The sequence below is a fragment of the Glycine soja genome, chromosome 14 (assembly GCF_004193775.1).
Source record: "Glycine soja cultivar W05 chromosome 14, ASM419377v2, whole genome shotgun sequence".
Taxonomy (NCBI): Eukaryota; Viridiplantae; Streptophyta; class Magnoliopsida; order Fabales; family Fabaceae; genus Glycine; species Glycine soja.
The window spans coordinates 11,331,097-11,403,185 of record NC_041015.1 but is presented as its reverse complement, the minus strand read 5'-3'; the positions used below and the strand labels follow the sequence as shown (position 1 = coordinate 11,403,185).

General features: G+C 37.1%; 1 long non-coding RNA gene and 1 pseudogene across 1 annotated transcript; one reads left to right on the top strand and one right to left on the bottom strand.

The window, feature by feature from the left end:
• Positions 1 to 36,292: 36,292 nt before the first annotated feature.
• On the bottom strand, positions 36,293 to 36,378 carry LOC114385601 (annotated as a pseudogene).
• Positions 36,379 to 44,073: 7,695 nt separating this feature from the next.
• Positions 44,074 to 44,539, top strand: LOC114384854. Its single transcript, XR_003660783.1, has 3 exons — positions 44,074 to 44,170; positions 44,257 to 44,364; positions 44,476 to 44,539. It is a non-coding gene; the product is annotated as an uncharacterized LOC114384854 (long non-coding RNA).
• The last annotated feature ends 27,550 nt before the right edge of the window (positions 44,540 to 72,089 follow it).

The window sequence follows — 72,089 nt, the reverse complement described above, 5'->3', positions numbered from 1 at the left end:
AGTGTTTCTTTTTGTTTGTCAGTTAACTGATATTCTAACTGATGTAGTTAGTAGTTAGTCTATTATCAGTTGATAGTTTAGTCAGTTAGTGCCTAACATCTTTGTAACAGCTGTCAACAAACTTAGGTTAGTTGACAGTTAAGTTAGTAGGCAGTTATCCAACTATATATACAACTTTGTAATCAGTTTACAGTTGGGTTGAATAATATTGGTTTTCTCAATCTCAATCTCCTCTTCTCTCTCAAGTTCTCTCAACTCTTTTATCAGAACAACTGAGTACCAAAATCAAATGAAAAGGATGAATGCAACAGTGCTCGCCCCCCACCACACACACACAAGAAAAGAAGAAAGTTCTTATCCAAGCTATAGCTTGATAGCCACAATATATCACCTTCATACTGAATCTGAGCAGCATAAATTATTTGTTATTCTTATTCTACATCTATAATTAGTGGAGAAGTATTTCGACACGTCTTTCAAACTTTTAAATTTAATAAAATCAATATATTTTTCCTCTTTAATTAGGTATTCAATCATAGGATATTTTCCTGTTTCTTAATTTTTTTCATCAGTACCAAATTTTCTCCTATCAACAACATTAAGCATATTGGGTTGTTTGTAAATTACCATTAAAATATTATTATATTAATCAAACTAACTTTTAAGTTTTTTCAAAAGTCACGGGTTTCAAACATTTATATTTTGTTTTAGTTTATGATCAAGAAAAATAATTTGATATCCTTTAAACCAACCTTCTCTTAATTTTTTTTTTGCACAGTTATATTTACAAATACCCATGTAATGCTCAGGATTCTTACAAAAACACTTTCCTCTCTCTCCCTCTTTCTCTCTTTTCCCTAAATCTCTTTAATAGGAAACTAACTCACTAACTAATTGTTCCACCATGGGTTATCTAACATCATATTCCAATTAGTTTATTCCAGTGTCAAACCTTGAAATCAAATAAAGAAATATAGATACAAGAGAATCAGAAAAAGTAAATTCACCTTTTTGCACTCCAAGAATGAATTAATTGCTGAAATGCCATATTTATCCATAGATTCATGAATTGATTCTAGCTGTTTAGCAAGACTGCAACATGACAAAGCCATATGTGAAACCATCAAATCGTGATTTTCCAGTTGTTTTTTGGACAGAGATTTTCCGGTACTAGTTAGATACAAGTTCAAAAGATTTAAGTATATCCTTGAAATTTGGTATACTTTATTGTTAGCTCCCCCCTGGAGGCTTCACAAGAGATGGTAAGCCTTGGCACAAGAAGGTTGCTGTCTTGTGACCTTGGTAGTCACAGCCTACAAGTTCTAGTCCTGAAAGAAGCCTTTTTACATGTGGAGTGCGTGACACTCCCCACATTCCATAATGCATGGGATTAATGCATTGGGCCACCATTTCTTATTGGAGCCCCTTCAGCAAGTTGCTTCCAATAGGATAGAACATGGAACCTCCTAAAAGGAGAAACTATTACATAGTGTCCAACCAGTTGATTTTCTGACATATGGAAATATATGATTACTTCAAAATGAAAATTTTATAGTCAGTGATATTCAAATGCATGAAGTTCCATGATCAGTCTATTGGTTTACAAAAATACAAAATGAAGAATTGTGTATTCAAATGATTGGGCTATGATCATGTAGGGAGTTTCCAATAGAAAACAAAATAATGTTTAAATTATAATAAGAGAAATTGATGTGAAGAAGAACCAAAAACTTTTACATATGATTACAAGGGATACTGAGTCATGTTTGTGATAGTCATGTCAAACCTGCTAGCATTGAAGAAGTCTTTGAGTTCTTGATGAAATATCTTGAATTCCTTCAAGAACGGTTCACTATATTCTCCAGGATTCTTTGTGATTTTAGCAAGCATAGATTCCCTAGCAACCAAATCTTCAGGCCCAGCATTTCGGTGAAATGAATAACATCCAACTTCAAAACTGGTAAAAGATGTTAACTTTGCTCCACAAATAAATCACGTCCAGCTTCAAATGCCAAAAAATGTTACGTCTTCCCCAACTGGACCAAATTATATGAACCTCTATTAATACAAATTACCAGTGAATGAGCATGCCGAGCTTCTGAGAGTGGAAATTGAATTGGTGCACAGAGAGGACTTCGGTTGGTTTTGCCAAATACAGGATCAGTATCAGAACAAGGCCTTCCCAGGAGGTGCTGCCTTTTCATAAAGTGAAATCAACGAAACTCTGAATAAGCATTGGACCAATGTACATAACTCCAAGCCTTATAATTGCAAGGAAACCAGTGAAGGCTATGTGCTTCCAGAAGCATCTGAACAAGATTAGTCCAACGGGGTGCTTGCTGTTTTCCTCTGGCTTTGGCCAACTGCTATGGAAAAGCTCCGACATTTTCTCTGCTCTGAAATCAATAGGAACTGAAGGCACATCTTCAAGCTTGAGGGTTGTTTGGTACCCTTTGTAACAGAATCTATCGGCCAGCCCCGAACAATCCAGATTAGTGATGTAGAGAGACAAAAGAAAAAAGTAGATGAAATAAAAAGAAAGACGAGAGGAGGAGCTTACAGTGAGAAAGGAGGCTCAGATTATAGTCAAAACCAAGACTTTATAGAGTTTGTTGAATTTGCCAAAAATTTACATGAACCTTCTTTGCATGTTTGTCAAGTATTTGATGTGTTTCAGGTACAGCTATGCAGAGAGAAACAAGCAAGGCAGCTAGCACACACTAAAGGGAATCCTATCCCCTCCCCACAAAGGTTCTCTATCTGATTAGTATTTGTTGTACTATAAATGCCTATTATAGCTAACACTAGAAACTTAGAAAGTAAATTTAAATTCATAAAATAATCAACAAAACAAATAATAAGATAGCATTACCATGTCTGCTTTTCAGTTATTTTTGGATCATCATAACCTTCGTATGATGAGGACATGCTTTCATTCTCAGTAGCATATACCACAAGTCCAAATTGGCAATATCCAGAGGCTGTAGGCTGAAATCATGCACACAAGTAAACACAAATCCATGTCCACGCACATGACTTACACTAGCTAAAAATCACCAAAAAGAGTTGAAAGGTGTGGTCAGGGCCTGCTGGATGATATATTTAAGATATGAACACAGTCAAAGCTTCCCGGAGATAATCAGTAGAATTGATATTTTTTTAAAAATTATTAATATTTAATTTTAAACATAAAGAATTAAGTATTGTATTTAATAAAACTCTAATTATTTCTGCATTATTCAGTATCATAACTTACCTTATATTCTCCTATCTTAAGACCAGTAGCTGGAAAAAAAGTCCGCCTGTAAATCATTAGCTATTAACGGTGCACTGTTCCTTGTTCTTTCATAACTAGCGTTCACAGTATCCTTATTATTCAAAGTATAAATAAGTTTAATAACATCAAATTTTATAAATAAACATTAAATATATAAAATAAAATATTTTCCAAAATTAAATAATTGAGAATAGATTGAAAGACATAAATAACTGCGATTATTGATAAGGATTTTTTTTTTCACTAACTGTGACGATAGTATACCTATAAAATATAGAAGACAGAAAATATTGAGAATGCAAAATTAAAAACTTGACGGGAATGAGAATCTAATTAACTAGAGAAAGTTAATTGATACTTATATACGGCTTGGAATTAATGGTTTATTTTAATTTACAGGATCAATTAATTGTATTACTGTTTTTCATTTTTTAGCAGATATAGATTCGAAGGAGATTATGGCTCCTGATTTTTATGATTAGATTGCAGTACAAATTTTGTTTTGTTCTCCTTATTTATTCGCCCTGTGTAATTAGTTGTAAACTAATGAAAATCATTTTCCACAATGCTAAATTTATATGGCACAATTCCTCAGCAGCAGCATATGTAAATTGAAAGTCTAAAGAAGCGAAAGTTACATAATAAGCACATTGATGGGCATCTTTAACTCAATTAGATTAGAGTGAGTGGCAAAGGTAATTAGGGCTCTGTTAAACAACATCACAGAGGTTATCCACAACTTGGAATGTTCGAACCAGTTCTACTCATCTTTATTTAGTATTTACCCTTAAAATCTATCACATTCTTCATGGAAAGAACTACATAGAATTGACTTGTCTTGATTTCAATATTTCAACAAATTGAACACATAAGAAAATGGCATTCAACCCTAAAACACACAACAACAATAATAATTAGTACTTGTCGATTATCGGTGACCTTGAGTACCAACTTGCCATCACAATGCCGGTACTTCATCACATACCACGTCTATTTCAGCTGTGAAAAAATGAAGATACGATAAACAATTTGGGAGTGTGCATAAAACTAAATAAAATATTGGAAACAGAATTGAGTTAGTGAAAAAACCATTGAGAAATTAAAAACAGCAGAAGCACCAGCTTGTCCTGGAAGTTGTCCACGCATAAGCGACCACAGCGCCATCTGGACAAACTAGTGGCTTATGCAAGCCCCAAAAATCTTTCCGCAATCGAACCAATTCACTCAGAACTCCAGACTCTTCTAGTTCCTTACCTATTAAACCAAAAACCACGCAGAGCTAATCACAAAAACAATGCCATATAACAAAGGGGAACAACACACTTACCAAGCGATCAAAGGTCTTGAAGATACTAACGCATGCAAGCATCTTCTTTAAGGAAGACTTGTAGAGGCTTGATGCCTTGGTGAGGCTGCTCCACTGCGACGAAGAGCGCTTCAAGGAGGCGGTTAGCGCTGATTCGAATGTCGGCAATGATTCATTCGGCCTGTCCAAGCTTGTCCATTACTTGCGCGTTTACCACCGTCAGTGTCGCAATGTTGAAATCTTGGCACACCGGACAAACAAGCTGCACCTTATCCCTTCCTCTTTCTATGATTCACTCACGTTTCATTGATTCAACCTTTCTTCGGTTCCTCCAGCGCTGGCAAGGTCGGATCTCAGTCCAACGAGCTCGTTTGACCCCCGCCACAAAATGCATAAATGGTTGGTGTTAGGGAGTGCTTGGTTTGGTTTGGTTAGTTAGAGGGAAAGGGAAAAGGTTAGAGACAAAGACTAAAGGGTGCTTGTCTGAGTTTAAGAAAGAGGTTTAGAAACAAAAATCATAGGATTTTGAAGAAAAGCGAGGTTGAAGAAAGAAAGACGTGAGTGAGAATATAGAGAGGTGCGAGAGAGTAGAGGGAGACATTAGAAACAGTCGAATAAAATCTTCTAAGATAGTTTTATGACATCCTTCTAAGACGGTTTTCTCAAAACCGTCTTAGTTTGTAGTTTCTAAGACGGTTTTCGCAAAATCTCCTTAGAATAGTTGTATTTATTTACAAAAATGTTAACGCGTTTCTTTCTAAGACAATTTTTTATCAACTGATGTTAAATCAACGTCGTAAATAAATATTTTTCTAACAGTGTGGACCTCCTTGAAGGCTTCATAGTGTTATAAATGGTTGGGGACAACATTGTTTTGGAGTTTTCCCTATTTTTGAAAACTATGTTTCTTAACTATCTGTTTATTACCCGCTTTAAATGGATTCCTTCTGAGCAATGGTATCTCTCAGTCACACATCGAGCCATGTCTTCAACGGTACAATACAAATCTCGCCTCTCTTCGGTTAATACACTACTAGAAAAATTAGTTTTTATGACGCTGATTTTAAGTCGGTTGATAAACAACTGTCTTAGAACGAAACGCGGTGACATTTTTGTAAATAAATACAATCATTCTAAGATGGTTTAGCGAAAAGTGTCTTAGAAGAATGTCATTCTAAGACGGTTTTGTGACGATTTTACAAAACCGTCTTAAAAGATTTCCAATTATTTTTAAATATATATCTCCCTCTAGTCTCTCGCACCTCTCTGTATTCTCACTCTCCCTCTCTCTCTGTGTGCCAACCTTTCACGTTTCTGCTCTAGGGTTTCTGCATCTTCCATCTCCTCCTTCTTTGCCAACCTCGAAAATTGGATTTTCCTTCTTCAGTGCGGATTCATTTACAAACTTGCAACAGAGATCTCTTCTCACTTCTTAGAGATTCTCACCAGTGATTAGTAATGGCTTAGCCGCTTGTGAAGAAAGACGATGACCGCAACGACGAAGGTGAACTTCTCCTTTTGTAATTCGATTTGCTTTCTCTCTCATTCGCACTTTGCATTTTTGTTTCTCTCTGTTGCCGTCGCCATTGCCATTTTTGGATCAATCTCTTTCACTTTTAGATCCGCGTTTCATTTCCATTTCTGAATGCTATAGTAGGGTTCGCCTAGTTAGATATCTCAATTCTCAACGTCCTTGTATTGGATCTTATGTTCATCCCCTCCGACTTCCCCAACTCTCTTTCTCGTTTTATTCCTTTTAGTTTGTGAATACTTGAATTGATAATTCGCAATGCTGATCGTGGAATAAGTTTTCAGTGATTACTTGATAGCGCTAGATTTTTTAAGCTCTTTGTTGTGATTTTCTTTTTTCTTTGGTCCCGAGTTATGGTAATACCTATGGGTGATATTCTTGAGGTCCAAGCCTTAATGAATTGCTCTAATCATGTTATAAACCTGTCCCTTTCTGCAAGTGGGGAAAATTGGGATTATTGTAAAAAATATTCATTTTTAATTTTCAGGTGCGATTAATGAAAGACAGGGGCACCGGAGAACACAAGGATTATGCCTTTGTGGCTTTTAAAACAAAACAGGTAACTCAAAAGGCTATTGAGGAGATACATAGCAAGGAATCTAAGGTATTTACAGTGCTTCCTAAAAGCTTCTTCCTTTTGTTTCTCACTTTAATCTTATTTTTATTGTTGAAGAATAATAAGGTTGTCAATGAGATACATGGGTCTTCTACTAAGAAGAACAAAGAGTACCAAGAGAAGCTACACGTTGTTGTGCTCAGGGCAGAGGAAATTATTTTCTCTAAAGCCAATTTCGAGGTAACCTTCCTTCTTCTTCGTTTCTTGCTTACTTGCTTGTGTACTCAACTATTTTATTTTATGGTTTGCAAAAGAAAAAGGAAAATAAAAATGACTTGAGGTTATTTTATTTCTTGAGGAGGTTGAAAGAGAAATATCACAAACATTAAAGAAACATTTTTAGTGTTTAATAAATAATAAATTTGTTTTCTTGGGTAGGCTGAATACATGGACCTTACAACACTTTTGGAGAGAACAAATGATGCTATTGATACAATAATTCAACATGATGAGCATACAGAAACTGGAGAGTACTTGCGCCGTTGCTTCAAAGGTAGTATTTTACTTTACTCAATTCTTATTATATCAAGTTGTGCCATTTCTGTTTAGTTTGTTTCATTTAACCAAAGGAGTAGCAACTTGTAGCAACTTAAGGGAAAAAAATAACAAAGTTTGCAACTTTTGTTCATGCATATCAAGAATTAACAAATAAAAGGGAGAAAAATATTTTCACAGTCTTCAATTTTTACGATCTCCGTGCACCCATTATTTCATGCTGAAAATAGAGCAGAAAAATCTTTTCTTTTCCTGCACCAACGGGTGGAATTGCACTTGGTAGGTAGTACTATAAAAATTAAGTAGTGTAAAACAATGCTTTCTTTTAACACTTTGTTTGGTATGAATAGAATTAGAAGGAACTTGAAAAGAAAAGTAGAGAAAAAGCACTTTTCCCTTGTTTGGTTTTCTGATTAGAGAGGAAAGAGTGTTTATTTTGTGAGTCCTGTCTTAAAATGTGTTTCTCTCAATATGGTGGAAAAAAAAAGACTAGCATTTTTAGATTAAATTAAAAGGACTAGTATCATTTATGTAGAGGTGGTAAAATGTGCTGCTGATCTACACCCTAGTGGTTCAAATGATGCTGAAAAAAAAGTGGTTCAAATGATATGAGTGAAGGTACGGATCAGATTCCTTAAGATATTGACGAGAACGTACATATTTCTTCGATATATGTTTCAATATCATCTTACAAACATATTGATTTGCGAAATAAGTTTGGAGTCTTATGAAATAAGATCAATTTCGTCTCTAACCCTATATATTTTCTCGCTGTTTGAACTCTGTTACCATTATGGTTTCTGGGTGGTATTCTAGGTGTGTAAGAAGCTTGGTGAAGAGGGAGCAAGGGATATTTATACTGGAGAGGTAATGTAGAATAGAAGCCTTTGTGGATTGTTGTCCTTTTTGCAGATTTATGGAATAGTGTGGCTTTTGGCTGGATTTTCTTGAGCAATTTTGATAGATCTTTTGTGTTAATTTGTTGATTTGGATAAGGATTTTGTTGCTTACTTTATTTCTTTGTACGATGTTGCTGGAAAGATCTTGTCATTTTCCCAGAAGGGTCCAAGAGGAATATGCATTCTCTCTGCCAATGGAGCTATCTCGAATGTCACCATACGCCAACCCGGTTCTTCTGGTGGCATATTGACATATGAGGCATGGTCTCTTAGATCTAAATGCTTTTTCAGTAAAAATAAAATTCATCTATCTTTTTTTGTATCCTCTAAAGGTTTTGATTGTATTTCCAATTCCATGATATTATAATTTCTTTGATTGAGTTTAAATCATATCTGAAATGCTTTCATGGGCTAGCTTATTTATGTCTTCTGCCATACTATACAGTGTCCTCCTTTGTAACAAGTTAATTACTGGCTAGAGAAGATAGGCACACACTTTTAGCGGTGTCCTCTTTTGTAATGTGTTAAAATCATTTTAAATCTAATGAAACCTTTCAACTAATGTCAAAGTCATAATTTTGTTGGCTATCTTAATCCAGAAGCTGAGTATCAATTATTGGAGGAGATGTGGGCCAAATTAGATAACATTTTCAGGGAACACTTGTATGATAAAAAGATATAGTAGGTAAAGTAAATAAAACTTCTCTTAGAAGTTAAAATCAACTTATTTACCTCTGTTTTGAAGAAGTTAAATGTAAGAATTTCTAAAAATGTGCAAAAATTGATTTTTTAACTTATGATTCTTTTTATTGTGATTCATTTTACCTTATTTTCTTCTTCTAGCTGTGGGTCCTTATTGAAAAGTATATCTAAACTAAGTCATAATTTTCTAACAAAAATACTATGATAAGCTATTGAAGTAGCGTTTTTACATCATTGGGTATTATAATATGATAAGTGACAACTAAAAGGTTATAGACTTCAAGTTGAGCTTTCCTTTGTCTTGTTATGGAGAAATGCTTAAATACAATGCATAGATTTAGTACACGATGATGATATGAATCATTTATTTGATACATTATTTGTCTGCAAATGCATATCTTTATCTTTAATTTATATTAAATATTTGAGCATTATTTAACTTGGTTGTCCATTTGAGTTCAATGTCACCTATGACCTGTTGTTATTTTCTGCTGTTTTGCATTTTCTCATGTTATTTTCATAATTCTTTTGATATACATACAACCATGCTTAATTGATTTTGGAAATTCTTAAATAATTTAGTTCATCATTTACTTTCAGGGTTGGTTTGAGATTTTATCTTTGTCTAAATCATTCACAGTTGCAGACAACAGTGGCATGAAAAGCCGAACCGGTGGATTGAATGTACGTCTCACTTGCATGGTCCTGATGGTCAGGTGATTGGTGGTGGTGTTGCTGGACTTTTAACTGCTTCAGGCCCCATCCAGGTATTTTATTTTCTTGACTGCTTTATACAAGATTTTGCTTGTAAGGATAGGTTTGGTATATCACATGTGATACTTAGGAAAGTGATTCATTAATTTTTCAGGCTAAAATGTGTTTTAACATTATAAGTCCTTCTAGATTTGGTCAAAATTGATTCCAGTCATCTACATTTTTAAAAAAATGGCTTTGGTTCTTGTTTTTCTAAAATTTGGTGGATTTTGTCCTTTATCTAATACTATATATCATAAATTTTATGATATCTAATTTCTATCATCATCCCATTTTGATTCTAAAATATCTTCTATTACATATTGTTATTCCGGCCAGGGGAAAAAAGCCAAAAAAACAAGGTATAATATTTTTGCTCTCTGATGTTAATAAAAATCTTGTTATTACATTTCTTTGCTGTTAACAAGTTAATAGAATGTCTTGAGGGAACATAACATTTAAGTTGTCTTGCATATAAGAAAGCTAAATCAGATGGGGCAGATATACTGACTGTCTGGTTCAAATGTCCAAGGATGTAATAGCCTTTTGCTTGAGCTCTATAGATCTTTCATATTTTTTGCTTTTTATTGCAGCCTCAATATTTAACCCTTATGAGAATTACATATTTTCCTCGAATCCAAAATCCAAAAATCAAGGAAAACTTTTAGCCTTGTATGTTAATTGATACTACACTTGAATTTATGTAATTAATAATATATAATAAAAAAAATTAAACAATATTTAATGTTAATTTTTATTAATAAAATAATGTGATATTTTTTAAATAAAAAATGTATATGTTGAAAATTTTTATCATTAAAATAATTTTGTGTTGATTAAAATAATTTTACATAATATTTTTTTTATGAATATATTTTTTTAACGTAAGTATCCCAATCCTGTAGCTAGTGTGAATTTGGGAATGGAGACCTGAATTCACACGCCTAATTTTTTAAACTATTTTTGCACCTTCATTGAGAATTTGGTACTCCCAAAAGGTAGAGAGAATATTTTTATTCCCAGAACTGAATTCTAAAATGTTTTTTTTCGCTTTTTATTTTTTTAGTAATTATTTTCCTTTAAAATTTTTTAAAAACAAAGAGAATAAAAATAATTAGTAATACATTTATATATTATATTTAAAAATTATAATTAATTATTATAATTGTCAAATATGAGCATATAATATAGCTAAATAGTAAGAATAGATAGTGGTAATTACTTGTAATTAATTATGTCCATCCATTTTTTTGGACATTTTTCATGTGTTTTTAATTCCTGAAAGTTATACACTCAACTTCATCAATTTAAAAATTATAGGAATGAAATATTATTTGACCCTTTTGCTACACACTTGATTGACTCACATAAATGGTCTTCCTTGATTGATTTAATTTTTCTCTTTGCTTGGTCACATGTGTTCCTGTTTTTTTGTTCATTCGTTACATGTGTTCCTGAAGACCTAAACAACTCAGCTACATTCATAGATAGTTCCACACTTCATTTATGTTAATTCCTCGTAGTCTGGTTCATACGCGCCTTCTAATCCAGCCAACCCATATGGCATTGGACTATATGGACATGGAGAGGGAATTGCTATTGGCCCCTAACACTTTTTGAAAATGGGATGGGATGAAAAGACATCCTTGTCCCTCTCTAATTTCCCCCCACTTCCCATGCTTTCGGTTGCAAAGTAATCATGATTCCATTCTGTTGGGGACTACTTCCTGAAGGTGTTGTCTGTCAAAGCATGTATTTGAAACTAAGTTTTCAGGCAGGTCTTTAATTTTGAATTAAGGACATTTTTTGGAAAAAAAAATTAAAAAGAGAGGTAACAAAATAGGGAGGTTTGTTTATTAATTGCCTATCTATTTTCTTTCACTTCATTTTAGTCAAAGCATGTTCTCAATTCTAATAATCTCATTTCATAACAATGTAAACTTATAGTTGCCATGTTTCTAACATTTTACTAAATTGTTCATCGTATAAATAATGTCTCATGCACATTGGTTTGAAAATACATATATTAACTCCTAGGAATTGTTTTCTATATTGGAGGGATTGTAGGCGATGTTGGACAAGTGGTCTCAACAATTTAAGAGCCGGGGGGGGGGGGGTGAATTAAGTTAAAAAATTTCTCGTTTAATTGACTTCTAAATCCCTTTTAAAATCTATATGATAAGAATATTGAAGATGAAGATGAAAATTACATCTACAGAATACTTCAAGTGTGCAAGATAAAGTAATCAAGATAGGGAAGAGAAAAATGCAAACTCGGCTTATCCTGGTTCAGCCACTTCCTGTGCCTACGTCCAATCCTCAAACAACGCACTTGAGATTTCCACTAACTTTATAAAAAATCCTTTTTACAACTTCTGAACACCTGAGGGATCCCTTTCCCTTGTGTTCAGGAAACTCACAATTCAAGAGACAAACAACCTCTTGATCTCAATAGTCTTTAAAGAAAGTACAAATGTTTTTCTCTTTTAGAGAAGAGGATACAAGATGAAGTTCTTAGAAGAATCCTTTATTGATTTGCAAGTGTTTGACCAATGATTTGTTTTTGAGAGGATAAGACAATAATGTTCTGAAAAACTCTCTAAAAAATTTCATAGATAAGTCACATATTTATAGGCCCTTGGTGGTTTTTCAAAAACTTATGAAGGAATGTGACTTTTCAGAGTAACTTTTAAAATTTCCTCATTGGTGATCGATTACAACTCTTTGGTAATTGATTACACAGTTATGTAATGAGGAGTCATAACTTTTCAATTTGAATTTTTATAGTTCCATTACAGGTAATTGATTACAGACAAGTGGTAATCGATTACAGCTTTCAAATTTCAAATTTCAAATTTCAAACTTTCTAAAAAATCTTTTTAAAATAATTTTGCTTCTGGTAATCGATTTCAATGTCTGGTAATCGATTACCAATGGAGAAGTGCTTTTTTCAGAAAATGTTAAAAATATTTTAAAACCTTTTATAATCAATTTAAAAACTATGTTGTGAGGCCAAACCTTTGCAATAACTAAGAGACTCTTTTAACAAAGATAGACTAAGACTTAGCTTTCTTCTTGATCTTTGTTTTCTTGGTCTTGATTAGGACTTGAAATAAAACTTGTGTTGCTTTTGTCTTGGCATCATCAAAACCTTCATACACATACATTCACATTCTCCCTCTTTTTGATGATGACAATCAATTGAAATCATTTACTGAAAAATGTTTCTTTTGCGAGACGATCACTCCCCTTTAATTTTGCAATCATTGCTTAGCAGAAAATATTTTCAGAAAGAAAAATATATACCCTATACCTACCTTACATGATTCTCTCCCCGTTTGGCAACATCAAAAAGAAGAAAGCACCAAAATAGAAAAAATCATTCACATAATAACCAATCATTCACAGAGGAATCAACCAAGTGCTAAACATAAGAGGAATTCTTAGGATACCATAACCCTAGATTTATAGTGCCTAACAAATATCTCATTATTCTTTTAATGACACTTAGGTGAGATTCTTTGGGATTTTCTTGATATCTTGCACACATACAAACACTAAACATTATATCAAGTCTACTTGCTGATAAATAAAGAAGAGATCCGATCATACCTCTATATTTCTTTATGTCTATTGAGTGACTGGTTTCATCTTTATCCAGATAGTAAGCAGTGCTCAAAGGAGTGACCATGTGTTTAGCATTTTCCATCCCAAACTTGTTAATTAGTTCTTTGCAATATTTTGACTGACTAATAAATATTCCATTCTTTGTTTGCTTTATTTGTAGTCCAAGGAAGAAATTTAACTCACCCATCATGGACATTTCAAATTCATTCTGCATATCTTGAGAGAATTCTTTGCATAGAGAATCATTAGTTGACCCAAAGATTATATCATCAACATATATTTGTACTAAGGGAATATCATGCAATTTTCTTTTGATAAAGAGTGTGGTATCAACCTTTCCTCTTGTAAATCCATTTTCTAAAAGAAATTTGCTCAATCGTTCATACCAAGCCCTAGGGGCTTGTTTCAAACCATATAGAGCCTTTTTCAATTTAAAGACATGATTGGGCTTTTCTGAGTTTTCAAAACCAGGAGGTTGATCTACATAAACTTCTTCTTGGATGAAACCATTTAAAAAAGCACTTTTAGCATCCATTTGATAAAGTTTAAAATCCATTATAGGCTAATAACATTGTAATAGCTTCTAATTTGGCTATTGGAGCATATGTTTCTTCATAATCTATTCCTTCTTCTTGATTATACCCTTTAGCCATTAATCTAGCCTTGTTTCTAATAACTATTTCATGTTCATCCAATATGTTTCTAAATACCCATTTAGTTCCTATAATTGGATGATTATTAGGTTTGTCAACTAATTCCCAGACTTTATTTCTTTCAAATTGATTTAACTCTTCTTGCATAACAATAATCCAGTGTTAATCAATTATGACTTCATTTAAATTTTTAGGTTCAATTAAAGAAACAAAAGCCATATTATTGCATGCATCTTTGAGAGAGTGTCGAGTTGTTACCCCTTTTGAGATGTCACGATGATATTATCAAGAGGATGATATCTTGAAGTTTTTCACTCTCTTGGAAGATCTATATTTGTTATATTTCTATCAATTTGAAAGTCTTCTTCATTTCCATTTCCTTTTCCTTTGTGCCCTTTCTCATCAATATGCATGTCTTCTAATGAATCTGTAATATCATAAAGTGTTTCCTTTCTTGTCCTTATACGGTTAATCTCATCAAAAGCAACATGGATAGATTCTTCAATAATCATAGTTCTTTTGTTATAAATTCTAAAAGCTTCACTATTCAAGGAATAGCCAAGGAATATACCTTCATCAGATTTTGCATCAAGCTTACCTAAGTTGTCTTTCCCGTTGTTTAGCACAAAACACTTACATCCAAAAACATGAAAATGAGAAATGTTCGATTTTCTTCCTTTGTATAATTCATATGGAGTTTTCTTTAGGATTGGTCTAATTAAAGCTCTATTCATTACATAGCATGCAATATTAACAGCTTTAGCCTAGAAATATTTAGGAAGATTTGTATCATTAAGCAAAGTTCTGGCCATTTCTTCTAAAGATCTATTTTTCCTCTCAACTACTCCATTTTGTTGAGGGATTATAGGTGCAGAAAAATTATGTTCAATGCCATTTTCATCACAAAATGATTCTCCTCATTTTCAAATTCTCCTCCATGATCACTCCTAATAAATGCAATATTGATATTTTTCTTGTTTTGAATGATTTTAGCAAGTTTCTTAAAAGCATGAAAAACATCTCTTTTGTGAGTGAGAAATAATGTCCATTTGAATCTTGAATAATCATCAACTATAAAAAAAGCATAGTAATTTCCTCCAAAAATCATAGTTCTAGAGGGACCAAAAAGATCCATATGCAAAAGTTGTAAGAGTTGAGTTGTGGAAACAATATTCTTTGATTTGAAAAAAAAAAACTCTTACTTGTTTCCCTTTTTGACATGCATCACACAATCCATCTTTTTCAAATTTGAGTTTTGGTAAACCAATTACTAAATCCATAGAAATTAGTTTATTTAAATGTTCCATGTTTATATGAGCAATTCTTGTATGTCATAACCAAAAATCATCATCTTTACTAAGAAAACATTGAGCATGATTTGATGTTTTATCTAAATTTATCATGTATACATTATTAGTTCTATAGCCTATATGTTTTATATTTTTATCATGTTTATTTTCAATAACACAATTATAAGAGTCAAATGATACTAGAAAGCCTTTATCACATAATTGACTAACACTTAGTAGACTATGCTTAAGACCATCAACAAGTAAAACATTTTCAATGGAGGTAGATGGATTCGTACCTATTTTTCTGATTCCAAGAATTTTACCTTTGTTGTTGTCTCCATAAGTCACATGTTCACTTTTCTTAGGAGATATATGAGTAAATTTTGATGCATTTCCCGTCATGTGTTTAGAGCATCCATTATCAAAGTACCAACTTTTCTTCAAGAAATTCTTCATTCACATAATTATGTTTTTGACTTAGGTAACCAAATTTTCTTGGGTCCTTGAATGTTAGTTTTGATAAAAGATCTTTGTGGAACCCATATCATTTTAATATTATTACTATTTTTCCTAAAATAGCATGTAGATGCACTATGTCCTTTCTTTCCACAATAAAAACATGACAGGAAAGGATAACTATTCTTTTGAGTAGATACAAAGAAGTTTTTATACAATTTTTTTTTGTCAGGTCTATATCCTAATCCATCCTTATCAAACACACATCTTTGTTTTCCTAGTATAATATCTAAATTATTTTTGCCAATAGTAAATTTGGCAAGAGAATTTTTCAGATCTTTGATTTCTTCTTTAAACTTGTTACATCATTTACATGAGTTAGATGCTTCATTACTATCTAGTATCATTTTTTATGGTAGAAGAATGATTTGTATCAATTGGTTTAAAGTTTTGACTTTGGTTCTAAGATTTTCTAGTTCTTCATTTAATTTCAAAACTTCCTTTTCTAAATTTGAAATAGTTTTCTTAGAAAATGAAACTAGTTTGGCAAGTTTGACTGATTCTTTATGCAAGTCATTAAATGCATCTTGAAGTTCATCAAAGGAAATAGATAAGTTATTGTTAGAAGATGTTACTGCTTCTTCACTTTCATAGTTTTAGCCATGAGACTTAGATTTACAACTTCATTTTTTGAGTCTTCAGATGAATCCATATCGTTATCTTCCCAAGTGATGCAAGCTTTCTTTGCCTTCTCCTCTTTTCTTTGGATTGAAGTTTGTTCTTCTTTGATTTCCTTTTTTTCCTTAGAAACTTATTGAATCTCTTTATGAAGAGACTGAAATTATCATCTTCTTCTATTTCATTCAAGTCCTCTTTGTCACTTTCTTCTTGAATGGAAGATGAGGCTTTAAGTGAAATTCCTTTCTTTTTCTTGTCATTTTCTTTATGTTGGTTTAGTCTCATAAGTTCCATTCCGTGTTCCTGAAGCTTTCCAAACAGGGCTGCAGTTACCTTTGGTTGTCATTCCCTGCTTAAACATCTTAGTACTTTGTTAATAAGATCCTTGTTAGGAAATATATTTCCTAATGATGCAAAATGATTAACTATATTTGTGAATCTCTTTTGCATATCTTGTATGGTCTCATTTTGATTCATTCTAAAAAGTTCATATTCATGTGTTAGGGTGTTTATTCTAGATCTCTTAACATCTGTTGTTCCTTCATGGGTTACTTCTATAGTAAATCCCATATTTCTTTTGCATTCTTACACTTTTAGACTCTAAAGTATTCATCCATTCATAATGCAGAGGTAATTATATTTTTAGCCTTTAAGTTATATTGTACGCTTCTTCTTTCCTCTTCATCCCATTGTTCCTTAAGTTTATCTATAGTTGCATTTCCCACTACCATTGTAGGGATGTAAGGACCGATTTCAATAGCTTCCTAGATGTTTAAATCTATAGCCTCTATGTAGATTTGCATGCGGGTTTTCCAGTAATGATAACCCAAACTGTTAGACAAGTGGCCTCAGATATCTTAAGAAGGGGGGTTGAATTAAGATGATCACAAACTATTTCCCCAATTAAAATTTTATTCTTTTTTAATGACAATAACAATGTTCCCTTATTATGAATTACTATAATTCAATTCAAAATAAACTTCCTTAACGCGAAAGATAAATAACAATAAATAAAGGAGTTTAAGGGAAGAGAAAGTGCAAACTCAGTTTTATACTAGTTCGGCCACACCCTTGTTCCTACGTCCAGTCCCTAAGCAATCCGCTTGAGAGTTCCACTATCTTGTAAAAACCCTTTACAAGTTCTGAACCACACAAGGACAACCCTTCCTTTGTGTTCAAATCGCTTTACAACAAGAGACACTCGGTCCCTTAATCACTTTCCTTGAATAAGAAGTAGAGAAGAAGAAATCTCTCTTGAAAGAGATAGATTGTACAATGAAGCACTCAAATATTTCCTTATTGAATTGCAAGTGTTTTGGCCAAGAAATTTTTAGAAGATAAGACAATTTAATCTTTTGAGAGGATAAGACTTTTTGGTTAGTAAAAACTCTAAGAAAATTTCATGCCCAAGTCACATATATATAGGCCTTTGATGGCCATTCAAAATTTAAATGAAAAGATGTGACTGTTGGGAATTATTTTCGAAAATCCTCACTGGTAATTGATTACCATAATGGTGTAATCGATTACACGGTTACTTCTGAAGAGTTATGACTCTTCACATTTGAAATTTGAATATTTAAACACTGGTAATCGATTACATAACTTTGAAATTTAAATTCAAATTTCTTATGGCTATTTTAAAACGTTCTAAACCACTGGTAATTGATTACAAGCCATGTGTAATCGATTACATGCTTTCTAAAATATTTAAAACATTTAAAAGCGTTTCAAAAGGCACATTGGCCACTGGTAATCGGTTACAAGATAAATATGCACATTACATAAATTGGTAACAAATAACATAATATGATTAACATTACTTTGATGCAACGCAGTTATATAGGAATATTCTCCAATAAACCTTCATCGTGATCATTACGAATTGCATATTCATCATCGACCTCGTCTTGTTCAATTATGGAAGGCATTTTTGTGGAAAAAGTAGGCGTCTCACAAATGTCAAGTGTTGAATCATCATTCTGGTCACTAATACTAATTGGTCTTCCCTGTAGAACCACTGATAATCTTGAATCACATGGATCTTGGACGTAAAACACCTGCCTGACTTGTTTTGCCATAATGAAAGGTTCCTCCTTGTAAGTCACCTTATTAAGGTCTACTAAAGTAAGTCCCAATTGATCTTGATGAACACCGGTATTTCCATTAACCCACTGACATTTAAATACAGGCTCTTTGAATTGAGTATAATCAAGCTCCCAGATTTCTTCAATCACTTCAAAGTGAGGCATTGAGGTTTGCATTGGGTTGTTATCTGATGCACTAGAATACTGTTCAGAATCAGCCTCAAGAGTGACCCCGCTATTATGCACACTACTTTTATCATCTTGTGACTTTGTATAGAAAGAATAATTGTTGATATCATATCCCTTCCAAGTGGGGACATTTAGATTTGGGCCAACAACCAACAAACTTAATGTTTTGGAAGCATTGTCATCACTGAAGATTGTTTCTTTAAACCAGTTTATAAAATTTCTATTATGCTCTTACACCACTTTCATCATGTTCATTTTTGGGTGAATAGATGTCAGATCTTCTTTGTGAGTACGTATGTAGGGAATGACCTCTTGTGTGTTATTTAAGATATACAGATGCGCTTGTGAGACCTCCTGTCGAGTCATTGTTACAACATTGTATCCTCGTGTACCCTTACCTCCTCGTGTCCGGTCATGACAAGTTTCAAGAAGCCCAACAGATTGAATTGTTTCAATGTACTAAGAACAAAACTCAATAGCTTTTTTAGCAACATACCTTTCAACAATGGAAGCTTCTGGTCGGTATTGATTTTTGGTATAACCCATTAACACCTTCATGTACCACTCAACTGGATACATCCACCATAAAAAAAACTAGACCACACAACCTGATCTCCCTCACAAGATGAACAATTAAGTGAATCATTATGTCAAAAAATGATGGAGGAAAATACATCTCCAACTAACAAAGGACAATGGCAGCCTCATTCTACAAATCATCCAATTGTCGAAGGTCAATGACTTTTCTACAAATAGCATTAAAAAGAAAGCACAAATAGGTTATGGCAACCCTAACTTTGTTAGGCAAGATTCCACGAATCGCTATAGGCAATGATTGTTGCATTAAGACGTGGCAATCATGAGACTTCAAGCCAACCAAATTCAAATCATTGAGGCCTACAAGGCTCTTGATATTTGAAGAGTATCCTTGTGGGACCTTTGCACTCCGCAGACATCGACAAAAACTTCTCTTCTCTATTGTTGACATCGTGTGGCATGTTGGGGGAAGATACGTTCACCGATCTTATGATATCGGATGCAACTGCTCTCGTATTCCCATGTCAACCAGGTCTTGACGACATTTCAAACCATCTTTTGTCTTGCCTTTAACGTTAAGAAGGGTATCAATTAAACTATCACAAACATTTTTCTCGACATGCATAACGTCTAGACAGTGACGCACACGTAGACTAGACCAATATGGAAGATCAAAGAATATTGACCTTTTCTTCCATATGTTCATCTTAGATGATGTCTTCTTTTGGGTCTTCCCAAAGATAGTTATGATGTCCTTCACCTGATCATGAACTTCGTTTACAGCTAATGGTTGCGGCGCACTTTCATTCTCCTGACTTCCATTAAAAGTTTTCTTCAATCGTCGATACGGGTGATAAGGTTTAAGAAATCTTCGGTGTCTTGTATAAAATTTCTTCTTTCCATGTTTCAATTGGGTAAAGCTTGTGTTTCTCTCACAGATAGGACATGCATGGTGTCCTTTGACACTATATCCAGTGAAATTTCCATCTGTTGGAAAGTCATCAATAGTACAAAACACCATTGACCGTAACCTGAAGGTCTGCTATAGATTCCCATCCCACACATCAACCCCATCTTCCCACAATTTTCTCTAGTCTTCAATCAACAGAGTGAGATACACATTAATATCATTCCCTGGCTGCCTTGGACCCGCTATCATCATACACAGCATAATGTATTTTCGCTTGATGCACAACCAAGGAGGGAGGTTGTAAATCATCAGCAAAACAGACCATGAACTATGGTTTGTGCTTAAGTTACCAAAAGGATTCATTCCATCCGAAGCAAGACCAAGCCTTAGGTTTCTTCGCTCATCTCCAAAATATGGATACAAACGATCAATTGTCTTCCATTATGGAGAATCGGTCGGAAGTTGGAGCAATCCATCACTTTTTCTACCATCTACGTTCCATGTAAGGTTTTTTGCATCATGTCCATTAGCAAAAAATCGCTTAAACCTTGGTATTATTGGAAGATACCAACACACTTTTGCTGGACGACTATTTTTTTTGCTTGCATCATCATCGAATTCATTATCCTGGACTTTGTACCATGATACCCCACATGTGGGGCACTTATGCATTTCTGCAAACTGATTTCTATACAATATGAATCATTAGGGCATGCATGGATCTTTTGGTACTCCATTCCCATAGGACATAAAATCTTCTCTGCCTCGTAGTGATTTTTTGGAAATGTGTTTTGTTCAGGAAGCATCTTCTTCAATAACACAAACAATTCAGTGAAGCTTTTGTCACTCCACCCAAATCTTGCCTTCAAGTTGACCAAAGCTAACACCCCTGACAACCTTGTGAAACTTGTGCACCCCGGATACAATGGCGTCTTTGAATCACTTTCTATTTTGTCATACAAAGGTGCATGTGCTTGTTCAAAATAGTCTTGTCCAAAATCACGAATCATGTCTTCTATACGATCACTAATGTGTTCATCAACTTGCTCAGTGCGAGAATTAGTTGGCATGTCTGGCAATTCCCCATGCCATATCCATTTTGTGTAATTCGGAATGATTCTATGACATATAAGATGTGATCTGATTTCACTTACTCATTGGCGTCTCCCAATCACACATTTAACACATGGATAGAAAAAATTTCCCCCCAAACTTTCAACATTACGTTCTGTAAATTGTAGGAATTGTTCAACCTCATTCTCATACTCGTCACTGATGCGTAATGCTTTCATCCAACTTCGATCCATATTTTGTCTTTGCTATTCAAAATCATTAAGTTATCTGTCATGCATGCTAAACTCACTTTTTTCATGAAAGGTGTGGCCCTATCTCATTCAGGAAGACATTTTTATTGTAGATTCATACGTAAAGGTTTACTCTTTTTTGTTAGATTTGATGAAATTTCGGCAGCATTTCGCATTGATCTTCAGGTACACAAGATGAAAGCGGTGACATGTTGCACAATCACCGTAGTCAAGTATGCACCTGAAGAACAAAGTGAAATACAGTATACAGAAATTTCTTCAAATCATACAAAAGAGAATTTACCTATATGTATGAATCAACTATAAAAAAGTCTTCCCAAATTGTCCAAACGGACAATTCAAGATTCAATACATTGATTAATCCAAACTGTCCGTATTAATCAATGTATTGAATCTCAAATGGGAAACTAAGATTCACTCAGAATGCACATAACTACTACTATAAAACAATACTCATATATCAACAAGCATGCATGTAATAAGCATAACAATGTCAGAAATAGATACATACCTCAGAAGATGATGACTAACAACCACAAGGAGTGCGGGGATGTAGTGATATGGTATACAAAAATGTTTAGTTCAAATTTCACTCGTGGTAAAAGAAGACCTAACTGGTTCTGAAGAGCATATATAATCTATAACATGAATGGGGGAAATAACCAAAACATGAAGTAAAACAATACACAGTCAGCCACAATTTAAGCTATTAAGGCGTTATCAAATGATTGAAAAGCAAACTAATAAAGATAATGCTTTACTAAGCTACAATACAAAAAAAATGATATATGCACAAAATGGAAAATGAAGCATTTGTAATCTCAGTAGAAATAAACATCCAACTTATATGTGCATACATTTATGATAACTAGAAATTTGATCCTTCAAAATAGCTAACCATATATGACAATGAATAATCCAAGTGCAATTGTATACAATGCTTATATAAACGGATTAATGAAAGGAGGAAATTCTGACAAAGCAAAACATATTTTCAAAAGGACGAAGAAGGATGCATGCAAGCCAACTACTGAAACTTATACCATGTTGATAAATTTATATCGAAAGGTGAGCTTAGTAAGATTCTTTGTTTTCTGTCTAAAATTAACAGTTTCTATATGATCTGATATGATGGATTGCAAAATAGGCATCAAATTTTGTTAGTCTTCAAGTAAACCAAATGTGTGTAATTGTTGCTGACCTTCACAACTTAAAGATGACAAATTTTCATGTCATAAAGGTTGACCCTTGGTTAAAGCAACTTGGATGTAGGATGAACTGGTGTTAGAAATAGGGAGGGTTTTGTTATTTACAATAGGGTTACCTGATTCATATGTACCCCTATCCATTAAATTTGGGCCCCTTTACTTGAAAGTGGCCTAATTTCTTAATTTAATCATAATAGTCAATCTGGGATACTGGTGTAGGGCCCTAAATAATTTGTTGATTGCATTACATTTAAGTCCTTTTACTTGTAGTGGGGCATAATTTATTCATTTAACCATAACAATCAGTCTTGAATAGTGGCTCAGAACAGCCAACTCCAAAATACTTTAGTGATATAACAGCCACTATACCATATATAGCAAATACAGAGCAAACAACTTTTAATATACATAACAGTTGTTAAATACTCGAGAAGTATTTTAAACTTAAGACATATTCAATGTTAATACTCACAAGTCATATCCCAAAGACAAAATCATATCTTGAAATCACATGAAGCCTCAATTATGCCATACCAAATTCAAGTTACTTTTATGAAACATGTATGGTACATGCCATAGTTGATTGCAGCAGTTAACACAGGTTATGCTACCTATCCTCTGGTATTTGAATTGCAAAAAAAAAGGTTCAATTGTAAAGATTCACAGTGAAGATTTCACTTGTGCTTTTGTATGACTAGCAATCTCAATCACACTCTATGATTCACTTTTGGTGAGATCGAGGTAGGATTGCCAAGCCTGATCATGGAAGAGGAGGAATTGGCTATTTGTTAACATTCTAGGGACTTGTCATTTTTAAGTGGCACTATTTTCCACTATTGAGTATTTATTATGATTTTAATCTCCCTTAGAAAATGAAATTGACACATGTCCCTTTAAACTACTATAACTCTAATTTAAATTTTCAAACTTTCATTAAATCTAATTGCACACATCCTTATTTTAGTTTCAAACATTTTGTCCTTGTTAATCTATGCTTACCCTAAATTCTAATTATACTGAAAAGGAAAACCCCACACAAAACAAGGGATACTCACTAGTTTATATCAAGACCCTTTCAATAACATGAAAAATTAATATAATTGTCAACAAAATGATAACAAAAAACTCTAACAGGCCTGTGGATAGATGGAAGCAGTTAGGGGACATAAAAGAACAGAACATGGCAGGTGGCATTTGATTTTGTGGTTGAGAGAGATAGGAAATCATTTCTACAAAAGATTTGAAGTTCTCAGAGTGATGGAAAAAGGATCATATATAGCTGACAATAGTACATATAATATCTTAATAAATAGGTATGGTCAAGTAGGATTTATTGAGACAATCGAGGACTTCTTTCAGTTGCTATCTAGAAAAGGCTTAAAACCTAATGTGGTGACTTGCACTTCTCGTATTGGAGCATACTCTAAAAAAAACGGTTTACTTAAAGTGCTTAGAAATATTTGAAGAAATGATCGATGTTGGTTGTTACCCAGATGGGGGAACAACTAAGGTACTTCTTGCAGCATGCACCAATGAAGATCAGACTGAGCAAGTTACTACTGTCATTAGAACAATGCACAAGGATATGAAGACTGTTTTGCCATTTTAACTTGTTTGAACTTTAAAATGGTACAAATAAAAAAAGTATTATGTACATGATTTTTTTATAAAAATAGTAAAATACTAATATGATTATCACATGTCGATAGTGAAGATTAAAGATAAAGTTATCTATCATAGAGGTCGAAGACCAAAGTTATTGATGATAGAGATTAATGGGAAGCTTGCAGCGGTCACGAGTAATTAAGATTTGTACTTTATAAATATAAAATATTTAAAGTTTTTGGGGTTATGGTGGTGTCGGTGCTGCATGATTGAAAATCTGTCAAGTTCATGTGGACTGCTATGATACTGATTTCAAGCTTAGATTCAAAGAGTTAATTTGTTTCTTGTGTATTTTGATGATTGAAAACTTACTAAATCATTACCCTGAGGGTATGTGACCAAACTATGCATTTTCAAGTGCCTATAACATGTATCTGTGTATTTTTTCTGCATGATTATCCAGAACGGATTAGTTGCATATATGTATCTGTTAACATGTTTATAGTTGGATAAATGATGCTAGAAAATGGCCAAAATGAATAGTGTTGCAGGATTCTGCTGTCATGGATTAATTGCCAGAACTGGCAAAGCATTTAATGTTTTAAATTAAATTAAACAAGTTGGTAAAGGATGTCTCATCAAAGAAAGGCACCAAAGGAACAAATGGGGATGAATTTGGAAGCAAAATGGACCTGAAGGAGTATGTTGAGTAACCTAGAGTAAGATTCTACAGTCATGGATTCTATACCAGTATTTCTTAGCATATAATTGTTTTATATTAAATTAAACAAGTTGGTAAAGGATGCCACATCAAAGAAAGGAAACAAAGGGACAAATGGGGATGAATTTGGAAGCAAAATAGACCTGAAGGAGTATGTTGAGTAACCTAAATTAAGATTTTGTTGTCATGGATTCTATACTAGTATTTGTTAGCATTTTAATGTTTTAAATTAAATAGAAACACTGCCTTAAGGACAGTTTTGTCTTTTCACTCCCAAATTCCAAAAGTGGTAGTGTCGATAGCAAAAGTCGCAGTGCCAATAGTAGTGCCTCATGCTGAATAGGTTTAGTAATTTTTGTGCCAGCATTTTAGGGGGTCAGCCTAGCTCACCGAGCAAGGCCAAATTGGTCCAATTCTTTTTGGGCCTCTACTTTGAGAGTGCTGGTTAAATTTGAAAATCGAGATAATCCTGGATAAATCTGAAGTCGTGTATAAACACTTTCAGATTGAATCAAATTTCGGGGTTCAACCAAAATTGTTCAATCAGATAAAATCAGAAGATTATAATTCAAGAGTTTTGTTTTGGTCTTGTATGTTTTTCACATCGTTATGCTTTCTGAACCAGAATGATTATTTATAATCAAAGAACAGGTGGTTTTTGGCGGTTGATGGAAGTTTTTGCTATTTTAAAAACTGCCGTTGATGGAAGTTTTAATAACTTCCATGTAACTTCCAACCGTTGATGGAAGTTTTAGTAACTTCCATGTAACTTCCAACCTTTGCCTAAACCGAACATCTCGTTATTACATTAAAACAAGCGTGCACTCTTATTTTAACATAATAAAGAGATCAATTACACTAAAATGTCCAACAAACCTCCCCCATTTTAGTGTAATTACCGATCAAATCACCAAAGTCATAACATACCACAAACTACTGCATAGATGAAATATCATGACGATTGAATTTCATCTTAGCAAATTATACGTTTCAAATATTCGAATATCAGGGTGTCACTAAGGATTGAACCCTTTCTATTCATAATGAATACATGAAGATAATCTGCACAATAGTTTATAACATTACTCTTGCTCGACACTAGTTTTACTAGCCTGTGTCCCTATCCTTCATAACCATATCAAAGCCAAGTCCCAGCTTCTTGAAGCGGCTAAACTTCATGCTTATATAGGTAGTTCTTTTCTTTCTTGCACCTGCAAATGCAATTTTTCAAAAGAACCATTGAGAAGTTATACTTCAACCTCCTTAACTTACAGAACCGAACACATTCCTTTTGGGATACTTTCGATGATGTGTTCCAATCTCTACATGTTAAGCTTTCCACATTGAATTCAGCACCTAATGCCATATTAGATGGGAATTGGGTATCTTAACATAAGAGATTTCAGATGGACTTTAATCCTAATCCCACAGCCGACCTTTTCACGAGATCTCTACTTAACCCTTTGGTTAAATGATCGGCCAAATTATGCTGAGTTCTCACAAACTCCACTGATATCACACCATGCATGATTAACTCCCGAACCATGTTGTGTCTAACACCCAAGTGTCTAGACTTCCTATTATACACTTGACTATATGCCTTAGCCAAAGTTGCCTGACTATCACACCTGATAGACATGGGAGGTATAGGTTTGGGCCACAATGGAATCTCATAGATCAGATTTCTTAGCCACTCAACTTCTTTACCAACTGCTGCTAAAGCTACAAATTCAGATTCCATTGTTGAATTTGTAATGCAGGTCTATTTCTTGGATGCCCAAGAGATAGCACCTCCTCCAAGGAGGAATACCCAACCACTTGTGGATGAATAATCCTCCATATTGGTTATCCAACTTGCATCAGAGTAACCTTCAATAACCGAAGGAAATCCAGTATATGTCAAACCATAGTCAATGGTTCCCTTTAAGTACTTGAATACTCTATTCATAGCTTGCCAATGATGAGAACTAGGATTACTTGTAAACCTACTGAGTTTAGCAACAACATAAGCTATATCAGGCCTAGTACTAATCATTGCATACATGAGTGATCCTATCGCCCTTGAGTATTCAAGTTGAGACACTGCTTCACCTTTAATAGGTAATAGCTTCAGGTTAGGATCAATGGGAGTACTTACCGGAGAACAATCTTTAAAATTAAATTTCTCCAATATCTTCTCAATATAATGTGATTGAGAGATGGAAATACCATTGTTTCCACGTTTGATCTTTATTCCTAAGATCACATCCGCCTCCCCCATATCTTTCATATCAAACTTAGAAGACAAAAATGCCTTAGTTTCATCAACTTGATCTTAGTCGGTACCAAAGATCAACATGTCGTCTACATACAGACAAATGATAACTCCTTTGCCATGAGTATCAAACTTGCTGTATAGACATTTATCTGCTTGGTTTATAACAAAACCACTAGACAACACAACCTCATCAAATTTTTGATGCCATTGCTTAGGCGCTTGTTTCAAGCCATAAAGAGATTTCATCAGTTTACACACCTTATTTTCATTTCCTGGCATAACAAACCCTTCAGGTTGTTTCATGTATATCTCTTCATCCAATTCACCATTTAAGAATGCAGTTTTCACATCCATTTGGTGAATCATCAGATTGTGGATAGCAGCAAGTGCTAACAACAGTCTAATAGTGGATATCCTAGCAACAGGAGCATATGTATCGAAAAAATCAATACCCTCCTTTTGCCTAAAGCCTTGGATAACCAATCTGGCTTTGTACTTGTCAACAGTACCATCCACTTTCATCTTTCTCCTAAAGATCATCTTACATCCTAATGGCTTACATCCAGGAGGTAAGTCAACCAATTTCCAGGTATTATTTTGCATGATGGAATCCATCTCACTTTGGATTGCTTCTTTCCAGAATACAGCATCCCTTGAAGCCATTGCTTCACTAAAAGTCTTTGGGTCTTCCTCAACATTAAGGCAATATTGATATTGAAATTCAATATCATTCCTTGACCCTTCAACCAAATAGAGTTGAAAGTCATCACCAAATGACTTAGCCTTTCTTACTCTCGTACTCTTTCTAGTTTCAGTACTAGTTGAAGGTATATCCTCAATATTAATTGAGACTTTCGACATGGAATTCATGTCCTTTGGCCTAGGTATAGATGTAAACCTTTGTTCATCAAAGATAGCATCCCGTGACTCTATAACCGAGTTCACAGCAACAGAATCATTAGAATCTAGCACATAGAATCTATATGTTTTAGAATGTTCAGCATATCCAATAAATATGCAATCTATACCTCTTTCACCTATGGTTTTCCTTTTAGGTTCTGTAAGCCTGACTACAGCCCTACATCCCCAAATTTTGAGATAACTCAAATTTGGTGTCTTTTTGTGCCAAAGTTCATATGGGGTAACCTTATTCCTTTTGTTAGGAATTCGGTTCAACAAGTAACAGGCTGTCAACATAGCCTCACCCCAAAATCCTTCACTTAAACCCGAATAGGATAACATGGAATTCACCATTTCTTTCAAGGTTCTATTCTTCCTTTCGGTTACACCATTCTGTTGTGGTGTATAGGGAGCTGTAGTTTGATGTATTATTACAGTAGATTGAAAATAAACCGGATCATAATACTCACCTCCCCTATCCGTACGAAGAGTTTTGATTAGCCCATTTTGATGAAGTTCTACCTCTTTCTTATAAATTTTAAATTTATCAAGAGCTTCATCTTTTGTATTTAATAAATATACATAACAATACCTTGATGCATCATCAATAAAAGTAACAAGATATTTTTTTATGACCTAATGATGGAGTAGCATACAAATCACACAAATCACTATGAATAAGGTTTGAGACTTTAGTCTCACTTTTAACATCCTTAAAAGGTTTCCTAGTGATCTTGGTCAACATGCAAGTTTTGCATTTTTCAATGTTCATATCAAAAGGAGGAATCATACTTGTTTTTGACATATCTTTTAATCTTTTGTAATGAACATGTCCTAATCTAGCATGCCAAATTTCTGATTTTGTCATATTAGTTATAGAACTACACGAGGCCATACAAATAGATTCATAAACAAAAGGAACATCAATGTTTAATCCATTACAACGATAACCAAATCCAACAAACGAACCATGTCTTGACAAGATGTACTTGTCACTTTCAAGTACTTGCTTGAAACCACAATTATTTAAAACCATACCAGACAATAAGTTCTTACGAATACCAGGTACAAATAAGACATTATCCAAATACAAACTTTTTCCGGAAGTAAAAACTAAATTCACACAACCTAATCCTAGGATTGGTTCAGTTGCAACATTGCCCATCTTCACAATAGAGCAATCATCGATTGGTCTAAATTCCTTGAACCAACGACGATCTTTGCACACATGGCTTGTTGCTCCCGAATCAAACCACCAAGCAACGTCATCATCCTGCACATAGAATGCATCAGATATTAGTGATACATAATTTGAATTCGTATTCGAATTAAAATTATTCACTACAATCTGACCTTGTTGCTTTTCAGGATTATTAGACCCACTTGGACCAGCCTTGTTCTTTCCTTTGAACACCCGACAATCCCTCTTTAAATGACCAGGTTTCCCACACTTCCAACATGACAATTTTGTCTGTTTGTTTGGACCTTTGTTCTTATTTCCTTGAAATTTTCGTTTGTTACCTTTAGCATTGTAATTTTGCTTAGCTGTTCCACTTTCCTCTACCATATTAACGGAAGAGGAACCTGCTACGTTTTTATCATTGACTTTGTCAATTTCCTGAGCCCTCAGTGACTCCTCAATCATGAAATGACTACTGAGTTGAACCAGAGTCAACTCTTCCTTCTTATGTTTCAAGGTATGCTTGAAGTCTTTCCAAGAAGAAGGCAGTTTATCAATTATAGATGAAACTGCAATGGATTCATCCATTTTCAAATCATGTTGAGTAAATTGACCCAAAATCCGCAGCAGTTCATTATATTGTTCCATAACAGGCCTCAAATCAATCATTTTGTAATTAAAGAAATTACTAACTAAGAATTTGTTACTTGAAGCATCTTCTGCCATATACTTGGATTCAAGAGAGTCCCATAATTCCTTAGCAGACTCAACATTTTGATAAATATCAAAGAGAAAGTCAGACATATCGTTCAGAATATGTCCACGACAAATGTAATCGTCGTTCTCCCATTTCGAACGCTTCCTTGTTTGATCTAGAGTTTCGTCTTCCATATACACCGGCATCGGTGTACTCAGCACATACACCACATTCAATGTTGTCAAGAGAAAATGCATCTTCTTCTGCCATCTTCTGAAATCCTGCCCTTCAAACTTGTCCAACTTCGCAAACTTGCTTGTCATCTTCGAACTATCGTTCGTCATCTTGAAAGATTTGATTCAATCTTTTGTTGGTTAAATTTGAAAATCGAGATAATCCTGGATAAATCTGAAGTCGTGTATAAACACTTTCAGATTGAATCAAATTTCGGGGTTCAACCAAAATTGTTCAATCAGATAAAATCAGAAGATTATACTTCAAGAGTTTTGTTTTGGTCTTGTATGTTTTTCACATCGTTATGCTTTTTGAACCAGAATGATTATTTATAATCAAAGAACATGTGGTTTTTGGCGGTTGATGGAAGTTTTTGCTATTTTAAAAACTGCCGTTGATGGAAGTTTTAATAACTTCCATGTAACTTCCAACCGTTGATGGAAGTTTTAGTAACTTCCATGTAACTTCCAACCTTTGCCTAAACCGAACATCTCGTTATTACATTAAAACAAGCGTGCACTCTTATTTTAACATAATAAAGAGATCAATTACACTAAAATGTCCAACAGAGAGTCCTGTCTAGCCTATTGGCCCATTAGACCAGACCAATTTTGACAGCTATATATTTCATGTATACTCAAGGATAGTTTAGCTTTCTACTTTTCTTGCTTTGTATTTATTGTTCTTAGTTCTATCATCTCTTTGGTTCCAGTCGATATTGCATTGCAAATCTTAACACCTGTAACACCCTGAAATCTCTAGGTTTGTACCATTAATGTATATCATTTTAGCTATAGTATAAAAAATGTAAATAAAATAAGAAACAAAAATGATAGTATATAGAAGAGGTTTTCTCAGGTTTTAAAGACAAAATAGCTTTATCAGCCTACAACGAGTTGCAACCAGATTAGTAAAATTTGTTACACTTCAGCTAGTCTAGTTTTTCTATGCAAAATAAAATCATTTTATGTTTATCAGTGATGTAGAAGAGTGATGTCATAACCAAGAGCCTTAAAATTACTTGATGAAAACGAAAAGCAAAGCAAACTCCTTGTAGGATCAAAAACTCTTAGCTTGGTTTCTTCTCAGGTCCACATAATATTCCAAGTTCAGCTGCAATGGGTTTCATATACTTGTTTGCTAGTAGCACAGAAGAAAGTTTGATCTGCAATGGGAGAGTAGTTATCAGTTGCAACTACAGTGACTATTTCATAGCTTAAAACAAAAGCAGGCATAAACGCAAGGTCATAACAGCAAACAAATGCATGCACTTGTTATCAAATGACAACTATTCCAACAGGGAGAATATTCCGGTTATAGTTGAAACAAACTATGTCCATACCTAAATCATGGCTGCAGAACAATTATAAAAAGAAATACGAAGTAAAGAAGATGACTGTCAAAAGTTTATGCTAAGACACGTTGGTCAAGAAGGGAAAGGAAAATGTTTGGTCCATCAAATGACAAATTCCTCTTTAATAATCCGGCAAAAGTTATTAGTCAACTGGCTGAAACATTAACCATTTTTGAGACACAAGCTTTTCTATAAAAGGTCCAAGACAAAGCCAAGAAGATGAACACCAGGAGAAAAAGAGTCCTAAGATTTTAGTTGAAGAGGAAAGTAAAAGAACTGAAAACAACATTAACCGTTAAATTAAGTTGTTGGAGTAGGTAGTTTAGCTTTCTTGTGACTTTATGACCTGAACTAACATTTCTGCAGTTAATTATTAGAAACACATTTTCTTGCCAAGCAGAAACCAATGAAAGCTTCCTTCCTGGCCCTTTTTTCCTACACAAAATAGTAACTACCAGAATATGTACAACATTGAAAAGAATGAATGAGTTAAGAACCCAAATTTTGTTCTCATACCACATTCCATGTATTAGGAAGGAAATTAAAGGACCACTACCACCAGACAAAGTTGTTCAACAACTAAACTTTCCTCAAGAGGGAGGGGGGATATTATAGTTAAGAATGTATTTAGTTCTAGCCATATCAAATATTGATCATGCTTAATCTAGACCGAGTAAAATATATTAAGATATCAGTTTATCCCAAAATTGAGATGGATGTAAGGATAACCTAAGGCTTTGACTTAGCTTACGCTTCAAATAGGATCAAAGGTCTTCAACATGAAGAGGAATCAAAACTGCCCACTTTGCATGTACTTGTTGGTTCTATTTCTCATTATTCTTCGTTACTACAATAGTACTCATCTATAACTATCACAGTAACATATTGCAGTAATATTTAAAATCAAGTACAAGTGTTTTCACTACTATTGTCTTTTGTTGAGACACGCCACATGTTGAAACTTTTAAATTGAAACGTAATTTTCTTTGCTACATATATCAAAATAATAAATGTCTGCTTTCCATGTGTAATCAAAATACATTTTGAAAAATAAATCTTTAGTAGATGTAGACACATCATTCTTAGAAGCCTTGACATATCTTACTCATTCAAATTATAATTAAACATGGGAAGCAAGTTTATTTTTTATTATGGCGTGAACGGTGCTATTTGCCAAACTCCTTGGTGCCTTCTTTTCACCTTTAATGTTTTATCATTAAATTAAATTTCTCATAATTAATTTTTACATGATATCAATGTTAACCAAAAGACAATTGAACATGGAATGCAAATATGGACAACACAGCCAGTTTGGAAGGTATAACCAAAATTATGCCTTTTATCCCATTACATCAGGATGGTACATTTATTATCTACTCCATGGGATTTCAATCAAAGAAAATAAAATAAAATCTCAGGAGGGCATGACATCAATATAGCAAATACAAGAAAGGAATTATCCTTTACCATATAGCCCATTACAATGTGATGAAGGATTTACAATAATCAGGTCAACTACAGTGAGAGGGGCCATCCAGTATACAACAGAAATTTTTTTCATGCTGCTGAAAAGTCAACCAGCATCCTAAAAGATGACGAAAAAACCAGAGGCAAGTAGATAATGGATGGTGGATTTTTGCTGCTGCAGGAACACAAATGATATCTAGGCACATCTTTGTACAAGTTTGAATAAATGGAAGTCCATAATTTCATGTTGATTTGTACATACAACAACTAAAAACATATTTAATCAAATAAAAAACAAAACCCCCCAATTGTTCATATCGGAATTAAGAAGCATCACTTAACATCAAGAGGAAAAAACCAAACACTAGCACAAAAAAGAAACCCCAAAGTCCCCTTTGAATCACATCCTTTGAAACCAAATCCACAATGTGGAACCCATTTGGGAGTTTGAAACCCATGAGCAAGCATTCATGAAAACCACTGAAACAAAACACCCTAGATCTGCAAGCTAATTTACTAGCACAAGGCTTACAGGAGCAAGTAAAGGTAAGATTTTTCAATGAGTAACCACCTGAAGGGAAGCAAAGAGGAAGCACAAGGATTCATGGAACAACATAGAGCTTAAAAAACAGGCCAAGATACATTAACAGTGAAGAACCAAAGCAAGTTGATGCCTTGTACTATGCTTTAGATTCTCAAGTACTTAACAAAGCATGGGGAATGTGAATCTCTATAGTTTTAGATTGGAGCATGCAAGCTCAACAACCCAGAAAATTTGCATAACATAGAATGTATGCATTTTGGGGTTGAGGTTATAGTAGCAGCTACAAGAAGTCAATATACATGCTTCATTAAGGAGTTTAAAATTCAAGTAAGAAAGGCTTAAGATTCAGGAAACTGAGCTCTTTTTTTTCTCAAAGTTGGAGATAAATATAATTATAAAAAAGCAAACAGCCAAAGAGGAAACAAAAAGGTAGCGAAGGATTAAACAATGAAGTGGATAGCGCAGAGCAATGCATAATAGACAGTGACCTCTTTTCTACCTTGTTGACTTAAACCAGAGAGAGTGAAAAGTCAGAAAAGTGAGATCACTCTCCTTAAACGGCCAACATCAAAAGTACTCTAAAAGACAACAAGTGCACATGATAGGAGAAACAAAGTAATTTGGTTTAAATATACTTGACATTGTCATGATCATTTTTATTTTGGGCCTTAATAAATTTTTGAGTGGTTCATATATCCAAGTTTTTGTTTTAAATTTCTAAACTTTTGCGTTGTAGAAAGTTGAGTTTGAAGTTCAACTCTCAAATTTTCAATTTCATCTGTTTATGCTATTTGTAACAAATATAATCATGCATTATAATTAACTATTTCAGGCAATCAAGAGGTCTTGGATTTATTACTTCCATCACTTTCATAATTTTGGTTAGAATTCTCATGTCATCATGGTTAGGAACTTCAGTTCTTACCCTAGCTGAATGGTTCTATAAGAAAATGCCTCTTGTAAGCTATTTATATGCTGCCTCTAACCAAATAAGTGTAGCAATATCACCGGGTATATTTATTAACATATTCATGTATTTGTTTGTCATTTATTTGATGTAATTAGCAAACTCTAAGTTTTTTTTAGTTATTTAACAGATCAAGGCTCCAATGCTTTCAAAGAAATTGCCATCAGCATCATCGTGTTGGTGAGTATGCACTTGGGTTCATCACTACTTCAATGGTTCTACGGAACAAAGATGAGAAAGACCTTTTTTGTGTTTACAGTCCCACCAGTCACTTGTATCTTGGTCATATTTATCTCATTAGCCCAGAGGATATTCTAAGACCTAATTTTGTTGTTTGAGAAGCTATAGACCTATCCACACACAACCCAATCAAAAGGGCATACCTCACAAATGGCACAACCACATTGGATCTTTGTCTTTACTCTTTATCAACATAGATGGGACGACCTAATTTGTTCTGACTTTCTAAAATGGTTGAACATCAAGAATTTGGAGTAGGATTTTGTCTTTACTCTTTCTGAAGATAGATGGGATAAAAGATAATTTGAAACTTGAATTCAATGACATATGTCCCAGGACATATATTCGAGAGAAAGAGATGAGGTGACCTACTGTTTCATGAAGTCACAATGCTTCTACCAATCATAGACTCATCTAACTAGGTTATATTATTCAAGTGCCCTCATGTGATTTCCAATATCTATTGATCACAAAAAAAATGGATTCTAGTGCATGTCAAGTTACCATTCAACCATATTTTTTTAATTACATAAATGCAAGTCCATGACATCAAAAAATATTTTCTAACATACAGTAGCTAGGCAACATCTTTTTGAACCAAACTCGTGGGTGATGGGAGATCTTGTATATGAACATCATCATCTACCAAGTTAAACTAGTCCAGAATGGATGGTAGCATATAAATATATTTTTAAACATATCTCAGTTTTTGTGGCCAAAGTTTAGCTTGTAATGCCACTCCCTAACTCTAGAATGACAGGTGGAGGAGGATAGGAGAGCCATAGTGTATACAACTCTCAAAGCACATTATATCTCCAAGGAGGGAAGGTTAAATTTGTAAGAAACTCTGCAAAGCACCTATCACGGAATCATTGATCATGGTATGTCAAAAGTTAACTTTAAAAGGGATCATCTATATTATGCAAAATATTTCTGTTAGAATTGGAAGCTTTCTAACTTCCATTCTCCATCCCATGTTACTCATTCTCTTCCCTGCCAATATCAGTTTCTCTGTGCTACTTGTTTATGAAGTTCTTTTTAGTTTTCATGATTGAAATTCACTAAAATGAAATTATCCAACTTCCTATCATATGTAGAACATACAAATACTGTGTTTTCAGAATTCAAAATTGGACAAGAAAACATCAAATAGGAAATAGGAAAATGTTTAATTAATGGGTGGTGAGATTTTTCTTTTTTTTTCTTTTACCATTACTGATTACATGAAATGGACAAAAGAAGAGACACATAAATGAATAAATATGTTTTCAAAGTGAACACTTACTATAGAGATACCTTGGCTACCTCTGTAGAGAAAATCCCACAAAACATGTTCAATAAAACCAAAGCTTGGATTCTAATTGAGGGCTGAAAACCAAGCCTAAAGGGCATGTCCCTTTTTTCATGCTTACTCGTATGCCTATAACAAATATAAAATTTTATGTTTTCGCATTCTACATTTTGCTGCAGAAAAGGATTTATTGTGTATCCTTAATTGCCGTTAGACAAAGAAGGCTTTCAATTTAAGCTTATCAATCTTAACCAGACCCATGCCTGAAAATATTGAAAGAAGGAACATGGGGAAAAAAAATTGGACCATTGCTTGATAAAAGCGTGTCATCCTTGCGCAGGGGCCATGCTTCCAATTTCCTCGGATGTCCCCAAAGGGACAAGTTTTTTATCGTTGCTTGGGAAATATATTTTTGTTAATTATATTCACTGAAGTGGACTTGCTACAAACCAGGTGCTGCCCTAATGAAATGAAGATACCTCACATTCCCATTAAGCTTAACTCGGTCTCTTCACTCGATTGCAGAAAACAAAAAACAGACACCCTTTCGATTGAGAACAAACTAGATTCAACCATAGTACCCACATCAAAGGAAAACAAACACTTGACAGACAGGGGTTTTTACCTACACAGACACCTTTGACGGAGACTTCACAGATGAACTGCTCCAGCGTTGCTTCGCAGAGATTCAAGAGACAGAGGGCCCAGTCAAAGCTTTAGTGAGAGAGTGCAGATGGGTTCGAGGGTCACTATAAACACAAAGGCAAACACACTTTTAAGTAGAAATTCTAGGAGGGTCAGAGAAAGTTGAAGAGAAACAAAATCATAAGGGGGTTTTGAGGGAGTCATTGAATTCAAACCTTTGAAGGAATCGACAACTTGGACAACGATGAATGGAAGAAGCAGAGAAAAAGGTTACGCGCGCGCGACTGAGAGGAAGCTACTTAATTAGTAGTGATTCCAGGAATAATAAGTAAGCTTATTCAAAGACAGTCAAAAGGAAAAAACCATCTTTGTACTACCAATACAACTACGATAGTCTTTGTCAACCTATCGTTGTACTCCTTAAACTCACTATTGAAGATGGTTATTCAATAACCGTCATTGTATATATATTCATTAAAATTACTACACTGCCACCGTGTATCCTTCAACGACATTTTCTTCTTAATCGTCGTAGTTAGTGTGTCGTAAATAACCATTATTGTAGTAGTGATACTTATGATTAATAACTTGCTTTACTCAATTATAGAGATATAAACAATCAAAGATAAGAAGATAGAAAATGAATATTAAAGTGGTTTAAGGAAGATAACCAGATCTCTAGTTGTCTGAAACAATTCACGAACATTGGAGGCACTTTGTCCAACCCATAGCCTAGCCTCCAATTGTTGGGCCTTAGTTTCAACAATGGGCACCTTAGCCTAAGCAGTTATAGCCAATGCTAGACATGTCTTCTCTAGCCTATGAATATATGTGTATAAAGGTTTTGATGATGCCAAGACAAAAGCAACACAAGTGTTATTTCAAGTCCAAATCAAGACCAAGAAAACAAAGATCAAGAAGAAAGTTAAGTCTTAGTCTATCTTTGTTAAAAGAGTCTCTTAGTGATTGCAAAGGTTTGGTCTCACAACATATCTTTTAAATTGATTATAAAAGCCTTTTTTCCATTGCTAATCGATTGCCAGACATTGTAATCGATTACCAAAAACAAAATTATTTTAAAAAGCTTCTTCAGAAAGTTTGAAATTTGAAATTTGAAATTTGAAATTTGAAATTTAAAATTTGGAATTTAAAATTTGGAATTTGAAAATTGAAAATTGAAATTTGAAAGTTGTAATCGATTACCACTTGTCTGTAATCGATTACCAGTCACGGAACTATAAAAATTCAAATTGAAAAGTCATGACTCCTCATTACATAATTGTGTAATCGATTACCAAAGAGTTGTAATCGATTACTAGTAAGGAAATTTTAAAAGTTACTTTGAAAAGTCACATCCCATCATAAGTTTTTGAAAAGCCACCAAGAGCCTATAAATATGTCACTTTTCTACGAAAGTTTTTAGAGAGTTTTTCAGAACATTATTGTCTTAGCCTCTCAAAAACAAATCATTGGCCAAACACTTGCAAATTAATAAAGGATTCTTCTAAGTACTTCATATTATATCTTCTTCTCTAAAAGAGAGAAAAACATTTGTACTTTCTTTAAAGACTATTGAGATCAAGAGGTTGTTTGTCTCTTGAATTGTGAGTTTCCTGAACACAAAGGAAATGGATCCCTTGGGTCTTTAAAAGTTGTCAAAAGGATTTTTTTACAAAGTTAGTGGAAATCTCAAGTGGATTGCTTGAGGACTGAACATAGGCACAAGAAGTGGCCAAACCATGATAAACTGAGTTTGCATTTATCTCTTCCCTATCTTGATTACTTTATCTTGCATATTTTATTTTTCTTGCACAGTTGAAGTATTCTGTTGATATAATTCTCATCTTCATCTTCAATATTCTTATCATATAGATTTAAAAGGGGATTTAGAAGTCAATTAAATGAGAAATTTTTTAACTTAATTCACCCCCCTCTTAAGTTATTCAGGTCACTTGTCCAACAAGTGGTATCAAAGCATGATTCTTGTATAATGTTTAGAAACTTCAAGAATAGTTATGGCCTCATCAAACTTCCTATTTCCTCAAGGAAACTTCATTAATGGGCCTCCTATATTTAATGGTTTGTGTAGAAGCAAGGCTTCAAGAAGATGTTTTGATGATGCCAAAGGAACGCGCTTCTCAAGTTTAAATTCAAGACAAGAATCCAAGATACCCAAGAAATTCAAGAAATATGATCAAGATAATTCCTAGAGTCTTAGGAAGAAAGTTCCAAGTTGAAACAACAAAAGGTTTGGCCAAAGGATTTAACTTAAAATGTTTTTAAAAGTTCTTACCTATATGCTATTTTTAATAGATGGACATTAATTAATTTGTTTTATTTGCACAGGGTCATGGGAACACCCCCAAGGTCCCCTCCGCATTCAGATGGTCATTCGGAAGCTACACCTAAGAAGACTAGACAATCCACACGGCTTAGAAGGTTGAATTTAAGAACCTTAGATCAGCCCAGACCAATGGTTAACGTCAATCATGCAACTGGAAGAGGATCAGGCCCACAAAAATAAAAGTTCCACAGCTTTTTAGAGGTTGTAGCTCAAGAAAAGATTTCTATTGTACACAAGAATTGGAAAGATGTGCCGGAATCCCTAAAGGACCTAGTATGGGATAAAATTTTGGTAAGTCAATTTAACAGGGAGATGTATTAGATTTTCTGTTATTAACACTTGAAAATGTTGGCATGCACTAAATGTTACACAACAATATGTTATGCAGGCCAAATTTGATATCCCATAAGCCTCAAATGCCAAGAAGATGTCAATGGAGGACACTAGATGGAGGCAATTTAAGTCTTCGCTAACAACTAAATTTATCTATGCTGACACTGACGGTGAACAAAAACAAGATCCTTTTGTAAAATATGGTATAGATCAACAAACTTGGGATGAATTTGCTGCAAGTCGCAAAACCCCTACCTGGCAAGTTAGATGTTTGTTAGTTTTAATTTAAATAAGCTATACAAATATATCATTTTGTTTCAATTAATTAGATAGAAATATTATATGGTGTATGACAAGAAATCAGGAAAAAGGCACAGCAAATTCAAAAAACCAATGATTGCCCCACGTACTCTCTCATGGGGGTTATGATTTAATTGAAAAAAAGCTATTAGATGAGAAAAGAAATAAAAGAAAAAAGAAGGCAATGTTGACTGAGAATACACCATTGATTGAGGACCCTCCATCTCCCATTGAAAGACATGTCAAGTGGAAGATGGCTCGCACAAAGCGATATGGGCAAATGACATCTCAAGCGGCATAGGAAATATTTGATAGAATTGTGAGTTCATGGTTGACATATAATTTGAATGTTATTTTTGTGTATTATAATGACCACCTCATTTGATGTTTTTATATGTCGTGCTTGTTATAGGACTCGCTACAAGAACAAACAACACCGGGTAGTTTTGTTCCCCATGGTCGTGACGACATACTCAATATTGCCATTGGGCGACCAGAGTATCCAGGTCGTGTTCGTGTAGTGGAGTCTGGTATGACAATTAGTCAATACTATGGAAGGGCATCACGTGGCTCCAACAGTTCCTCTATATCAATCACCCAACAATAGTTGGCTGAGATTATTGGAAGCCTTAAGGAAGAGTGGAGGAATGAGATTGAAGAAGAAAACAAGCGGAGTCTAGAGAAAATGAAACAGGAGTTGAAGGATGCCATCAAAATTGAGTTTTCCCAAATGGGATCATAGTACTCACCCATCAGGCGAGTATGAGAGTAATGTTGAAACTGTTGTGAACCCATTAGGCGAAGAACATGATGGTCATGTCATACCGACTATGGGGTTATATGTGCAATGTGAAAATTGTACACACCTAGTGGCCTTGGGAAAAATTAGTGAGGGGGGGGGGGGGTCTACCATTCACAACGTGGCTTATGCTGATGATGTGGTAAGGGTCAGTGTTGAAAAAGTTTTAGACGGTGACGCCCAAGTCCCATTCCCAACATCAAAAATACACTATGTCAGGGAGACCCTTCACACATTCATTGCATGGGCGAAAAATCTTGTGAAACTTGTGGCACAGGAGGTAAATTTTATTTTGTTTAACATGTATTAAGACATTCGTAGATCGATATAAATTAGTTACTCACATTAGTTTAATTTTTGTTTTCATTAACCATATAGGATTCACATATTAGTCCAAAGAAACTACCTAAATCTCTTCAAAGGCCAAATAATGTTTCTGCAGATGATCCCTTGCGTCAATTGATTATATGACATTTACGAGAATCCCGTTGAGTTGATGTGGGATGCGACTAAATTTGGAATTCCAAATGTAGATGCATCCTTCTTCTTAACATATTATGATGTAAATGAAATAATAGCAGGTGACAAATGTTTGAACATAGTTATACTACAATTATGGATGATGTAAGTATATTTCATATCATTGAATAATAACTAATATTCCTTATGATATACATTAGTATCAATTTTCATTTCAATGTTGAAAATAGGTTTATGGATGCATGCATCTCATGTTTGGGTCATGGTTCTGTATATGGATTCCTTGAGCCTCAGTCAATACACAATGCAAAGGATTGACGTGCTGAATGTGAACATTATATACAAACATGGGTGAAGGAATCTCAACGAGAGGTGTACCTAGGAGCTTACTTGAATTAGTAAGTAGTATTTATGAAAATTCTTGTAAAAAAATGTTTGCATTATACATAGCTAATTTTTGTTTAATTCAGTGCCCAATGGCAGCTGGTTGTTATGTGTCCTAGGAACGATGTTGTTGCCTGGTTCTGTTCATTACGTAAGAAGCTTGATGTTCATATCAAAGTTGTAATTAAAAAGTTTTATATTGTAACTCATTTAATGTATTGTAAACTTTGAATGATAAATTTTTTTATCATCGTATATACGTTGATGTTTTATTTTTTTGACTAGTGCAATGAAGACATTAAAGACCACTGTGGATGGCAAAAATGATCAAGGAACTCCTAAGTGGATTGAAGTAAAGGTTAGTCATTTAATTAATGCTTATTTCTGACTGGTGATGTTTACATGGTAACTTCAATACATTTGTTAGATTCAATTATTATTTATATTGAATGTAGAGCCATGTTGATGTAAGCTCCATTAGAGCTTGTAGGCCTAGGATCTTCTTCATCAATGGATTCCTTTGCTTCTTGGAAGACGAATGGCAGTGGAATCGAGAAGGAAGAGAGAGAGGAGACGCCACTTCAAGGAGAAGATGAGTCTAGAAGAAGCTCACCACCATAGGAGGCAATGGATAAGAGCTTGGAGGAAGAAGGAAATGAATGATGGGAAAGGAAGAAGGAGATGAATGATGGGAGAGGAAGAGAAGAGCACAAAATTTTGTGCTCTAAAAGAGCTCTGAAATCTGAAGTTTAATTTTCAAATGATCAAAGTTGAAAAAAATGCACACACATGACCTCTATTTATAGCCTAAGTGTCACACAAAATTGGACGGAAATTTGAATTTCAATTCAAATTTCACTTGAATTTGAAATTGAATTTGTGGAGCCAAATTTTGGAACCAAAATTTCACTAATTATGATTAGTGAATTTCAGTTATGGTTCAGCCCACTAATCCAAGATCAATTCCAAGATTCTCCACTAATTGTGCTTAGGTATCATGAGGCATGTAAAACATGAAGGACATGCACAAAGTGTGACTATATGATGTGGCAATATGGTGTAGTAAGCAAATGCTCACCTCCCCCTCTAAAATTTAATTGGATTGGGCTTCTACCAATTCAATTAAATTTATTTCCCAACACACACATCAAATATTCACTTAGTGCATGTGAAATTACAAAACTACCCATAATACAAAAACTAGTCTAGGTGCCCTAAAATACAAGAGCTGAAAAATCCTATATTCCTAGGGTACCCTACCTACATTATGGAGCCCTAAATACAAGGACCAAATATAATGGCATCCTAATCTAATATGTACAAAGATAATTGGCCCCAACCTTGGCCCATGGGCTCAGAAATCTACCCTTAGGTTCATGAGAACCCTAGGGCCTTCTTCAGCAGCTCTAGCCCAATCCTCTGGGAGCCTCTTGCTCATGGCTCTAGTGACTGATTCCTTCCTAGGGAGGATTGCATCACATGTTCAAAGTGAGGGGCTATGAGTGTGGTTATTATGTCATGCATTGGATGTGGAACATAGTAAGCGGGGGTTTCAAGAATGATTGCAGCATGGAATGTTTGCTTGAACAAATTTAAATTAATAGTTGAATATCACTTTTTAATCATTTTACATGTATGTGACATATTATTTGTATATTCATATTTTGTAGTGGTTTACTGATGACACGACATTAGACATCGAGACAATAACAACAATTCGTAAGAAATGGGCAGCATATTTTTTAAAAGTTAAAAACATGTGATGTAGATAGGTTTAGATGATATAGGACGAAACACTATGGTGAATTTGATGGTTATTGTACACATAAAAAACACAATTGTACAAATATTGGCATTGATTTGACAATAAATTTTTATATTTATGTATTTCATTTTATCTGCACCAAATCCGTTGAAAAATTCATTGTATTCGCAATAGGAAGTTACATGGATAGGATAACTATTTTGTGTGCATCCAATGTGCCAATTTTTCATGTCATTATGAAGCGGACTATTTTGATAGCCATGATCTAAAGCTTGTTTACTTATCAGACCCATGTAACCACTTCTGAAGGTTTTATTTTTTCAATATTTTTCTTCCCAATTTTTAATTAACTATTACTAACAATTATTTGTAAACATGTCATTGCTGCCTGAAAATCACAAATCTCAATGGGAGGGTGGAGCCGTGCATGTCTGAGGAAGGTACCTTGTGGTGAGGATGAAGATTGGCACCAATGAGAGAAGGATCATTAGAAAGGTCAATTGTAGGGGTGGTCCTGCACCTACTTGGGTCCATTCTTTTCCTATTACTAAAGTGGAAGTCCCTTCTACTTTGCTACATATATTTAAGGAAGTTCTGCAGCCCCATTACCCGTACATGAATTAAAACATAAGCCTAATTAGTGATACAAATTTTTATATGCATGCTTCTATTATATTTTATGAAGAGGGCATATATTATATGCATGCACATGCACCATCAGTGAACTCTTTACCCTTGTTGCAGGAAGTTGTTGTTTGTCTTCACTGTGGCGATAGAGGCTTCCAAGAGACATTGGTTTTTTCCACCAACTGTAAGGCTTATGCGTTGCATACGTTCTTAATGTCTACTCCATCTCTCTGCTTTCTTGGATGCACTTCTTTTTCATGCACGAGTGTAAGAAGGGCATATGTAGCTAGTTTTTGACTTTGAAATTATTGATCCTACAAATGGTGTACTGTACCTCAGTTTTAGATTTTAATCTCATGATGATTGGTCTTGTTTTCAACAATGGTATGTAGGGTTAAAATAAATCCAAAAAATGCGATAAATGAGCACTTCTTGCCATGCTTCCTAGACTTCATTGTGTGGGGCCATGAGCATGAATGTTTGGTTGACCCGCAGGTGTGCTAATTATACTTGTCTTAAATGGGCTCAGATTGACATATGTTGTGTTCTGCAAAAGTAATATGTATTTTAATTTTCTCCAGGAAGTTCCAGGGATGGGATTTCACATTTCGCAACCAGGGTCATCAGTTGCTACATCACTTATTGATGGAGAATCCAAGCCGAAGCATGTACTTCTTCAAGAAATTAAGGTTGTCTACTTGTCTATGTAATGATAATCTAAATGTCTCTCATAGTATCAGATCAGCTATTGTTGTTTTTATATAGTCTTACTAAGTTCTTGAATAAATGGTTCTTGATAGGGAAATCAATATCTCCCAACTAAGATACCTTTGATGTCTGTGCGGCCTTTTAAGTATACTGAGGTGAGGAAAAATACTAATATATTGTTTTTCCTTTGTAACTATTAATTACGTACAAAATTACATTTGTCACTGCTATTTGAAGCAAAATGAATTGACTATGGGGTTGACATTTGAAGCCATCTCACGTTTCTTCAATAATCATTCAAATCTTTGTAATGCAGGTTATACTAAAAGATAAGTCGGATATTGATCCCAATGATCAAAGTTCTATTCTTGAACACCTAGACAAAGTGGTATGTGGGTTTCTTAATATTGGATGAAAATTTTGTTGTTTCCTGGCCATATAATTTGTTGTGTCCTTTTGGTTGCTTACAAACTTCTTGTGGGAGAGACCAACCTAGGTCTCTTTTGACCATAGTCTTCCTCTTTGGTTCCTCATAGTGGTTATTTTAATAATAAAATGTTCTTATTCAATTGTGATGAAATTTGACTACTCTGCTTCAGAATCTGTTTTGGGACTATAGTGAAATTTATGATTGGAACTTAACTTCAATTTTCTCAAATTATTTTTATAGAGGCCTATCCCTTCATCATACTATAGGTAAAAAATAGAAGATAAGATTACTTATAACAGTATGGAGATTCTTGTCATTCTCCTTAGGTTCTTGGTGGTGATTCAGAAGCTAGGCCTGGGTTCAATAATAGTTCAGTTGCATACATAATTAAATAATAAGTACTTTTGGAAATTGCTATTATAATCTAAAATTACACACAGGTGAACACTTATTGTCCTATTTGCATGAACTTAGAGGCTCTACAAACATCTTGTAGAAGCAAAGCTTCATGGTGAATCAAGAATGATTCAAAGATGTTTTGATGATAACAATGATGATGATAACAAAAGATGATGACAAAGGTGAAGACAAAAAGCTCAAAGGTCAAACAAAGAATGAGTTCAAAATGTTCAAGATGGAATCAAGAACAATTCAAGACTCAAGAGGAAAAGTTGAAGAACACTTCAAGATTCAAGAGGAAAGATGAATTCAAGAATCAAGATTCAAGATCAAGATTCAAGATTCAAGAATCAAGAGAAGACTTAATCAAGATAAGTATGAAAAGGATTTTTCAAAAATTGAGTAGCACATGGATTTTTCATAAAACATGTTTACCAAAGAGTTTTTACTCTCTGGTAATCGATTACCAGATTGCTGTAATCGATTACCAGTAGAAAATGTTTTTGAAAAAGTTTTCAAATTGAATTTACAACGTTCCAATTAATTCCAAAAAGCTGTAATCGATTACAATGTTTTGGTAATCGATTACCAGTGCCTTTGAACGTTGAAATTCAAATTCAAATGTGAAGAGTCGCATCCTTTCACATAAAAGCCTTATGTAATCGATTACACTGATTTGGTAATCGATTACCAATGATTGTTTCTAAATAAATCAAAAGATGTAACTCTTCAAATGGTTTTTGACTTTTTAAAATTGGTTTTAAGTTTTTTCTAAAAGTTATAACTCTTCTAAATGGTCCTCTTGGCCAGACATGAAGAGTCTATAAAAGCAAGGCTTTGATTTGCTTTTGAATACAATTATTCAATCAACCCTTTACAAGCCCTGAATCTCTTTGAACTTCTTCTTCTTCTTTGTGCCAAAAGCTTTCCAAAGTTTTATAGTTTTCTAAACCTTGAAAACTTGTGATATTCATTCTTTTCATCTCTTCTCCCTTTGTCAAAAAGAATTCGCCAAGGACTAACCGCCTGAATTCTTTTTGTGTCTCTCTTCTCCCTTTTCCAAAAGAATGAAGGACTAACCGCCTGAATTCTTTTGTGTCTCCCTTCTCCCTTGTCATAGAATTCAAAACGACACAGTCTGAGAATTCTTTTGTATCCCCATTCACAAAGTATCAAAGGTTTAACCGCCTGAGATCTTTGTCTTAACACATTGGAGGGTACATCCTTTGTGGTACAAGTAGAGGGTACATCTACTTGGGTTTGACTGAGAACAAGAGAGGGTACATCTCTTGTGGATCAGTTCTAGTGGAGGGTACATCCACTAGGTTCAAAGAGAACAAGGGAGGGTACATCCCTTGTGGATCTTTGCTTGTAAAAGGATTTTTACAAGGTTGAAAAGAAATCTCAAGGATCGCAGGTCGCTTGGGGACTAGATGTAGGCGCGGGTTGTTGCCGAACCAGTATAAAAACTCTTGTGTGTTTGTCTCCTTCTCCCTACTCTTTTACTTTCCGCTGTGCATTTTAATTTCCGCTTTTACTTTCTGTTAAGTTTCTTTTCTACTCCTCATTCTCTTAACAACTTAGTAAAAGCCTTAGAAGAGTAATTTTTTAATTAGTAAAGCTTTAGGAATAATTAATTCAACCCCCCCCCCTTCTTAATTATTCTGAGGCCACTTGATCCAACACATCTAAACTCTTAACTGGATGGACTTCTTACCCTTTAGAATGGCACACACCAGCCTAAAATTATGCATAACTTGGATAGAAAAGAAGCATGTGCTAATGCAAATGTGCTTCAAATCCAAAAAATAATCTACCACATATTTTGATCTTTATTTTTACATATAAGTTATATACACTACCTGTGTGTTTGGAAATCCATCAGAAAGGGATGACTCACATTTGAAACATAGGTTATATTATTAGCTTTTGATAAAATGTGAAATCACAACTTGTAACCAAACACGCTGTACATAAGTCTTCAATTTTGTAACCAATCCCGCTTATAGCGAAAATTATACTGCATTTTGTATGCCATGCAAGTCTACCCTGACACTGATCAATCCTCAAAATGTATGAACTAATCCCTAATGGTTTTGTCAAGGATCTTGGTCTCATTCAAAGAAAGGAAATTAAGCCAGTGAGCATACATAAGAGTTTCATATTCATCCAATAAAAAAATACAACACTTCATTGTCTAGAAAATTGCTCACACCAACCAAATAAAAAAAGAAGAGAACACTTCCGTTATAAAATTACAAACGAATTACATTTATTTTCTTGTTTGAGAATGCAATTAATTTTCTTCCATTTTCTTCTTGTAGAAGAATTATAAGCCAATGGAAAGGGTATCCTTACTGGAAAAAACGCTTTCTACATCGGTTAAAAGACACATTCGACGACGGTTATTAATCATCGTCGTAAGCAATGTCGTAGAAAGTCTTCACAAGTCTTCATTTTCTACGACAGTTTCATAAAAACCGTCTTAGAAAAAGGTACCATTCTAAAACGGTTCTTAGTTGAAAACTATAATGACCCGCCTCATCGCTATGATATCACCACTTTAAACCGTGAGAATTTCAATTTTTAAATGAAAACTCTGTTAATTTGCTTATGAAAAATGAAAGTAATTTTTTTTCGATATACATTCACTAAACAGCGCACCATTACTTAAGTGAATACATATATATGTATATAGGTATAGTAACTCAGTACACATCATTCACATAATGGAAAGTAAATTTGTTCATACATATAATTAAATTTGTGATTTACATCCTCAATTCAAGAAAAAGAATTATAGAACCAGCTATGAAGGAGTTGATTAACAAAACACAACTTTCTCCCAAAATAATCCCAACGTCATCACGTCGACTCGGCGGCTCCACAAAAGAATCTCACTTCTCGTACTCTACTGCTGTCATTCTACTCCCACGAACAAAGGTTCGCGATCATCACAGGTACCAATCACACGATACAAAAATTGCAAGAGGTGAGTTTATTATAAAATAAATTAATACAAAAAAACAAATAACCACAATTAGTAAGAAAACATTAACAAATATCATAAGCTTATACAAACATTCATTAGTCCAACACACACTCAACAAATAGTCATCATCCGTCCATAATTCCAATCAATCATGCTCAGTATGATGCATGCACCTGACCTCAACTCTCAAATGCAATGTAGTATCATCCCCAAGGAAATAGCCTAAGCGTGTCCACACGACACTCTCACTTAGGAAAACTAGGCAATAAGTGTCGAGGTCACTATGTTGTGCACAAGCAACTCCCCCCCCCCCCCTCCATGGTGATCAGCCTGAGTCTCAAGGGAGTTCCAAACCGAGTGACATGCCCCCAAGTACAAGTATTCCTCCTTATGAGAAACTACAAGTACTTACTGACAAAGTTTATACTATTTCCATGTCATATGAAGTATGAAACATAGTCACCATCAATGCACTGACCGTGGATAATTAAAGATTCTAAGCCATCCCCCTCTAGAGATGCTTAAAACTCTTTAACCACCTTATTTCCCCCCACCAGGGATATCCAACAAGGTCACTACACCCCCATGTACATACTCAACATACAACGTATGAAACATGGGCACAATCAATGCACTGACAGTGAATAATTAAAGATTCCAAGTCATTCCCCTTCGGAGATGCTTAAAACTCTTTAACCACTATTTTTCCCCCACCAGGGATATCCAACAAGGTCACTACACCCCCCACGTACATACACAACATACAACATATGAAACATGGACACCATCAATGCATTGACTGTGGATAATTAAAGATTTTAAGCCATCCCCCTCCAGAGATGCTTAAAACTCTTTAACCACTCTATTTTCCCCCACCATGGATATCCAACATGGTCACTGCACCCCCCATGTATATACACAACATAAATAATTCACAATGACGTTTTCAACATCATCAACATCTCACCTCAATATCATTATCTACATCAACATTGCCTCATCTCATTTCAATGACATTATCAATAACAACAACATCATGTCATATTAACATAATCACCAATAACAGCATCAACTCATATCAACATAATCATCAACGACAACATCATCTCACATTAATTAATATCCTCAATAATAGTATCATTAGTAAATAGCATTCCGCATATACATGCATGTATAGTTCATGCCTAAGATTCACACTCCCCAGGTCTTTAGACCATACAAGTCTAATAGAAACAATAATGTTATTCATCAATAATAGATATATCGCATCCCATTAGTCAAAAACATTGTTTTCTTGAAAACCAGCATGCAACAGGGACAGACATACTGTAGAAGCAAGCTTCATGATGAATCAAGATTGATTCAAATGAGTTTTGATGATAACAAAAGTGATGACAAAAAGCTCAAAGTTCAAGAACACTTCATGATAACAAAGATGATGATCTCAAAGAATCAAAGAATGAGTTCAAGATGTTCAAGATTGAATCAAGAACATTTCAAGGTTCAAGAGGAAATTTGATTTCAAGAATCAAGATTCAAGGTTCAAGCTTCCAAGAATCAAGATCAAGATTCAAGACTCAAGATTCAAGAATCAAGAGAATAATTAATCAAGATAAGTATGAAAAAGTTTTTTCAAAAACTGAGTAGCACATGGATTTCTCTCAAAACTTGTTTACCAAAGAGTTTTTACTCTCTGGTAATCGATTACTAGATTGTTGTAATCGATTACCCGTAGCAAAATGTTTTTGAAAAAAGTTTTCAACTAAATTTACAATGTTTTTGGTAATCAATTACCAGTGTGCTTGAACGTTGAAATTCAAATTCAAATGTGACGAGTCACATTTTTTCACAAAAAACTTTGTGTAATCGATTACACTGATTTGGTAATCGATTACCAGTGATAGTTTCTGAACAAATCAGAAGATGTAACTCTTCAAATAGTTTTTTACTTTTTCAAATTGGTTTTAAGGTTTTCTAAAAGTCATAACTCTTCTAATGGTTCTCTTGACCAGACATGAAGAGTCTATAAAAGCAAGGTTTTGGTTTGCATTTAAAAAAATCTCGAACAACCTTTACAACTTTTGAATCTCTTTGAACTTTTTCTTCTTCTTCTTTGTGCCAAAAGCTTTCCAAAAGTTTTCTGGTTTTCTAAACCTTGAAAACTTGTGCTATTCATTCTTTTCATCTCTTCTCCCTTTGCCAAAAAGAATTCACCAAGGACTAACTGCCTAAATTCTTTTTGTGTCTCTCTTCTCCCTTTTCCAAAAGAACAAAGGACTAACCGCCTAAATTCTTTTGTGTCTCCCTTCTCCCTTGTCAAAGAATTCAAAATGACACAGTCTAAGAATTCTTTTTATTCTTCCCTTTCCCATATACAAAAGATTTCAAAGGACTAACCGCCTCAGAATTCTTTTGTATCCCTATTCACAAAGGTTCAAAGGTTTAACCGCCTAAGATCTTTGTCTTAACACATTGGAGGGTACATCCTTTGTGGTACAAGTAGAGGGTACATCTACTTGGGTTTGACTGAGAACAAGAGAGGGTACATCTCTTGTGGATCAGTTCTAGTGGAGGGTACATCCACTAGGTTGTTCAAAGAGAACAAGGGAGGGTACATCCCTTGTGGGTCTTTGCTTGTAAAAGGATTTTTACAAGGTTGGAAAAGAAATCTCAAGGACCGCAGGTCGCTTGGGGACTGGATGTAGGCACGGGTTGTTGCCGAACCAGTATAAAAACTCTTGTGTGTTTGTCTCCTTCTTCCCTACTCTTTTAATTTCCGCCGTGCATTTAATTTTCGCTTTTACTTTTGCTTAAGTTTCTCTTCTACTCTTTATTCACTTAACAACATAGTAAAAGTCTTAGAAGAGTAATTTTTTAATTAGTAAAGGTTTAGGAATTATTAATTCAACCCCCCCCCCCCCTTTTTTAATTATTCTGAGGCCACTTGATCCAACACATAAGTCCCCATAGTTAGGTTCCTTGACCCCAACTATGGTATTAAAAATAGTAAATGATGATAAACTCCCCTCAGCTATCGTGAGCTCTCCGTCAGTTCCTCTTTGCGTCGCTCAGAGGTCTCTCTCGTTCACACTCGTCAGTCCAAATGCAAGGTTCCTATATACCAAATTGAAGGAAATTTAGTATAGATTTCAAAAACAAGGTTAATAACAATATTCAGAGTCAAATACCCCTGTTAAAACATAAAGGGCCGAGGGGTGTTTGGAATTCTACTAAAAGGAGACGTCATTTTGAAATTCCGCTCACGCCAATGTGACCAGGGTTTAGTGAAGGTCACAAAAATAACATCAATGTTATAAAAAGATAACTTTTAAAATATCTCATTTTCAAGGGTTTTTCAAAGGAAGTGTAAAAACACCCTATTACAGCACCCAACACGAGAGATACTAAGAGAAACTCAAACTAACTAGGAGAAAGGCTTAGAAGTCGAGATCACCTCAAAGAAGCTACGAAAGGAAGGATTGAGGGAGTTTTCTCCACCGAATCCTTGAGGTGGGTTCTAAGGATTATGTTCCAATTTAAATGTTTCTCTTGGTGTGGGGGTTCAAAGGCAAGCAACGGCAACTTGTGGTGGCCACTGGTGGTCGTGGGTGGTGGAGAAGAAGGTGTTAGGGTTTGGATGGGCGTTTCGAGGAAGGAGAATGAAAATTCATGTTTTTCACGCTGAGGAACGTATTTACAATCCACAGATCTCACTTAGCGAGCTCATATCGCTAAGCGAGAGTCCACTTTTCACGCTTAGCACGACAATTAGCATTGAGCGCAACTTCCTTTGCACTAATTCTCGCTCAACGCAATTCCCTCTCAGGTTGGAATTGCGCTTATCGCGCCCCTCACACTTAGTGAGACATCCGAAGTTGTTAGTTTCAAAATACCAACGGTCAGACTATGGAAAATTGTCTTAGAAAGCTCTAGCCAAAATTTGAAGACAATCCAACGGTTAACGAATCTGAGATCGTGATTTTACTGAAATAGGTTTAGGTAAAATTTGAAATCTCATAATTTCAACTTAGCTCAACAAAACTCCACATAACTCAACATCCACATCAAGAAATTCACACATGACTAATTCAAGCCATGCCTCAACTCATTCAAGTCAACCATATATTCAAATAACACGATAAATACAATTAAACATCGATTTATAATTAGTAATATTTCAGGGTGTTATAACTCTCCCACCTTTTTAGAAATTTCATCCCCGAAATTTACCTGACTCAAACAAGGATGGATAGGTTGCTCGCATCTGACTCTCTAATTCCCACATGGCATCTTCTCCTGATGCACCTCCCCATATCACCTTGACCAATGGAATCTCCTTCCCTCTTAGGTGCTTTGTTCGCCTATCCTCGATCCTCAAAGGCAATGTTTCATATGTCAAGTTCTCCTTCACTTGTACGTCATCCAATTCGATCACATGACATAGATCATGGATATACTTACAGAGTTGAGACACATGAAAGGCATTTTGAAGATTAGAAAAAGATAGGCGTAATGCAATTTGGTATGCCACAGGACCGACTCTTTTAAGAATTTGGAAAGGACCGATAAAGCGAGGTGTGAGTTTTTGGGATTTCAATGCTCGACCAACCCTAGTCCACGAAGTGACTCTCAAGAATACATGATCACCAACCTGGAATTTCAAGTCTTTCCTCCTCTTATCCTGATAACTTTCCTGCCTACTCTGATCAATTCTCATCCTTTCTTGGATCAACTTGACCTTCTTGGTGGTTTGTTGTACCACTTCAGGTCCTAAGGTGAGGTCTTCTCCGGACTCTAACCAACATAAGGGTGTCCTACACCTTCTACCATACAAAGCTTCATAGGGAGCCATGCTAATCGTAGAGTGAAAACTATTGTTATAAGTGAACTCTATCAATGGCAAAAAACTCTCCCAACTCCCTTTTTGTTCCAAGACACACGCCCTCAAAAGGTCCTCCATCGACTGAATGGTCCGTTCAGTTTGGCCATCAGTCTGAGGATGGTAGGCTGAACTTAGTCTAACCTTGGTTCCCAATGCTCTATTCAAGCTCTCCCAAAATGTAGAGGTAAACCTAGGATCTCGATTAGACACTATGCTAGATGGCACACCATGTAATCTGAAAATCTCACTAATATATAAGGAGGTTAACTTCTCCAAGGAAAATCTGATATTAATAGGAATAAAGTGAGTAGACTTGGTCAGTCTGACAACAATAACCCAGATAGAATCTAAACCTCTGGGATCCTAGGTAGTCCAACAACAAAATCCATGAAAATATTGTTTCCACTGGGGTATCTCCAAGGGTTGTAACTTCCCTGAAGGTCTCCGATGTTCTATTTCTAACAGACTAAACATGCATACACAAACTCACTAACCTCGCTCTTCATGTTAGGCCACCAAAACATCATCTTCAAATCCCGATACATCTTGGTAGCACCAGGATGGATGCTCAGGTTACTCCTATGTCCTCCTCTAGGATCATCTTCCTAAGTTCTGACACATTGGGAACACAAATCCTATCTTGAAGTCTCAAGACTTCATTCGATCCAACATTGAAACTACTATCTCTTCCTAACTCTATAGCTTCTAATTAAGTCCTTAGAAAAAGGTAAGTCTTATGGCCTTCCCTAATATCTCCTAGTAACTCACTGGTGATCCTCAAAGTTCCTAATCTCACACTGTTAGGGGTGTCGCAACCTACCCTTTTGCGGGCGAGCGAGGCGAGGCTCACGGGTGCGTCTTCCAAAGGAGGAAAATGCGCGGAGTCGCCACAAATGTTTATTTGTGGAAAACGTTGAAAAAACCAAAGGAAACCGGTCATGAAGAATATTCTAGATTCGGGAGCTGTATTTACATTTGAGGAAGGTATTAGCACCTCTCACGTTTGTCCCCAAAGGACAACAGCCTTAAATTAGAATTGTGTGAAATTGTGTATCCAAACTTTTATTTCTTTTTATATTTTGAGGTCGACAAAAGCGGGGCTCTTGCTCCTACGTACCCTCCATCGAAGAGGAAATCAGACCTACGTAGTTCTTTTTTAAGGGTGAATCAAGTGATTCTTTTTACTTGGACGGTGGTCCTTTTAAGGCGTTGGACCTTAAAATGAACCATTTTTACTTGGTGAGAAAAACTGAGGTATTGAACCTTAAAATCCTTTTTAGTGATTTTTTGCGGACGAGCTTGACTTTGCGAGTTGATTTTAGCCTTAGTTTCACTTTAGTTATTAGTCAATTCAATTAAGAAAGAGAAATCCCAAAGAGAAATGTCCGATTGATTTTTTTGCTTTATTTTACTAAAAGATATTTTTTTATTATTATATTATTATTTTACCTCTTTTTGGTTTCCAACGTGGTTATGGCATGACCGAACAGTCGGATTTCATTTTAACAGGAATTAACGAATATTACAAATCAAATGATCGGTGGAAATTTATTTTATTTTTTGATTAGGCAAGAAAATGACTTAAGTAAATGACGGAAGCATGTCAAAAGGGGGTACGGAAAGTAAATGAAACGAGAATAAAAGTACACGAAACAAATGGGGACCACCACGGGTACATAGAATGAATTGAAAAGTTCGATTTCGGGAACTTACCGGTTGAAGACCGAAGAACGACGAAGAATGAACGACGAACGGCAAAGAACGGTTGAAAATCTTTGCGAAATCACCCACGGAAACGTTACGGAAGCGTCTCAGCTTGGATTTTCTTCACGGAAACAATTTTCCTCACCAATTTCAAGTGATTACGAAATGCCAAGAAGGCTGAACCCTTTCCTTCTTCACTCCTCCCTCTATTTATAGGAAAATAGGGGAGGAGCTTGCCACCAAGCTCGCCCAGGCGAGCTTTGTGGAGGAAGAATCTGGAAGGCCCAAGTGGGCCTGGTTTCTATTTGCACCCCTTTTTTTACTAAATACATCCCCTTTACTTTTTTTGGTGATTCTTTTTTCGTAACGTTACAAAACTTTACGAATTTCGTAACGATACTTGTTTTCTTTCTGTAAGGTTACGGAACCTTACGGTCATGTAATTTACTCTTTTTTAGCTTTCAGAATGTTACGGAAACTCACGGATTGCGCAATAACACTTCCTTTTGATTTCCGGCACGTTACGGAAATTCACGGATTGCGTACAATGCTTCTTTATGATTTCCGGCATGTCTCGAAACTTCACGTATTGTGCAACAAAGGGTGTCAAGTACCTCGAAGCGGTCAAACAAAGGTTGCATGCCATCAAACAATAGTCCCCGGACGAAATTAGGGTATGACAGTTGCCCCTCTTTACTTACCTTTTATCGAAGATAGGAGGAAAGTAAAGATAAGAAACTGATTTTGTCCGTCTTCGCTCTCTCTATGATTAGTCTATGACGACTTCCGTCTCTCCTTCTTCTTTCTCTGCACAACACAAAACAAACACGAACAACAAAAACATAATATGCACATATACACATGTTTGGCGAAGGAACCAATCGGGAAAATAACAAAAAACCATATTTCCCAGTCACTGGAGGCTCTGCGCTTGATAACGGAGGACACATAAACAGCGCTAGGCAATCAATTCATAGGTCTCCGAATAGGATTTGAGGGTGGAGGATAGACGAACAACGCTAGGCAATCAATTCGCGGGGCTCCAGACTCGATGGTGGAGGACGCATGAACAGCGCTAGGCAATCAATTCATGGGTCTCCGAATAGGATTTGAGGGTGAAGGATAGGCGAACAGCGCTAGGCAATCAATTTGTGGGGCTCCAGACTCGATGATGGAGGATGCATGAATAGTGCTAGGCAATAAATTCATGGGTCTCCGAATAGGATTTGAGGGTAGAGGATAGGCGAACATCGCTAGGCAATCAATTCGCGGGGCTCCAGACTCGATGGTGGAGGACGCATGAACAGCACTAGGCAATCAATTCATGGGTCTCCGAATAAGATTTGAGGGTGGAGGATAGGCGAACAGCGCTAGGCAATCAATTCGCTAGGCTCCAGACTCGATGGTGGAGGACGCATGAACAGCGCTAGGCAATCAATTCATGGGTCTCCGAATAAGATTTGAGGGTGGAGGATAGGCGAACAGCGCTAGGCAATCAATTCGTGGGGCTCCAGACTCGATGGTGGAGGACGCATGAATAGCGCTAGGCAATCAATTCATGGGTCTCCGAATAAGATTTGAGGGTGGAGGATAGGCGAACAGCGTTAGGCAATCAATTCGCAGGGCTCCAGACTCGATGGTGGAGGACGCATGAACAGTGCTAGGCAATCAATTCATGGGTCTCCGAATAAGATTTGAGGGTGGAGGATAGGCGAACAGCGTTAGGCAATCAATTCGCGGGGCTCCAGACTCGATGGTGGAGGACGCATGAACAGCGCTAGGCAATCAATTCATGGGTCTTCGAATAAGATTTGAGGGTGGAGGATAGGCGAACAACGCTAGGCAATCAATTTGCGGGGCTCCAGACTCGATGGTGGAGGACGCATGAACAGCGCTAGGCAATCAATTCATGGGTCTCTGAATAAGATTTGAGGGTGGAGGATAGGAGAACAGCGCTAGGCAATCAATTCGCGGGGCTCCAGACTCGTTGGTGGAGGATGCATGAATGACAATCAATTCATGGGGCTCCGAATAAGATTTGTTGGCAGGACCGAATGGTCCACCGGGTTTTTTCACCTAAAAAGGCGAACATGCTTTAGCAAGGAAAATTTGATCATTCGCGAGAGCACCATATCTTAGAGAAACAGTATACCCATGCCAAAAGTAATTTTCCTTGTAACCGAAAATGAAGGGCAGGATGTCAACATTTAGCTTTTAAATGAACATTCAGGGGAAACATCAGGTCAAACTGAAACTGGGAATAAAATCACTCATAGTGTATAAAAACTCACACAGGCAAGTGTTTTACCCTAATCCCAAAACATAACTGCACCATGACTTTATTGTGCACACGATTCCCTATCGAACCAAAAGATCACACGCACGATCACGAATCAATAGGATTTCCTCGAGGGTAGTGTTTTTGGAGAGGAAGCTGGGTGTTTCAGTCTTTTCCTCTTTGTTTATGTGGGGTGGGATATCGCCAGTCGCGTGCCACTTTGAATGGCAATCCCAAAGGAAGAACTACTCCAAAAATGGGTTTTCCTTTGCCGATAGTCATTTACCCTGCCAAAAATTTATCTGGTCAGAAGATCTTTTGTTCTCTTTCCTGATTTCCTGTATTGATCGGGAATTATTTTGTTTTTCCTTTGATCTCTTTTTCTTTTTTACTTTCTTCCGATCTTCGATCGGGAATCCTTCTTTTCCTTTTCTTTTCTTTCTTTTCATTTCTTCCTTTCCGATCTTTGATTAGGAATTCAGGTTTTAGCATTTGTTATTCGCTCTCCCTTGAGGAGATTCTGTTGTCCTTCTCTTCAAGGGAAAGGGTGAGGATTCTCTTCACAGGCCAAGGTTCAAAGTAGCTTAAGGTTGTGACTCAACATGGTCTTTCCATTGTGTGTGCCCGATTTTGATATTTGGGGCAAGACAAATTCACGTGTCAGGGTGTCGGTTTCGGGTTAGACTTCCATATCATTTCCACAAGGCACGCATAACAATGATGATTTGGAAACAACGTGCAAAATTAGTCATGGCTACAACTAGGTGGGTACTCAAGCATCCAGTTTATGGCATTGTGATACTACAGCTGGGGATTTACACAAGTAGACCCAATGTTTCCAAATTATGTTCTTTCATCGGTTCAACGAATCCATCCATTCTCATCTCGGTTATTCTGGAAAATAAACTCTTAGCATCAGTCCCTTGTTTCCAAAAGATATGTTTGCTCTCTACGAATGATTTATGCTTCCTATGACCATAACATGCCGACCTTCGAGGTCTTTCTTTCTTTTTTTCTTTTGTTTCATTTTTTATGTTTGCAAAAACTATACATCCATCGCCATCTATGAGAAAGCTTTTCTTTGTACACCTACATTCCTATACATGACGAACTTTTTCTGTATACACACGCATTAAAACTCTTTCTCTTTATATCAACACGGTTTATATACGAACTCTATTCCTGTTCAAAGATTTCTTTTTCATTTTTTTCAACATACACTCGTGGTTTATACAAAAATTTCTTTATATACACTCGTTGCTCACACTCAAGAATTTCTTTTCACACCTTATTTATACACACACAAAATCCTCCCATACATTTTTTCTTTTATATATAAAAAACTCTTTTCTTTTCTTTATATATATATAGACACGACATTTGTTCACAACGCTTCTTTCTTTTTCTTATTTTTGGCATTATCATGATTTTTGTTCATTTTATTTTTAGGACGACGTTCCTAAATGAAAACTCTACACGGTTCCGGAATTTCAACAAACGTTATCGACAATAACGAAGTAAGCACTAACGCAACAGTCCAAACAACATATGCACAAAACAAGAGTCAAACCAAACAAAACAAACGTTAGTCCCTCAAGTTATAAAAAATAAAATGATATGTAACAGATAAGAGAGGAAACATAAAAGAGAATATGAATCTAGGGATCTCCCGGTCATGTGGCCCTGCTCCCTCCCAAGAAATCGAGTAAATCTGTCATCTCCTCATCCATGCGGGCCTCATCTGCATCACCGGGAGCCTCTGTGAGCGCCTCCCCTGCCTGGGCCTCAGGCCAATCTCCGGGCCATGCAACCTCTGCCCTGAACTGATCTGGAGTAGGGCATGCAAAAAGAGTGAAACCCTGGCTCTGTAGACTGAGGCTGAGCTAGTAGAGACACTCATGGGTCTGCACCTGCCCCCTGTGGTTGGCCGCCTGCTGGTGAACCAAGTGCTGTAAATACTGCTCCATGCCAAATGACTCAGCTGGATCAGTCTGACAAGGTGGTGGCGGTGCATCTGCGGCCTGCGGTGCATCACCTTGCGCCTGTCTAGGCGTGCAATACTTCTCAATGAAGGCCCGGGTGATCGGCGGTCGAATCACCTTACTAGGTGTGACGGGAACCCCGAATGACTGGCAGAGACCCGTGATCAACGCTGGAAACCCCAGGGCCCTGTTAGACTTATCTGGGTCTAGATGGTGCCTGGTAGGTGGCATACCTGCAAAAAAATAAATGGTGTCAGTGATCAACTGAGCCACATGGACGCTCATCCATGTCAGGATGGCATACACCAGCTGACACTTCGGCAGAGGGAGGTCGAAGTTATGATCGCTGGACAGGACGTTGCTGAGCAGCAACGTCATCCATATCTGAGTCAAGGTGGTCATGCTGGTGCGCATGATCCGCACCCGTCTCCTGGCAGCGGTCCGGGAAAATCCTGACCTGGTATGCATAACAGCTGGGCAATGGCCTCCTCGTCAAATCCATCAGCCCGGTTCCTTCTCTGACTATACTCGCACTCCTGACCCTCCTATAATACTAGCGGGTCACCCAAGAACTGGCTGAGGGCGTCTGCATCAAAAGGAATCCACTGGCCCCTTACCCATGACCGCATGTCTTGCACGCCCTCCTCCATGGGCCAAGCATTGGCATAAAATTCCAGGACTATCTCTGGGTCAAACTTAGCCATGGGGGTGACCAGCGACGTCCAACGCCGGCGAGCTATCTCTTCCTGAAAGTCGGTGTACTCATCGTCCATGAGCTGGACGCGTCTCTCTCGGTGGAACGACCATCCTTTGATGGCCTCGAAACGCTGCTGGTGGTCTGCGCTCCTGAAACGATGGCTGTCAAACTCAGGAGCGGCGCTAGTTCCTTCGGCCGCGGCGTCCCTCCTAGATATCTTATTGGAAAGCTTTCTCGGAGCCATTTCCTGCGAGGACAAACATTTGGAAAGTTAGTTTACAAGAAAATGCTTATTTTAAAGCAAAAATGGCATGCTAATCTTTCCGATTTAGAACAAACTTGTGCACACATTTCCTTAATGTAAAACATTTATGAACGAGCATATGCGTAAAATATCCTACTATTTATATCAACATACGAGGATATTCAAAACATTCTAGTTACCACACATATATATTTTTTAGAAAGAATACATATACGCATGCTCAAGGTATTGTGTCAAAATTACACATGTTCATATCCTAAGTATTCTGCTACCACAAACTACCTACGCACATTTGGAGTATTCTATTAACATATACATTTTTTGTTGTTTCATTCACATTTATTTATACATATATGCACATTGGAGAGCCAATCTCACGTCACGCACACACTTGAATTTATTTGAGAAGGAACTTTCATGTCATCTATCTACACTTGAAAGGCAATTCCACGTCATATATTCATTTGGGAAGCATTCTCGTGCCATTTTTGACATGGGTACATTTTTTTGAAAGGCTCCTTATGCTACCTATCCACAAATATACATATTTTGAAAGGCATTTTTACGCTACCTATCCTACATATACAAATTTTTTAAATGCATTATTTGCTATACATTCACACTTTGCAAGGTATTTTTATGCCATATATTCACACACTTTGCAAGGCATTTCCATGCTACATATATACATACCGTTGAAAGGTATTTTCCATGCTACCTAGGTGCAAGGTATTCCTCATGGGGCAGCCAAATTTAAATTCTAATAAAAAAACTCTCAAACATGTCCTAATATTCATGCCTTTTTACATTCAAAACCAAAACTTAGATTCCTAGGCGTAGGTCATGCTTCCTTGTATTGAAATTAAAAGCTTGGGTTCCTAGGCTTAGAATCACATTCGGGCACTCATTTTAAATCCTTCATGCTGTCCCTATACATATAAAACAGTCCCACAATCCCAAGCTTACAAAACCATGCCCATATGTAATTGAGGCATTTCACCGAGCACTTAGTGGGCACATGTTTAGGCATGAATAGCAAGAGAGTGGGGACAACGTGGCATGCCCCATTGCTTCAGAATGCACCCTAGGCCTAAGGCCATCCCCTACAACCCCTCAATTCAAACCAATCAAGCATGAAACAAAGCCAAAATTGGTCCACAAATTTGAGCACATTCCCACAATTTAGAGCACCAAAAGAAGACCAAAATACATCAATGGAAAGCTAGAAAGCTCAAAGATGAGATACTTACTTGTTGGAGTGAGTAGGAGTATCAAAAATGAAAGCATAATGCAACCAAAGGTGGCTTGGGGAAGCAAAAACAGCAAGTCCCGTGAGCTTTGCGTTTTTGAATGAGGGGGGAAGTTTTTTTTACTGCAGAAAACATTCCCCTCCCCCTCTTTTAACATTTTCATATAAGGGTTGCTCGCCCAGGCGAGCTAACCTGTACTTTTTTTTTTAGGGAAGACATAAGGTACGGCGTTCGCTCACTCGAACCCACTCAAGGTAGATTAGGCATCCATTATTTATTTTAAACAAACAACAGTAATAATAACTGTGAATTTAAAGGATACTAGGATGCTTTGCAGCGGCGCTTTCCGTTTGTCTCGGGCTAGGCAAAGGATGACGACCTATTGGTCGTGACCCTAGCCTCTCCTTGCGTCCGTCCCTAAATACCTGAAAGTAGGAAACAACAATGCGTGGCAAATCGTGACCACGTCGTTGTCTTACCTTGATTGGTTTCTGCCTTTAACCTTGTCTCGACCTCTGACTGTTGCCTAAGACGATCCTGCCCCTGTTATCACAAAATATGCATGCGTATGCGTATGCATGAATGTTTTCAAATGCAATAATCTTCTTAGTGAAAGCTGGTTAGGTTCAGTTTTAATTAAGCACTTGGGGCACCCCATGAACTGAGCGAAAGGGCTCAGGTTATTACAAACTAACACATGGTTTAAAACCAAAGTGAGGATTGAAGCCTCAAACCCATGTTCTCTTCTTTTAAAGAACTGTGATGAGACAATTACAACGGACATGAATCCCTAGAGGAAACCAAGAAGAAAACACAAAAATAAAAAGAACATGTAGTGGTTTCCTCGATTGCCCCATATTTCAAGCGTAATATCGCTTAACGACATCGGAGTTCACAGGCGAGGGTAGCTCCTCGCCATCCATGTTGGTGAACACCAGAGCCCCCCCAGAAAAAGCCTTTTTCAAAACAAAAGGTCCTTCGTAATTCGGGGCCCACTTCCCTCGATTATCTTTAACAGCGTGGGATATCTTTTTCAGGACAAGGTCCCCCTGATTGAACTTGCGCGGGCGTACCTTCTTGTCGAAGGCGTTCTTTATCCTTTGTTGATAGAGGCGCCCATGGCTCATGGCCGTCAAAAGCTTACCTTCAATAAGGTTGAGTTGGTGGTAGCATGTTTGAGCCCACTCTGATTCTTCTAGGCCTGATTTCGTTAGTATCTTCTGGGAAGGGACCTCTACCTCAAATGGGAGTACTGCTTCCATCCCATAAACCAAGGAATACGGCGTTGCCCCAGTAGAAGTTCGTACCGAGGTTCGATATCCATGCAGGACAAAAGGCAACATCTCATGCCAATCTTTGTATGACACTGTCATCTTCTGAATAATCTTCTTAATATTTTTATATGCAGCCTCCATAGCCCCGTTCATCTTTGGCCGATAGGGAGTGGAGTTATGATGTTGGATTTTGAAATCCTCGCACATTTCCTGCATCATTTTGTTGTTCAGATTGGTGCCATTGTCAGTAATGATCTTCCTAGGGAATCCGTATCGACAAATCAGTTTCTTCTTTATGAATCTGACCACCACACTCCTCGTGACATTGGTATAAGAAGCCGCTTCGACCCATTTGGTGAAATAATCTATCGCCACAAGAATGAAGCGATGACCATTCGAAGCTTTGGGTTAGATGGCCCCAATGACATCTATCCCCCACATGGAAAAAGGCCAAGGGCCGGACATGACATTCCGAGGATGGGGCGGAACATTGACATTGTCCGCGTACGCTTGATATTTATGGCATTTCCTTACATGGGCGCAACAATCGCTTTCCACAGTGAGCCAGTAATAACCTACTCTAAGGATCTTCCTGGCCATAGCATGCCCGTTGGCATGTGTCCCAAATGAAACCTCGTGGATTTCCCCAATCATGTAGTTCGCCTCTTTGGCATCTACGCATCGTAGGAGGGTCATGTCGTGGTTCCGTTTGTACAGGATGGTACCACTCACAAAGAAACCAGTAGCCAATCTCCTTAACGTTCTTTTGTCATTGTCGAAAATCCCTGGTGGATATTCTTTGTTCTCGACATAGTGTTTAATTTCGAAATACCACGGTTTCCCATCTCGTTCTTCTTCTATCGCACAACAATGTGTCGGCTTGCCCCGAGATCTGAATTCAATGTACGGCAGATCCCCGTGTGGGGCAAGTTGAAACATGGATGCCAAGGTGGCCAATGCATCGACCATTTGGTTCTCTTCCCGAGGTATGTGGTGGAAAGAAATGTCGTAAAGAATTTGGCTAACTTCAAAATATGAGTTTGATAGAGTATTAACTTTAGATCCCTAGTTTCCCATTCTCTTCTCAACTGGCGTATTACCAAAGCCGAGTCTCCATACACTTTGAGTAGCTTCACGTCAAAATCAATGGCCGCTTGAATCCCACGGGCGCACGCTTCATATTCGGCCATATTGTTGGTACAATCGAAACCTAGCCTGGCCGTGAAAGGAATACATTGGTCATCTGGGGATACAAGGACTGCCTCTACTCCATGACCCAAAGCATTAGATGCCCTATCGTAACAAACAATCCATTTGTCTATATCCTCGTGCGTCCGCTTCTCCTCGAATAGGGCCATGATGTCTTCATCCGGGAACTCGGGGTGCATTGGCCGGTAATCTTGGAGGGGTTGTTGGGCCAAATAATCTGCCAAGGCGCTCCCCTTTATTGCCTTTTGGGTGACGTACACAATATCAAATTCAAATAGTAGTACCTGCCACCTAGCGATTCGTCCTGTGAGGGCCGACTTCTCAAAGATGTATTTCACGGGATCCATTTTGGAAATAAGCCACGTGGTATGACTGAGCATGTACTGCCTAAGACGATGTGACGCCCATACCAAGGCACAACACGTCCTTTCCAACATTGAGTAATTCATCTCACAGGAGGTAAACTTCTTGCTTAAATAGTAAATGGCTTGTTCCTTTTTTCCAGAGTCGTCGTGCTATCCCAACACGCACCCCATAGACTAGTCCAACACAGTCATGTACAGGAAAAGAGGTCTTCCTTTTACAGGTGGCATGAGCACCGGGGGATTCGCGAGGCTCTGTTTGATTTTTTCGAAGGCCTCTTGGTAGTCACTGTTCCACAGGACCGCCTGGTTCTTACGCAATAGTTTGAAGATGGGCTCAAGGGTAGGGGTGAGTTGCGAGATAAATCTCGTGATGTAGTTTAACCTGCCCAGGAAACCTCGAACCTGCTTCTCCGTGCGTAGCTCTGGCATTTCGAGAATGGCCTTCACTTTCTCGGGATCTATCTCTATCCCTTTCTGGCTCACGATAAATCCCAATAACTTCCCCGATTTCACCCCGAAGGTGCACTTGGCAGGGTTTAGTTTCAGTTGGTATCTCCGTAGCCTTCCAAACAGCTTACGCAGATTGACGAGGTGTTCATCCTCGGTCCGAGATTTGGCAATCATGTCATCTACATAGACTTCTATCTCTTTATGCATCATGTCTTGGAACAAAGCTACCATGGCACGTTGATAGGTTGCCCCAGCATTTTTTAACCCGAAGGCCATCACTTTGTAGCAGATTGTCCCCTATAGGGTGATGAAAGTAGTCTTCTCCACATCTTCGAGTGCCATCTTTATCTGATTATACCCTGAGAAGCCATCCATAAAAGAGAAAAGGGCGAACTTGGCTGTATTATCTACCAGTATATCAATGTGTGGCAAGGGAAAATTGTCTTTAGGACTGGCTCGGTTTAAATCCTGATAGTCTACGCACATTCGCACTTTGCCATCCTTTTTTGGGACCAGGACAATGTTGGCTACCCACTCCGGGTATCGAGCTACAGCTAAGAAACCCGCATCGAACTGCTTTCTTACTTCTTCTTTAATTTTCAAAGACATTTCGAGTCTCATCCTTCGTAGTTTTTGCTTAACCGGGGAAGACTCAGGATTCAATGGAAACTTATGCTGCACAATGTCGAGGTCCAGACCTGGCATGTCTTGGTACGACCATGCAAAGATGTCTCGATTTCCTCTTGGTGAGGCTTCATTTCGCGTTCTTCCTGAGCGATCAACCTCTCCAACTCTGGTGAAAGGACGTCCTCTTCCTCTTCTTCGTTTATTGTTTGACTTACTTCTCAGTCAAAATTGATTATCAAACCCTCGTTATTAGGATCCTCAAAGAATCGACCCTCATATCTATACCAGTCAAGACAAAAAATAAAAACATGCAAAATGATATGAGAAAAGGTGGAATCGCAAGAACAAATGAAACAAGATCTCTTTGTTATTTAATAAGGTAGGTTTCACAAAACAAAAGAGAAAGGAATCTATAGCCTCTAATTACATTGAATCAGCGGTATAGACTTCTGACTGGCTCATCACGCGCCAGTTTCCCACTTGGGAATTGGGATGGCATGGTCGCACGAAACTTGGCGGATCTTATGGAGACTCCTCTCCTATTGCCGCCACCTCTTCTTCGAACATTATCCTGGCACTTGTGAAACACTGGCTAGCATGGCCGGGCCATGCCCTATCTACCCGGAGTCTTGACGGTGTATTCCTTCTTCTCGGTTTCCCGAGTTCATACCCTAACCCATATTTGTACGGGTTCCCCCTAATGTCGACCACATCGGCATTCCCATGGCTGTCCTTGCCCAGACCCATTCCGGGCTCATAACCGTGCCTGAGCATCTCCTGTGCCACCATTAGGGTCGCATTAGAGAGACAAGGTAGCAACGGACTCGTTTCCACAGAGGCACAACTCACCACCTCGAAGGATTGGAAACCTGTTTCCAGTGATTCTTCCGCTGCTTCTACATATGGTGCAGAGGAGGGGCAGCTCACCAACATATCTTCTTCGCCTGACACTATCACCAAGAGTCCACCAACCGCGAATTTCAATTTCTGGCGAAGCGTTGAAGGGACCACTCCTAGTGCGTGAATCCAGGGTCTCCCCAAAAGGCAGCTGTAGGCGGGATTTATGTCCATCACTTGAAAAACCACATTACAAGTGTGGGGGCCTATCTGAATGGGGATGTCGATTTCCCCCATCACCTCCCACCGACTACCGTCAAAGGCTCATACTACCATCGAACTCGATTTTAGACGTGACGCATTAAAAGGAAGTTTCTCTAAGGTGGTCTTTGGCATCACATTTAAACTTGAACCATTGTCGATGAGTACCTTAGCGACGACATGGTCCATGCATCTGACAGCCCCATGTAGCGCTTTGTTGTGCCCTCTCCCTTCGACGAGAATCTCTTCTTCCACGAACGCGATATAGTTATTGGTAGTTATATGATTAACAATGCCATCAAAACCCTCGACTGAGATGTCGTGTGCTACGTGAGCTTCGTTGAGGACCTTTACCAATAGTGCATGATGAGGCTCAGAGTTTATGAACAATTCGAGCAAAGAGATCCTTGCCGGAGTTTTATTCAGTTGCTCAACTACCTTAAACTCGCTTTGTTGGATGAGACAAAGAAACTCATGAGCCTCTTCCAAGGTCACCGCCTTTCCTTGAAGACCTTCTTTCTTTTCAGCTCCTTTTAACACCGGGGGATCCACTTCTTTTGAGGGGGTGGCCGTGCCTGCGGGTTCTTAGATCATGGGTGCTTCCCCCTTGGAGGGCAATTCCACTGAGTGAGGGGGAGCGAACACCCAGCCACTGTGGGTTACGCCACTAAGGCCGGTGATGTTGGTCACTTTGGCTGACAAGGAGTCAACCTGGGTTGCAGCTCTTTCTCCAAAAGCGGGAGGGGTATACTTCCATGGAATGGCCTTATTGCTTTGATAGGAAAACGGCGTTGGCTTGGGCGTCGTCGAGGGGTACATGGGCCTGGAGCCAGTCACATTCCTAGTGAAACATATTACTAGGGCTTTGGGGGTTGGGGGAACCTTCCTTTCTTCCGACTGCATGCAAATTTGCGGTTCTTCCCTATTTCCCTTGGACAATTCGAACTGCCCCCAGTCCATGAGCCGTTGAAGTAACTCCTCCACCGCAGGGCAGGTTTCCATGTCGTGTGATTCCCCGAGATGAAACAGACATTCGTCACTTTCGCCTCCGCCACGAGAGACCATGCATGCTGCCTGCAGCGACTGGTAGATGAATCGTCTAGACGTAGCCACATCTTCTAATCTCTTTGACCCTGACGGCTAGTCCTTTTCGATGGCGTTTATGCTAGCCCCTCCATGACTGGCTAGTGGATTGGTTTTAACATTGGGGCCCTCCTCTTAGAATGATAGCCAACCAGCATTTATTAGGTGTTGCACCTTGTACTTGAATGGCAGGCAAAAGTCAATCTTGTGTCTGGGGGCTCCGTTATGGTATGCGCATGTGGCATTCGAGTTGTACCACTTGGGGTATGGTGGCTGGAAGACCTTCCCGGGTATGGCCACCACCAAATGATTTTCCAATAATGAGGGCCACAACTCGGAATATGCCCTGGGAATGGGAGAGAACTCGTCTTTCGGGGGGCGTCGTGCATTGTTATAGCTCGCGTTAGGAGTTGTATTATTGGTTAGCCGGGGAGTGGCTAGAGCTGTGTGTTGGGTAGGCATTTTTTCTGTTGCGGGAGGCCCTTCCACTTGAGTTGGGAGGGAACTTCCGGCTCGGATTGAAAAGTTTGGGTGGTTGTGTTGTTATGAGTTTTGGGCATTTTGGGGCGCTTTCATCCATGTTGGGGCGGTGGTGACCGCGTGGGTATCTCCTTCCTTTTTCTGTGTGCCCACCATTGGGGCTCTTCTATTGTTGTTGGGGGCAGCGTTGGAGGCATATTCAAACTTGCCTTTTCTCAGTCTGGACTCGATTCTTTCTCCGGCAAAGACGAGGTCTACAAAGTTAGTCGGCATATATCCTATCAGCTTCTCGTTGTAGAACGTGGGCAACGTATCTACCATAATCGTGATCATTTCCCTTTCAGTCATAGGCGGGACAACTTGGGCTGCTAGGTCTCTCCACCTTTGAGCATACTCTTTAATGGACTCATGTTCCCGCTTGGTCATGCTCTGAAGTTGGTTCCGATCAGGAGTCATGTCCGTGTTGTATTGGTACTGCCTAATGAAGGCAGTTGCCAAGTCTTTCCATGACCAGATCTGAGAAGCTTCCAAATTGGTGTACCACGCCACTACTGCTCCGGCTAAGCTATCTTGAAAGAAGTGCATTAACAGTTTTTCGTCCGTTGAATATGCCCCCATCCTTCGGCAATACATCCGAAGATGACCTTTTGGACACGTCGTCCCTTTGTACTTATCAAAATCTAGCACTTTAAACTTGGGAGGGATGATGATGTCAGGTACCAGGCACAGATTTGCTAAATCCGAGAACGGGTAGTTGCCGAGGCCTTCTACCGCTCTCAGCCTCCTTTCAAGTAAATCAATCTTTCCCTTGTCTTTTGCAAAGGGAACGAGTTCCTTAACGGGTGCGGATGGAGACGGGACGTGGTGGACTATGTTTGGTTGGGGCAACTCATGGCGGGCTGGATCCTTGAGGGGAAGTAGAGGGCCTAAATGGGCATCTCCTTCATCATCTTCTTGTAGAGGATAGTCAGCATGAGGAGGGAGTTGTCCCTCGAAGTTAGGGGCTTGGCTCAAATCGTCTGGAGCGGTACGGGGAGCGAAGTCTGGAGGCAAACCATAAGGGTAGGCTTGAGGACTATATCTCCGATTAAAACCCGTCGCGTTTCTATCTCGGCCCAAGTTTATTATGGGTTGTAGCACCAGTTCCGCTTCCCTAGCTGTATTGGAAGCGGCCGCCATAGCATTATCTTCTATAGTTTTTTGAAGCTTTAGCATGCCCTCCGTGATAAAAGCCATTTGATCTTTTAAGGCTGATAGGTCGACCTTCATCTGTTCTTGCACTCCCTCCTCGTTATCCCTCTTACTTCTGGATCGGGTGTTATAGGGGTGCCTTTGCGCTTTTTTAGTTATGGTGAGTTCCCTAAAGAAACAAACAGTGGTGAGTATGCCACCAAAACATGAATATGCTAATGAATGATCAGAGCACTTGGATCCACCTCAAGGCCCTTTCTAGATAACGTGATGAGTTTCAGAACTTCTCTTTTCATAAAAAGGAACAAAGCTTTTATCTAGCCAAGATCATACAAAAGTGTTACAACAGAACCTAACGGTTTCTAATTATATGGGCCATCAAATCTATCATGTGTTGACAGTAATTGATTAGCCCATGAATTTCCTCTGGGGCTGAACACACTTCAGCGATGGCCTTTGCTTTGGCTAGTAGTCGCGGGAGGTCTTGACTTCCATTTAAGGTCAAGGCGAACCTATCCATCCACATGGTCGCTTCTTGATGCAATGCATCAATCACCCTCCCTCTTGCTTCCTTCTCGGCGTACGCTTGTGCAAAATCCTCTACTAGTTTTTGTTCATGGGTCAAAGAATGGTTTAACTCTTCTTTGTACTGCCCTATTATAGTTAGCATGCTTTGCTCCGTGGCTTCTAAGTGTTGAGCCAAACTCTTCTTGGATCTTGAGCAAGCAGCTAATTCCTCATTTAAGATCATGCCATGTACTCGTGACTGGTCTCTTTCCTCTCTCCGGAGCTTGAGCTCATTGTTGCTGCCCCACAAAGCTCCTCGGAATTTATCTCGGCCATACTCTTCCTTGCGAGCCCTTTTGGTTTCTTGTTCAAAGGCTTTCGCGGTAGCCGCATTTTCCTCTCGTAACTCGGCACACTCTTTCCGGATGTTTGTAGCGGCTGACTTGAATTTTTCTTTGGCAAGTCTTGCTTTTCCTAGCTCTGATTTTAGAGCTTGGACTTCTTCATCCTCTTCCGGAGCTTCGAAGTTCTCCTCGTTAATAATTTTCAACTTGGAGAGCCAATCTAACCCTTGTGTATGAACTCTTAGCCATTCATGATAACCACTGATGATGCCATTATGGATGCCCCTAAGTTCTTTATCTTTCCTTAACGGGCTTTCCCACGCCTTGCGGACTCTTTGTACAATCTTGAGACTTTGCGCGTTGAAATCTCTCACAAGGAAAGGCGAGAGGCTCTCTTCCATCGGTGCTCCCCTCATGGGGTACCCTAACTGTCTTATGGCAAGTGCGGGATTATAGTTAATACAACCCCTCGTCCCTATCAACGGAACATTTGGGTAGTCCCCACATGAGAAGAGAACTCCCTTCTTTCCTTCCTTCCATCGAGGAAACCAGTTGATTGTGCTGCCTCTTATACCAGCCAAGTATTGGTCCCAATCTACTCTTTTCTTTTCGACGCACAAGCGATAACTTTGAAGCGGACACGGGTGCCTTATGTCTTGTTGGAATAGGTGCGAAACCAACCACACACAAAGAGTGAGTAAACAGTAGACAATTCGTGCGTTGTTCTTCTCGCACCTTCGGTCAAATGTATCAAATAAGTCCGCCAAGGTAGCTACCACCCTTGCTATGGTGATATGCAAGGAAAGCATCAATTGCGGCTAGGTCCACCAAACCGTCCACGTTCGAAAAGAGGACAACCCCAAAAATTAGCAAAGCTAGTATATCTGCAAACGGTACCCACTCTTCTTGACTCGCCATATCCCTTGCCTTGCCTTCCAAGTATTTCCGCGGTAGGCCCACTACGCCGTTTCGAGTTTGCTTCATATGATCCAACTCTCTCGCCGAATCTCCGACCACAGCTGCAATCTTGCTCAAGGAGGGAAGAAACCCGGAGAAAATATACGGTTTTCTTCCCCCAAGAGGGGATCCTAATATCTCCTCAAATTCTTCAACAGTCGGTACTATTTGGAAGTCCCCAAACGTGAAGCATCTCAACGACTGGTCATAGTATTGGGCGAGGGATACAACGGCTTCCGTAAATACCTCCGCTGTGGTCAAATCTAAAATCTTCCCGTACACTTTGCGGAAGGCTTTCCTTTGGAGGGGTCCCATCAACCGTCCCAACTCCCTAAGGCTGGTGACATCTAGGCCCTTGACCTTGACTTGATAGAATCCTTTTCCATTTTGATTTGTCCCCATCATTTATGTTGGACAAGTGGCCTCAGATATCTTAAGAAGGGGGGGTTGAATTAAGATATTACAAATTATTTCCCCAATTAAAAATTCTATTTAACTTTCTATTCAAGTTATAAATTCCCTTAATAATGAATTTCTTAAATAATGATTCAAAAGAACAATTTGAATATGAATATAAAACAATAATAAATAAAGGAGTTTAAGGGAAGAGAAAATGCAAACTCAGATTTATACTGGTTCGGCCACACCCTTGTGCCTACGTCCAGTCCCCAAGCAACCCGCTTGAGAGTTCCACTATCTTGTAAATTCCTTTTACAAGTTCTAAATACACAAGGACAATCCTTCCTTTGTGTTTAGAATCCTTTCACAACAAGAGACCCTCGGTCTCTTAATCCCTTTTCAAAATAAAGAAGAAGAGAAGAAGAAATCTCTCTTGAAAGAGATAGATTGAATAATTTGAGCACTCAAATAATTCCTTATTGAATCACAAGTGTTTTGGCCAAGGAATTTGTATGAGGATAAAACAATTTTGCTTGTTAAGAGGATAAGACCTTTTTGTTCTTCAAAACTATTATTCAATTCGTGTCTCTAGTCACATATATATAAGCCTTTGATGGCCACTTAAGAATCAGATAAAAAGATGTGACTGTTGAGAATGTTTTCTGAAAAACCCCTCTGGTAATCATTACAGTATGTGTGTAATCGATTACAAGCTTTAAAATTTGAATTAAAACGTTCAGAAACTGCTGGTAATCGATTACCATATATGTGTAATCGATTACACGGTGCAAATTTTGAATTCAAATTTTAATAGCTGTTGTAAATCAGTTTTGGCCACTGGTA